At 41.3% G+C, this 72,089-nt stretch overlaps 2 protein-coding genes across 2 annotated transcripts; both read right to left on the bottom strand.

The window, feature by feature from the left end:
• Nucleotides 1-4,633: 4,633 nt before the first annotated feature.
• On the bottom strand, nucleotides 4,634-23,291 carry LOC139452831 (uncharacterized). The gene is made up of 5 exons (XM_071234456.1): nucleotides 23,206-23,291; nucleotides 21,909-22,068; nucleotides 20,657-20,772; nucleotides 20,097-20,172; nucleotides 4,634-5,125 (listed from the first exon to the last, which is right to left on the bottom strand). The coding sequence occupies exons 1-5, from the start codon at nucleotides 23,249-23,251 to the stop codon at nucleotides 4,993-4,995; spliced, it is 531 nt and encodes a 176-aa protein (XP_071090557.1). The 5' UTR covers nucleotides 23,252-23,291; the 3' UTR covers nucleotides 4,634-4,992.
• Nucleotides 23,292-35,388: 12,097 nt separating this feature from the next.
• Nucleotides 35,389-41,991, bottom strand: LOC139452958 (uncharacterized). Its single transcript, XM_071234581.1, has 5 exons — nucleotides 41,892-41,991; nucleotides 40,640-40,802; nucleotides 39,386-39,501; nucleotides 38,816-38,891; nucleotides 35,389-35,555 (listed from the first exon to the last, which is right to left on the bottom strand). Exons 1-5 carry the CDS (start codon nucleotides 41,935-41,937, stop codon nucleotides 35,423-35,425), a joined length of 534 nt encoding a protein of 177 aa, XP_071090682.1. The 5' UTR covers nucleotides 41,938-41,991; the 3' UTR covers nucleotides 35,389-35,422.
• Nucleotides 41,992-72,089: the final 30,098 nt, after the last annotated feature.

The following is a 72,089-nucleotide window of genomic DNA, read 5'->3' on the forward strand; positions in this document are numbered from 1 at the left end:
TATAGGTTTGTCAGCACCATACCCCTGCTCGTGGGTTTCACCGAAGTGGTAAACGTCTGAGACCTGCATCACTTCGGGCTTTCCTCCCACATTAAGCTGACACGCCGTGATATAACTGGAATACTGTTCAAAGCGGCGTTAAACCCAACTCACTCACTCACTAACTACAACCCATCGTCCTTGCGACTTCAGCTACGGACGTTCCCGTCTGCAGCATGCCAATGGCAGGTTCACGTTGCACATTTGAAAGGCGTGGCATGACAAATGGCCGTAAAGTCTTTTGTTTTCTTGTGTTTTTCTTTTTTTTGTTTATGACTGCTAACAAGTTTGGCTGAAAACATGTGCGGTATTATGGCCATGTGACCAGTTGCACGTGAAAAAACACTTTTGCCACTATAGTGCTGTGATCGATGATCGATTCACCTGCACAAAAACGGGTGTTATCTGAAGACAATACGTGGCCATTACTGTTTAAATACACAATAAGGGCCCACAATGATAACTGGTCAAAATGTTAAATTTTTTGGATTGTGAAGTTTTTGATTTGGTTCAGTATACATATCCGTGTTTAGCAATTGTCGTAACCACGTCCCAAGGTATAAATATTAGGTAAATATTTGTTTTTTATGCTTTTGCATCAACAGTGACAATCGTGAGACTTTGGATTGAGGCCGCTCTAAAACTATCCAGTTGATGTTTGTTTGTTGTTTACCGCCGCACTCGGTGTGCCATCGAACCCCATTGCGTGGATCGATGTTCATGAAATCAATCACTGGATTGTCTCGTCCAGGCTCGATTATTTACAGATAGCTGGTATATTGCTGAGTGCGGCGTTAAACAACAAACAAAATCAAGCAATCTACTGGACATGGTAATTATTTCATTGACAGAAAATGACTTCATGTAGAAATAAAAGGCATTGTAGGTACATTTTCTAAACGTCCTGTCCTTCAATATTTGGGGGTGAAGCATGTAATATTTGTCAGACGTAGAATATTACCCTTCAATGAGTAGCCGAAAATGGTTTGTTTAAAGATTTTATTCACGATACCAACCTACATTCAATGCTCAGGTTGCCTTATTCTTCTTTGGTCTTTACGTGATCCTGATAATTGGTGCATATATGTTCTCACATCTAGAGTAAGCGGAAACAAGTTCTGGTCCTCCATGTCTCTCCTTGTAAGAAACTTAAGACCGGACACTGAAATGTCCACACATACAAGGATAAACTCTTCAACTAGTTTCCATGAGCTGCAGAGGCTTCTTGGAAGCGCTTCCAAAGAAGGCATTTGTATTTTGGCGTTGCCACCAGTGTCTGGAACTCAGCAGAGTAAACAGAGCACCAAGGGACAGCATATATTTTTTTTTGTAACTGCAGGCCCAGTCAAAAGAATGCAGGCCCAAACATTCGAACTGAAGCAGAGAGCCATACTCTTGCAAGATAACTTACAAAACACAACCAGTCAACTCGAAGCTTTTACCGCCATCACTCCGACACTGAGGTGATAGATGAAGCCTACATATATCAAAGGACATTATCATCTTGAAAAATATCTTTAAAAGTTTGCTACTACATCCCATACACCATTTAAAAGGTCTAATCCTACTGTTTATAAATGTGAAAGTTATGTTTATCACATTACTTAAACAATGCAGCGAACATATTCTTAGGGTCCAGACTAAGCACCAAGGAAGCGAATATTATGGCGATTTTCGGCAATTTTTTTTATTGTTCATAATAGAGCTATCCACCAACTTATTTCTTTTTTAATTTTCATCGTTAGAGTAATCGGAAAATGATGAAAAAAAAATTTAAAGTACGATCTATCACATATTTCCGATAATAGTGGGTTTCCGCTCAATGTGAAAATATCGGAAAATACCTCCCTTTTCGAAGCTCTGTATGACTAACACGTGAGAAAATTCGTTTGATTTTCGGTATTGTTAGAAATCAATAATATTCGCTAGGTATACTCGCTAGGGGTATATTCGTATTTGTAACACTCGATTTTATTGGTTGGAAATTAGTTTCTAATGACGCTTTTGCCGTAATCTAATATAAGTTTGTTTGTTTGTTGTTTAACGCCGCACTCCGATATATTCCAGCTTTATGACGGAGGTCTGTAAATAATCGCGTCTGGACCAGAAAATCTAGTGATTAATATCATGAGCATCGATCGACGCAATTGGGATCGATGACATCTATCAACCAAATCAACGAGCCCGACCACCCGATCCCGTTAGTCGCCTTTTACGACAAGCATAGTCACCTTTAACGGCAAGCATGGATTGCTGAAGACCTATTCTATCCCGGAATCTTCACGGGTAATCTAATATAAGGATCGTGCACGTGATTGGTCAAAATCAAGCACACGACCTAAGGTAGCCAATCAAATAACAGCAATGAGTGCTGTCCTTGTGTATGACATATATATTTAGAGGAAAGTCTTTGGTTAAATCGTGTAAATTTGAACGTTTTAATTAGGAACTCGCGACCTATGTTTAGAATATGGAACGTTTTGCTAGCTGTACGACCTGTGACAAAAATGTCTAATACATATATTTGGGCATTCAGCCTAAAATAAATTGGGGCGACAAATACCGAGATGTCATTCGACATACATTACACGAAATATTAACTTAGATGAAAGTTTGACATTTTTTGAAAATATGTTTGATTTTATGTATTACTTTACTGACTTCATTTACGATTAGATTGAAACGTCTGTATGTTAACTGCGCTTTTACATGTTCAATATGGACCCGTTGTCGAAGCATGCGTCCAGACCCGTGAAGATTCCGGGGTATAATAGGTCTTCAGCAACCCATGCTTGCCGTAAAAGGTGACTATGCTTGTCGTAAAAGGCGACTAACGGGATCGGGTGGTCAGGCTCGCTGACTTGGTTGATGCATGTCATGGATCCCAATTGCGTCGATCGATGCTCTTTATAATAATCACTGAATCGTCTGGTCAAGACTCGATTATTTACAGACCGCCGTCATATAGCTGTAATATTGCTGAGTGCGGCGTTAAACAACAAACCAACCAACCAACGAAGCATGCGTCCCATGGCCAGATTATTTCTTTTTCAATGACAATACAGGAAATAGTTCATAATCTTAAATAAATTTATAAAATACCATAAACTGAAATGAAATACGTATTTTCTGACCTTGTGAAAAGTGATAGATTTGATAAGTGAATGAGTGAGTGAGTGAGTGAGTTGGGTTTTACGCCGCTTTGAACAGTATTCCAGTTATATCACGGCGTGTCAGCTTAATGTGGGAGGAAAGCCCGAAGTGATGCAGGTCTCAGACGTTTAACACTTCGGTGAAACACACGAGCACGGGTATGGTGCTGACAAACCTAGAAACATAATCGGGGCGAACCGGGATTCGAACCCACAGTCATAGGTTTCTGGCGTGCCCAAGGGACGCAATTCTGCACAGCGAATCGCGGCGCCTTAGACGACTGGGCCACCCGTGCCCCCTTATAAATGAATGATATGACAGGTTGGTTCTTGAAACTATATATTATTTTGACGTGGCTAAGGTGTGGCCCGTACACCGACAGGGGCCTGACGTGTTGAAAGAGTTAAGGAGTGGAGTATTATGAAGCTGGACCGTGTTTCACCAAGCAATGTCAGTGTTATGATTCATTCACATCCACAAGGGCCTGTCGAAATCCGCTCGAGAACAAATCTGTCGGCCTCGAACCTCCGGGTCGATGTCTATTTCGAACACTGAGTCTCAGCCAAATTCCTGATGAGACTGAGCTTATCTGATATGCCTTATGCTTCTAAAGGGTGGCCATGGTTGGAAAAGAATTTCTGAAGGACAGGACTATCATGGGGTTCTATAAACCTTGCAACCAGTCGTCTGCCGGAATTTTAAGCTTCGAACACATATGAGAAATCTTAAGTCAGAGCCGTTTTTAGTTATGCCGAAGTCCTTGTCGGCTGCCTCAACAACTTTCTTAAAGAGCGTCAACTCAATTTTATGGAGCAAAACTAGAGGATCCGCTCTTTACCGTCCACAAACGTGGTCTACTATGGTGGTTTTCGGGAAACCAAAATCTGTCCATGCTTTTTTTTGTAGCCCATCCTCTTTGATCTCATTTCCGCAACGGTACCCTCCAGTTGCTGATTTGTCTATTGTTGGATCTAATGACATTTTATCAAAATCAAAAGTTGCCCTAATTTAAATTGCTCCTATCTGGACTGGTTTTAACACCTCATTGAACAGTATACCATTTATATCACGGTGTTAAAAGTTGGTGCTTAGAGATGAATTTACGACGCGTCTGTCACGGAGATTTGTTGGATTGGTGACTGTGTGTGTCCGCTTTATTCTGGTGGGCGTGGGGGGGGGGGGGGGGGGGGGGTGGTGTTTTTTCGTTTTCGGTCGTGCCCCACACAAGCGCATGAAAACTAAGCACATCCACTATGTTAAAATATGCATCTGCTCACCCAGTTATATTTCGTTTATTCAGTCCATATGTATTCCGTTTTCATTGGCCAGAATACGCGCTCGTGTATAATTGTAAAAAAAAATCTGTCGGGATCTTCATAGAAAGAATGATAAAGTACAATCGTATGTCGAAAGATAATCATTCAACGATATATCACTGATATGCACATTTATTACCAGGAAAATTTGAAATAACATTTCAAAAACAGCACTAAAGATAAAATGTGCCATTTCACATAACACTCAAGAAGAAGTGTGAATGAATTGATTACGACAGTGAACTTAGTTCACAACAATACCTCAAGTATCCGCGAGTCCAGTGTATATTCAAAGGATGGAGCAGATACAATGCCCCATAGATCAATTGTCTCTGTCGTGGTTTAACCTCAACAAAGAGAAATTGTCAATATCATTTTTTTAACACGAAAGAAACTATTGGCTAAATGGAGACTAGTCTCTGTACAAAGAAACCACACATGATAGTCTGGTTCAGTTTTTTTACTGTCAAATGCATTGGTATGTCTAAGATAACGTATCCAAAACCAACTGCCGGAATATGGTGCCACTAGTTTCAGTGCACTCTGTCAGACTGCTCACGCTTTGGTAAATACACTGGCCCAAGGCAACCCTTACGGCAGGTTCGGCAAGGACTCTCCTGAAGGTAGAAACAAAAATATATTTTCACCAAATAATGACCCTGCATTAATGTTCAAATTTGAATCGTGTTTAGCAATTCTCATAGCCACGTCACAAGGTGCAAGTATGTGTATTGTGTACGTTTGCATCAACAGCGTGACAATCGTGGGTTAGGTTTGAAACTGTCAACTTGATTTGGGAAGAAGCCCCAAAGAGATGGCCTTAGATATTTACCACCTTGTTGAAACACGCGATCACGGGAATGCTGATGACAACCCTAAAAACATTATTCGGACCAATTTGGGATTCGAACCCACGATCATCGATTTCTGGCAGTCCTAAGGTCCACAGTTCTGCACAGTAGATTGCGGTGTCACAGACAACTGGGCTACCAATAATACCCAGGTGCCATGGGTGGACTTACTCAAGAAGTATTCACATATGTGAATGTTATGGCTGAGCTGTAAAAAAAGACATTTGTTGTCTTCAGTCAATCAATTTTAATTCAGAATGATAGAACACATTACGAACAATACAACGAGTGGCTGAAACGTTCTGTTTGTTTGTTTAACGCCGCACTCAGCAATATTCCAGCTATATGACGGCGGTGATTGACATCAAGACCATGGATCCACGCAATTGGGATACGATGACGTGCATCAACCAAGTCAGCGAGCCTGACCACCTAATCCCGTTAGTCGCCTTTTACGGCAAGCATGGGTTGCTGAAGACCTATTCTACCCCGGATCTTCTCGGGTTCTGAAACGTTCTGAGTCTAACTATGCGTATCGTAATAAGCGACTAATAGGCTTAATATCTTTATTTCAGTTTAGCACCAGTGTTTAATTGTGTTCTATCTTTTCCGGATTTTGGTATACAAGGAATCACACAATTGTTTATTGTTTGATTTAATTTAATATTTTCAAAATATCCTTTGATTAACCTCAAAACCAATTTTCCTCCCGAAAGGCTTTAATAATCTGAAGCAAATGTCTTAATACCTTGACTTTTGGTTTTTTCCATTGAATTTATCGGCATGTAAATTTCATCTGTACCAATTGCTTTGTCCAGGTTTTCTTAAAAATAATTTGGTAGTTCTTTGGATAGACATTTTTTTAATAAGGCCCAGCGTTCCCCCATCAATCATACTATTACAGACATATACGTTTTTATTGAACTGTTTTTATTTATCTTATACCAGCACTCCGTTCATCTTCCCGCGTATGGTATTATTAGACCTCTCGATATTCAAAATGTACAGTGTATCTTCCTGTTTGGTCTCTTCATATACACATTGTACTATTCACCTACCCATGTATCTTATCAAAAGGCCTCCAGAGGTAGACACTTTACAGTTCACCTACCCATGTATCTTATTATAAGGCCTCCAGAGGTAGACACTTTACAGTTCACCTACCCTTGTATCTTATCAAAAGGCCTCCAGAGGTAGACACTTTACAGTTCACCTACCCATGTATCTTATTATAAGGCCTCCAGAGGTGGACACTTTACAGTTCACCTACCCATGTATCTTATTATAAGGGGCACTCGTGAAGAGCAACCTCCTCGTGGTGAGTGCTGGGTAACGCTAATAGCTCTTCCCCCGTGTGGAACCGGGGCAGAATATTTCCACAGCCTCCCATTGCTGGTCGTATGAGGCGACTAAAATGGGCAACCTGTTTGCCGTGGGTTGCGTCCCTGTGTCGGCGGAGGACGGGAGTCTGGTAGTTGAGGGCACTGGTTCCTGGAACTGTGTTCCTTTGCCCAACACACTACTTCGACCCTTACTTCGCCTAGACGGGTGGTAAGATGGGCCCGGTCTTATCAATCGGCTGGTCATGCCAGGCCCTGTGCGTAATATTGTGTATGCACACCTGTGTTGTGTTTTAATGTATCTTTTGGTCTTGGCCGTACATTACTTGTGTGAATTCTCCAATTTGGATTGAATAAATTGCCTAGAGTCTTACGCCAGAAGGCGGTGGCTCATGGGCCAATCTGGTGATGTTGACCTCCAAATTCAGTATGTATCCGATTACTTGTCATGGGCCGAACCAGCCTGGCATATAATTTGGTATACAAATATTGCTATTTGCGTCATACTTGCTGGAGTATACCATCCCTGTATCCCTGGTGTTTGCATGTTGGAGATCCGGTGCAACACAACATCGCTCTTTGTGGCACTCCATGGTGGGTGGGGAGCAGGGGTGCTGAATTACTATATTTCACCATGTCGCACAAATACCCTGGTTCAACCCGTTCAAAACGTCGTCATGTCGATCTTGATGACATTGATCAAAATGAGCAATTATCTCGTGGCTTAGATTCATGGGCCCGCTTTATTGTGATTGAGGCAGCTGACAAACAACCCATTAAACTTAATCCATTCGCCATTTCCAAAGCTGTCTTAGGAATTTGCGGCGAAGTGAAGAATGTGACACGTCTCCGTAGTGGCTCTCTTCTTGTTGAGTGCTCACGGAAGCAACAATCTCTCAACTTGTTGTCCATAACCACTTTTGCCAATATTGCGGTTGATGTGTCCCCTCATAAAACCTTGAATTCTTGCCGAGGCATTGTTCGAGACAGAGCTCGTTGCCTGTCCGACATGTCAGAGCAAGAAATTGCAGACGAATTAAAATCTCAAGGAGTGACAGGAGTTAAACGTTTTACCATGAAATCTAGAGACGGAAACATCATCCCGTCCAACACTTATTTGCTTACTTTTACACTTTCAGCACTACCTACGTCAATTAAAGCTGGTTATCTCAACATCGGAGTGGAGGTGTATGTCCCCAATCCACTCCGGTGTTTCAAGTGCCAAAAGTTTGGACATGGCTCCAGATCTTGTGCTCACTCAGTGGTCTGTCAGCGCTGTGGTGCCAGTCATGACAGCACCGACTGCTCAGCAGAAATAAAATGTTCGAACTGTAAAGGACAACATCTGGCCTCATCCAGGTTATGCCCAGAATGGCTTCAACAATCCAAAATCCTGAAGCTCAAGCATGAGCAAAATATATCCTTTTATGATGCCAAGAAGCTGATCGAAAGTCAGAGCCCACAAAGTCCACTTTCCAGAACCTTTTCTGCTGCTGTCACTACCTCCGCTCCTCCAACTGCATCCATTTCTATTCAGACAGAATTGACATGGATCACATCAGATCAACCTGTCAGCATATCATCAGTGCTTACTTCAAATTCGTCTTCAACTCAAACTATAAGCCATTCTCAACCTTTGACTGATCAAGCTGATACTGCTCAACCTGATACTGTTGAACCACCTCCTACAACGCCAGAGGCTGTAGAAACTACGCCTACTGAATCTAAGGTTACTTTGACAAGGAAAGAACGTAAAAAACTTAATAGAAAACAATCAATCAGAAATTCCTCATCTTCAGAGGTTCCTGTCAATAACTCCTTTGATGCTCTGGACATGGATGTCACCCCATCGTCACGGAGCAGTAGTAGGAGTCCTTCATCCTCACGTGTACGTGAGCGTTCACCGATTGAGCCACCATGACTCAATCGTCTAACATAATCCAATGGAATTGTAGAGGATTTAGGAATAATTTTAACGATTTACAACTTTTAATTCAAGATTTTAAACCATCAGCTATGTGTTTACAAGAAACATACCTTAAGAACACAGATAAATGTGATGTCAGGAAATATAACATGTATAATCACTTCTCACCTCCAGGAGCAAAAGCCACTGGAGGTTCTTCAATCTTGGTGAGACAGGATATAATTCATAGAGCTATTCCTCTTACCACCAATCTTCAAGCCGTTGCAGTCCGGCTAACATTTCACATCGCCTTCACACTTTGCTCTTTGTATATTCCACCATCTTCTACACTTCAGCAGGCTGAACTTCAGTCTTTATTTGACCAACTCCCGAAGCCCTGTGTCATCATGGGTGACCTAAATGGACATAACCCTCTGTGGGGAAGTGTCCATACGAACGCTAAGGGCACGGTCCTTGAAGATTTTATTACAAACAATAATTTATGTATATTTAATGATGGTGCAAACACATATTTACATCCTGCAACAGGAACTTATTCAGCATTAGATCTGTCACTCACAGATTCTGATTTACTACACGAATTTGACTGGTCAGTCCATGATGACCTATGTGGAAGTGACCATTTCCCCACAATACTACAGTCTATTCTCCCAACCGATGAACCACCTTCAACAAGGTGGAATTTTAATAGAGCAAACTGGCCCTTATTTCAAACACGTTGTTTTGAAACTCTGAAACCTGAAACGTTCCAAAACATCCCTGACCCTATTCAGATATTCTCAGAACAACTGAAACACATAGCTGATGAATCCATTCCTAAATCCTCTGTGAACCCGCACATTCGCAAACCATGGTTTAGCGATGATTGCAAACAGGCTAGAAAGCGTAGGAAAAAAGCGGAAAAGTTTTTCCGCCGACACCCTACGGTCCATAATTTAAATATTGTAAAAATAAATAGTGCAAAGGCCAGACGAACTTTTAAACAAAATAAACGTCAGTCTTGGAGAAATTATGTATCCAGAATCAATTCACGCACACCTATATCAAAGGTGTGGAATATGATTCAAAGAATCAAAGGCAAGGGTTCTAAATCCGGCATTAAACATCTCAAAGATGGTAATGATTTATTGACAGATAAATTTGACATTGCAAATAAATTAGGTGAAACTTTAGCCAAACATTCTTCATCATCAAACTATGACCCTAAATTTCAGAAAATTCAGCAACAACAGGAAAAGAAAAAGGTAAATTTTAATTCTGATAATGGTGAAGACTACAATGAAGTGTTTTCACTACATGAGCTCAATACCGCCCTTGGGCAAGCTCATGATACTGCAACTGGAGCTGATAATATTCATTATCAGCTTTTAAAACACTTGCCTGAATCATGTCTCCAAACACTTTTAACTATATTTGATGCTATTTGGACATCAGGGACTTTTCCTCCTTCGTGGCATGATGCGATTGTAGTCCCTATACCCAAACCTGGACGGGATCATACAGATCCATCAAATTACCGTCCCATATCTCTCACTAGCTGCGTTTGCAAAACTATGGAACGTATGGTGAATAATCGATTAGTTTGGTATTTGGAAACCAATCATCTCATTACAGATATACAATGTGGTTTCCGGAAAAATAGAAGTACCATTGATCATCTTGTGCGTTTAGAATCGTTCATAAAAAAATCCATTGTACATAAACAACATGCCGTATCCATCTTTTTCGATTTAGAAAAAGCTTATGACACAACTTGGAAGCATGGCATTTTAAAAGATCTTCAAAATTTTGGATTGCGAGGTCGTTTGCCTCAGTTTATATCCAGTTTTTTAACCGACAGACAATTTCAAGTCCGTGTGGGTTCAACCCTGTCTGATCATTACAATCAGGATCAGGGTGTTCCACAAGGCAGTATCTTGTCTGTCACATTATTCAGCATTAAAATTAACAGTCTCTCCAAGGTATTGAATGACTCAATTGATGGGTCACTCTTTGTAGATGACTTTAACATATCTTGTCGTGGCAAAAACATGCACACAATAGAAAGGCAACTGCAGCTTTGCCTTAATAAAATCCAAAAGTGGTCACTTGAAAATGGTTTTAGATTTTCTAAAGCAAAGACAAATTGTATCCATTTTTGTAGAAATTATAGACCGCATAAAGACCCGGAACTGTTGTTAAACGGTGCCCCCATCAAGGTTGTTGAGGAGACCAAGTTCTTGGGTCTTATATTTGATCGCCACTTGACGTTCTTACCCCATATAAAATATCTTAAAACTAAATGCTTGAAGGCTCTTGATCTACTAAAAGTTGTTGCAAATACTAAGTGGGGTGGGGATCAGACAACCTTACTTCACCTGTATAGATCCCTTATTAGATCTAAACTAGATTATGGTTCAATTGTTTATGGTGGAGCTGCTCGAAGTAATTTAGAGAAATTAGACAGCATACATCATCAGGGCCTGCGGCTCTGTCTTGGATCATTTAGAACTTCTCCTATAGATAGTTTGTATGTGGAGGCGGATGAACCTTCGCTTGCACAACGCCGCTTGAAATTATCTCTTCAATATGTAACTAAATTACGTTCCAACCCATCAAACCCAGCTTATAATTGCGTTTTTGATCCACTTAATGAGGAACTGTTTCTAAACAAGCCCAAACTTATCCCACCACTTGGGGTTTGGATCAAACCTCATATTGCAGCTACTAATATTGATTTAGACATCATATCTCCACATGCACTTCTGTCTACTCCACCTTGGCAGTTAGTCAGACCTGAAGTAGACCTTTCTCTAACTAAGTTTAAAAAATCTGACACAAATCACCTAATTTATCTACAAGAATACAACCAATTACGTTCCTCCTACAATACGTACAAATCTATATTTACTGATGGATCCAAGGATGATGGCGCCGTTGCCAGCGCCACTGTCATTGGATCCAGGACTATATCAAACAGAATACCAGATAACTGTTCCATTTTTACGGCAGAGGCTAAGGCCATATTAACAGCATTGGAATATATAAATAACCAATCCCAACATAAACAATTTATTATATTTTCCGATTCACTTTCTTGCCTTCAAGCTATTCAAAATCTGTCTTGTACACATCCCCTTTTAATCAAAATTGTTGAATTGTTTAATGCTCTTGCTACTGGCCAATACGACATCGTATTTTGCTGGTTACCGAGCCATGTTGGTATTATTGGTAACTCAATGGCTGATTCTGCAGCTAAAGCAGCACTCAACAAATCTGAGACACCACTTCTGATTCCATACAGCGATTATAAGCCAGTGATCAGATGTTATATCCGTGATCTCATGAAAAAGAAGTGGGACACCCAAGCGGGTGTAAATAAATTGCATGAAATTAAACCAACTATTGGCTACACCTACTTGGGTTGTCAGTCCAGATTTGATGAGGTCATTTTGCGGCGATGTCGTATTGGCCACACGAGATATACACATGAATATCTTTTAAAAGGTGAAGATCCTCCGTTCTGTGTCCCTTGTGATGAGAGAATCACGGTCAAGCATGTCCTGCTTGACTGTATTGATTTTTCCATCACAAGGGATAAGTACTTCAAAGTATCCTCCATTAGGGATCTTTTTAATCAGATAAGTCCACATTTTATACTTGCTTTTTTAAAAGAAATTGAATTTATTGATAAATTTTGATGACTATGTATTGTAAATAAATAAATACCTTTTACTATTGATAGTATGAATAATTAACTGAGTTTGTAAGTGGCTATTTCCTCGAAGGGGGTTAAAGTAGTGTAAAATTATTGTCCCCCTGAGAGGATATGTAAGACCAATTCATTCAAAGTAATTTATCTATCACTGGTTTTAAACGTAGAATATTTGTATATTTTAATGTTCGGCTAATCTCGTCAACATTCGCCAATAACTAAAGGAATGGTGTAAATCCTGCTAGGGAACCTTGTAGGTAGCTAAGGTACTGTAAGTCCCCTTGATCCCTAGTATGGTGGCCTAACTTTAGTTGTTGGTGATTAATAGCCTGTTTTTATAATGTGTCGTCTGTTGTAATCAAATCATTTTATTGCTCTAAAACTAGTTTTACACTTATTAACTGTGATATATTGCTGGTTGTTATACTGTCCTTCGTTGACAGCTTTTATATAAATCTATAATATAACTGCATAACTTGTTCAAGTCACGATATGGCTGAAATATTGCCGATGTGACTTTAAATATTAACTCACTCACTCACTCACTCTTATTATAAGGCCTCCAGAGGTGGACACTTTACAGTTCACCTACCCATGTATCTTATTATAAGGCCTCCAGAGGTAGACACTTTACAGTTCACCTACCCTTGTATCTTATTAAAAGGCCTCCAGAGGTGGACACTTTACAGTTCACCTACCCTTGTATCTTATCATAAGGCCTCCAGAGGTAGACACTTTACAGTTCACCTACCCTTGTATCTTATTAAAAGGCCTCCAGAGGTAGACACTTTACAGTTCACCTACCCTTGTATCTTATTAAAAGGCCTCCAGAGGTGGACACTTTACAGTTCACCTACCCATATATCTTATCATAAGGCCTCCAGAGGTAGACACTTTACAGTTCACCTACCCTTGTATCTTATTAAAAGGCCTCCAGAGGTGGACACTTTACAGTTCACCTACCCTTGTATCTTATCATAAGGCCTCCAGAGGTAGACACTTTACAGTTCACCTACCCATGTATCTTATCATAAGGCCTCCAGAGGTAGACACTTTACAGTTCACCTACCCATGTGTCTTATCATGAGTGAGTGAGTGAGTGAGTGAGTGAGTGAGTGAGTTAAGATTTTAAGTCACAGCGGCAATATTTCAGCCATATCGTGACTTTCAAAAGTTATATATAATAAATACATGTAAACCATAAAAACCTGTCAACGAAGGACAGTACAATAACTAGGATATCACAGATTCAATTTAAAACTAGTTGAGAATATATAAAAGTCATAAGTATCAACAACACAATATAAAAATGGGCTAGGGATCGTCAGTAACTAAAGGGAGATCACCATTCCAGGGACCATGGGGACTTACAGTGCCTTTGCTTCCTGCATGGACCCTGGCTGGATTTATATCATTCCTTCAGTCACTGGCGATAGTTTACCAGTTAAGCCTTAGATTAAAATGACAAAAATACTACGTTTTAAAATTCTGGTATGCATAACAATACATTGAATGATGTGGGACTTACATACCCTCTTAGGGGGACAATAATTTTACGCTACTTCAACCCCCCTCGAGGGTACAGCCACTAACAATCTAAGTTATATATTAGCACTACCAATATATAAAAACATTATGTACATCAAAATTTATGTATTAAATCAATTTCCTTTAAAAAGTGCAATACTAAATGAGAATTAACTTGACTAAAAAGGTCCTTGACTGTTTTGACACTATAATATTTATCTCTTGTGATGGAAAAATCAATACAATCAAGCAGGACATGCTTGACTGTGATTCTTTCATCACAAGGGATGCAAAACGGAGGATCCTCACCATTTAAAAGATACTCATGTGTATATCTTGAATGGCCAATACGACATCGTCGCATAATGACCTCTTCAAATCTGGACTGGCAGCCCAAGTAGGTGTAACCGATATTTGGTTTAATTTCATGTAATTTATTGATACCTACTTGGGCGTCCCACTTCTGTTGCATATGATCTCGGATGTAAGATCGAATCATGGGTTTAAAATCAGTGTATGGGATCAGAAGTGGTGTCACAGATTTGTTGAGCGCTGCAGCATCGGCCAATGTGTTACCAATGATACCAACATGGCTTGGTAACCAACAAAAGACGATGTCATATTGGCCAGTAGCAAGATCATTAAATAATTCGAGAATTTGGATTAAAAGTGGATGTTTAGGTGACATATTTTTAATCGCCTGAAGGCATGAAAGAGAATCTGAAAACAGTATGAATTGTTTATGTTTAGCTTGATTACTGATATATTTAAGTGCTGTAAAAATGGCGTTTGCTTCTGCAGTGAATATGGAACTGTTATCAGGTAAACGTGAAGATATTGTTCTGGATCCAATGACGGTGGCACTAGCAACAGCGCCACCATCCTTGGATCCATCTGTAAAAATAGATTTATAAGTGTCATAATTGTTTCTTAATTGATTGTATTCTTGTTGGTAAATTAATTCGTTAGTTTCTAATTTCTTTAGTTTTGTTAATGTAAGGTCTACCTCTGGCTTCACCATTTGCCATGGAGGAGATGAGAAAAGTTTAGTAGGAGCTATATCTTGGAGTTGAATATTAGAAGCTGCTATTGCATATTTTATTCTGATTCCGAGTGGTGGAGTAAGTGTTGATTTCTTATTGTAAAGATCTTCGTAGAGAGGATTGAATATGCATGCAAAAGATGGATTGGACTGATTAGAATATAATTTAGTGATGTATTGTAAAGATAATTTTAAACGGCGTTGTTTAAGAGAAGGCTCATCTGCTTCTATATAGAGACTGTGAATGGGAGACGTTCTAAAAGCTCCAAGGCAAAGCCTCAGGCCTTGATGATGGATGGTATCGAGTTTTTGTAAATTACTTTTGCATAATCAAGTTTGGAACGAATTAGTGACCTGTATAAGTGTAAGAGGGTTGTTTGATCCCCTCCCCACTTGGAATTAGAAACAACTTTCAAGAGATCGAGTGCCTTCAGGCATTTAGCTTTAAGGTATTTAATATGTGGGAGGAAAGTTAAGTGGCTATCAAAAATAAGTCCCAAGAACTTGGCCTCCTTAACAACTTTGATAGGGGTGCCATTAAGAAATAGTTCAGGGTCCTTATGCGGTTTATATTTTCTGCAGAAATGTATACAATTAGTTTTTGATTAGGAAAATTTAAACCCGTTTTCTAGACACCACTTGTTAATTTTATTTAGACATAATTGTAATTGCCTTTCAATTGTTTGCATATTTTTACCACAAGAGAGATTAAAATCATCCACAAAAAGTGATCCATCAACTGAATCATTTAAAACTTTTGAAAAACTGTTAATTTTTATACTGAATAAAGTGACAGACAAAATATTGCCTTGTGGGACACCCTGATCCTGATGATAATGATCAGACAGGGTGGTACCCACTCGGACTTGAAATTGCCTGTCTGTTAAAAACTGGGATATAAAATGAGGCAGATGGCCTCTTAATCCAAAATCATGAAGATCTTTTAAAATACCATGTTTCCATGTTGTATCGTAAGCTTTTTCTAAATCGAAAAAGATCGATACAGCATGTTGTCTATTTACAATGGAATTTTTAATGAACGATTCTAAGCGCACTAAATGATCGATAGTACTTCTGTTTTTCCGGAAACCACATTGTATATTGGTAAGAAGATTATTTGTTTCCAAGTACCACACTAATCGATTATTGACCATGCGTTCCATCGTTTTACAAACACAGCTAGTTAGAGAGATAGGTCGGTAATTTGATGGATCAGAATGATCCCGCCCAGGTTTGGTGATTGGTATAACAATGGCATTATGCCATGAAGGTGGAAACGTCCCAGATGTCCAAATGTCATCGAATATATTTAACATAGTTTCAAGGCATGATTCGGGCAAATGTTTCAGCAGCTTACATTTCCTAGCTTGTTTGCAATTAGCATCAAACCATGGTTAACGGACACGTGGGTTGACAGAGGACTTAGGAATTGATGCATTAGCAATTTCATTCAGTTGATCTGAAAACAACTGAATTGGGTCATTAACATTCTGAAAAGACGCAGGTTGTAATTTATCTTTGCATAAAGATTGAAATAAAAGCCAATCAGCCTTCACAAAATTCCATCGAGGTGAAAGAGGATCATCAGTGGGATTAATGGGTTTAAGCACGGTGGGGAAATGGTCACTCCCACAGAGGTCATCGTGGACAGACCAGGAGAATTCATTTAACGAAACTTAATCCGTCAAAGACAGATCTAATGATGAATACGTACCAGTTGCAGGTTGTAAGTAAGTGTCCGAGTCATCATTAAGATGCATAAATCATTATCGGAAACAAAATCCTCGATCACTTTACACTTTTGATTAAGTATTGAACTTCCCCATAAAGGATTATCCCCATAAAGGATTATCACCCATGATGACACAGGGCTTTGGGAGCTGGTCGTAAAGTTTTTGTAGATCATGACGCTGAAGATTTGAAGAAGGAGGAATGTATAAGGAGCAAAGTGTGAAGGCAATATGCAGTGTAATTCTAACTGCAACTGCCTGCAGAGTCGAGTCAAGCGGAACAGGACTGTGAACAACGCCCCGCCGCACTAAAATAGAAGCACCTCCAGTAGCTTTATCTCCCGGAGGAGAGAAGTAATGATATGAACTATACTGCTTTAAATCAAACTTATCTGTATTCTTAAGGTACGTCTCTTGTAAAGAAATTGCTGATGTATTTAAAACACTTGTTAATAACTGCAATTCATTAAAATTATGGCGAAGTCCTCTGCAATTCCATTGTATTAGATTGGACAATTGAGTCATGGTGGCTCAATTGGAGATCGCTCAGGTGAATGTGAGGAGGAACTACTCCTCCGCCTGTCCTGTGAGGACAGAGTAACCTCCATGTCCAGAGGCCCAAAGGAGTTCTGTAAAGGAACATCTGAAGGCGGAGGGACGATTGGTAGTTGTTTTTTCTCCAATTTCTTTTTTTCTTTATTTGACAATTGAACAACGACTGGTTGTTTGACTGACCCATGTCAAGTCAGTCTGGCACGAAATAGTTGATGTCGCAACAGAGCGAGTGACTGCATAAGAGTAAGAAATATTTGAGGGAGTTGTGGTCTGATTTTTGAATATTTTTTTTGCATCCAAGTAGGATATGTTTCGTTCGCATTTCAGTTTCATAATTTGTGATTCCATTTGCCATACGGGGCATGATTTGGAGGAAGCAACATGTGGTCCAGAACAGTTGGCGCACTTCAAATCCTTCTCACAGTCAATGCTATCATGGCTGTCACCACACCGATGACAAGCCACAGAGCTATGACAGGACTTTGATCCATGACCAAAACGTTGACACTTGTAGCATCGGAGCGGATGGGGGACATACACATCCACTCCGATACTGAAATAACCTACTTTTATTGACTGCGGGAGGGTTGTACGGGCAAACGTCATAAGATACGTATTTGTTTTCGTGATGACACCGTCCTTCTTGAATGTGAAGTGTCTAACTGCAGTTATAGCCTGGTCTCCCAACTCTGTAGTGATTTCGTCTTCAGACATGTCGGACAGACAACGAGCCCTGTCACGAACAATGCCTCGACAAGAATTTAATGTTCTGTGCTCAGACACAGCAACCTCAATATTTGCAAATGTAGAGATCGATAAAAGATTGAGAGATTGCTGTCTCCGAGCACACTCCACCAGAAGCGAACCACTACGGAGACGGATAACGTTCTTCACCTCACCGCAAATCCCAGAAACAGCCTTAGAAATAGCAAAAGGATTGAGTTTGATGGGAAGGTTATCAGCAGCCTTAATAACCAGGAATCTAGCCCAGGTATCAATATTTTGAGCAATACTTCCAGTGGAAATATCGATTTATTCTAATCTTCTCTTTTTTTCGTTTCGAGATGAACCAGATTGTTGTTGAGCCATGATGAAAGAAAATTATTCGGCACCCCTGCTCCCCACCCGCCACCGAGTGTCAACAGGGACAGTGTTATGTTGCATCGGATATCCAGGATGCAAACACCAGGGATACAGGGATGTTATACTCCAGGGAATATGACGTGAACAGCTGTATTTGCTTACCAACTCAATGCCAGACTGGTTCGGCCCATGACAAGAAATTGGAAACATACATTATTCGGAGGTCAACATCATCAGATTGGCCCATGAGCCACCGCCTTCTGGCGTAAGACTCTAGGCAAGTAATTCAATTCACACAAGTTATGGATGGCAAAGACCAAAATACACATTACAATACAACACAGGTGTGCATATACAATATTACGCACAGGGCCTGGCATGACCAGCCGATTGATAAGACCGTCTAGGCGAAGTAAGGGTCGAAGTAGTGTGTTGGGCAAAGGAACACAGTTCCAGGAACCAGTGCCCCCAACTACCAGACTCCCGTCCTCCGCCGACACAGAGACGCAACCCACGGCAATCGGGCTGCCCACTTTGGTCGCCTCTTACGACCAGCAAAGGGGTACTGTGGAAATATTCTGCCCCGGTTGTCTTATCATGAGGCTTCCAGAGGTAGACACTACAGTTCACCTACCTATGTATCTTATCATTATGCCTCTAGACGTGCACACTGTAAAGTTCACTTCCCATGTATCTCATCATTAGGTCTTTAGAGAGGCACACTGGAAAGTTCACTACCCGTGTATCTTATCATAAGGCCTCCAGATGTATACACTGTACAGTTCACCTACCCATGTATCTTAATAATAAGGCCCCTAGGATACACTCTACAGTTCACTACCCATGTATCTTATTGTCAGGTCTCTAGATCTACACAACGTGTATACGATGTTTGTTTGTTTGTTGTCGAACGCCGCAGTCAGCGAGCCTAACCACCTGATCCCTTTAGTCGCCTCTTACGACAAGTGTACCAGTGAGTTCCGTTTCTTTAGAGGCATTTCGGATCTGTTCTGTTTGAAAAGGCAACGTTTAGACAATCGCTCAAATATTTATCAAATGATCAATTTAGAATCGCATAATTCTGCGTTACCGCACGCGCACTGACAACCATGACTGACACCAGATTTGTTTCTTGCAGAGATTCACTTTTAATTCATGAAAGAAGTTTTATGAAAGTACTAAAAACTTATCCCAGATACCAGTACAGATATCATATATCGGTTGCCTTCTATGTCCTGAAAGGTCACATACCAACAAGAACGATTCAGAAATTTAATGTTGTGATGGATGAGGGGGTGAAGTCAAACGTTACGAAAATTTATCGTCTTAACTTCCGGTAATTACGGCTGGCACTGAAATGTCACTTTGAATCAGTGAATTATTTATCGTCTGAACTTCAGATAATTACGGCTGGCACTGAAACGCACTTTGAATCAGTGAATTCTAATTCTGCGATTATTCTTTACCTAGTCTTACAAACGATACTATGCCCATACAGGTACTTATGTTTGAAAACGATCGCATATACGGGAACACACATTGTTTGTCACTATTCAAAGTTGAACGGTCGCTATTTTGTGAGGAAGGAAATTTGATTGTCAATATTGGAATGTTATGTTAAATTCCACCATTCTTTCATCTTAAGAGCTCTCTATAAGCGAAATCATTCTAAACGCAATGTTAAACCCCTCATATCAACAGGCCTCTAGATGGACGTATTTTATGATTCACCATTCTATATGTCTTATCTTAAAACATCCAGATGTACACAAGGTAAAGTTCACCGCGAAAGTTATCTTATTCAGTTGATTTGAATGGACACTTGTACAGTCACCCTACCTGTGTTCATATGGACATGAATTATAAGCCCCGGGCAAGTTATCGCTGGTCCAACATGACGCTTCCTCCTCGATTTCTGTGAAAGAGAAAAATAATAAACTAAAACTAAGGACATAACATCTGATAATTATGTATACATGTGTGTTCGAGTTATGACCATTTGTAAATCAAAGTATTCTTGTTAATAGTACTGTAGTACTGTCGATGTCAATTTATTTTCAGGAATCAACGGCTTGGTTGGTTGGTTTGTTGTTTAACGCCGCACTCAGCATTATTCCAGCTATATGATGGCGGTCTGTAAAAATCGAGTCTGGACCTGACAATCCAGTGATTAATGTCATGAGCATCCATCCATGCAATTGGGATCGATGACATGCATCAACCAAGTCAGCGAGCCCGACCTCCCGATCCCGTAAGTCGCCTTTTTCGACAGGCATAGTCGCTTTTTACGGCAAGTATGGGTTGCTGAAGACCTATTCTACCCCGGAATCTTCACGGGTCGTGACACATGGCCTCAGTGTTAAAAGAAACTGCTCAAGGAAAACTGGACATGCATATACCTGTTTTGTTGCGGCAGAAGGTTGCGTATACAAGGAGTAGTTTCTGCATTACTTCAATTTCTCTACAGCCCGCTGAAGGGAGTTGGCATTCCGCCATGATGGTCAGTGTCTGATCGCTGCAGAGAGAACATGATTTATTACAAGTGCTTCTGCCTAATATTCAAATGTTGTCTTTTCTATTTTAAAGGTAGCATAATGTCAATTTAATCGACTTGATGATTTTGTTTGTTGTTTTACGCCGCACTCAGCAATATTCCAGCTATATGACGGCGGTCTGTAAATAATCGAGTTTGGACCAGATAATCCAGTGATTGACATCATGTGCATCGATCCACGCAATTGGGATCGAAGACATGCATCAACCAAGTCAGCGAGCCTGACCACCCGATCCCGTTAGTCGCCTTTTGCGACAAGCATGGGTTGCTGAAGACCTATTTTAACCCGGATCTTCACAGGTTCGACTTGATGAAGGTCGTTTGCATCTTATTGCGTCTACATTACTTTGTTTGAGTGCCAACTTCTATATTATCAATGTTGCGATGGTCCCGTCCAGATACTAACTGTTGTATCCGTCACAGCAAAGCTATGATTAGAAAATGAGAAGTCATATTTACAAAATGACTTATCACCTCACAAAACATCTACTATATAAGCATAACGATCGAACTATCAATATATTATCATTGTTCATGTCCACGTCCAAGTCTTTCAAAAGATGACATCAATCACACTTTAGACTTTTGGATAGTTACGATATACGTAATTATTGAAATAAAGCTGATATCCTTGTTGGAAGTGAGGTATGTGACTCAACATCTCTCCAGCAATCTACTTGGTCCCGGAACCTGTGTAGATCCGGGTAGCATAGGTCTTCAGCAACCCATGATTGAAGTATAAGGGGACTATGCTTGTCGTTGGAGGCGACAAACGGGATCGGGTGGTCAGGCTCGCAGACTTGGTTGATGCATGTCATCATATCAAAATTGCGTGCAGCGATACTCATGATGTCAATCACTGAGTTACCTGGTCCAGAGTATTTACAGACCGCCGTCATATTGCTGGAGTTCGGCGGCTATAAACAAACAAACAAACAAACTTGGCTCCGGAAGGATTTCATTGATAGGTAATGAAACAAGGTTAAAGATTACCCAGGATTGTGGTCATCTTTTCTGAAGGTCCAGTCCTGGAGCACCGGATTGAGTAGCTGAACAATTCTTTGTTTTCACAGATGTAAACGAATTGTGATACTAACCTGCAGTCAAGGCTCAGTTTGCCATCTTTGATTACATCCGCTACAGGCCCTCCCATGGTCCTGATGATTGGTGCATACACGTTATCACATGTAGTGTTTGGACAACCCAAAACTGATTCTGGTTCACTCTCTCTACTTGTAAGCCACTCAAGACCGCACACTGGGAAATCAACACAGAAAAGGATGAACTCTTCAACGAGCTATAACAGATGTGGTCTTTACAAAATTTTGACGATGCATTTATGAATGCGATATATTTTTCAACAAGGTAATATGGCAGTTATAGTCTTTACCAATACGCTGATGATACGCTTAAATGTGTGATATGGTATGTATCTCAAATGTTTGGTCATGGCAGGATGCCTAAACACAAGGCAGTTGGCATGCTGATTCATATCCTAGCATCAAGGAGAAAGTGATAATTGAGCAGCAAAGCTGTAGTTTAGTGGATTCAAATAACAGTGTCTTCATAAATATTATACATGAGAAATCCTGCAATCGACCGAAATCAGCATGACAGTAAATGAGCCGGATTTCGATTTCGGAGCGCGATTTTGATTGGACTATGCATAGACTCGTTAGTCCAGCCAAAATGTAACTCCATAATACCAGCCTTGTTCGGCAAGGGTGGAAATTGGACTTTTATAGTCAGTTAACTCACTTGCCTCGGGAAGATGTATACATGATGTCAGACGATACAACTTGATACAAGTCTACTACTAGACATCAAATTTCACGATAAGATCATCCGACATATAAATGTCAACGAGCGTCAGTTTTAACAAAGTGGTCGCTGTGATGCAATCTTTGCATGAGCAAAACGCCGCTTTGATAAGTTTTCTGTTGTATTTCTGTTATTTCTAGATTAATTAAGAAAGACTTTCACGTAACGTTAATATTAAATATAAGGACGAATAGGGGATTCGAATGAATGACAATTGGTTACTGACATGAGAAAGGTCTGAAACTCTGTGCAATGTGATGCGTATCTTCAGCATTTGTTTATCGTTTAACGCCGCACTCAGCAATATTCCAGCTAGATCTAGGTGGTCTGTAAATAATCGAGTCTGGACCAGACAATCCAGTGACTGACATCATGAGCATCGATCCACCCAATTGGGATACGATGACATGCATCTGACCACCCGATCCCGTTAGTCGCCTCTTACGACAAGCACAGTCACCTTTTACGGCAAGCATGGGTTGCTGAAGACCTATTCTATCCCGGATCTTCACGGATCGGCTCTTCAGTCTAGAATATACATGGACATATCAAAATGTGCAACAATATGCTTACCAGATGAGAGGAGAACAATCGCAACACATCCTGACACAAACTTCATCCTGACAACGATTTACTCTATGTGCTTGATGTCACAGAGTGTCCGGTGGTCTTATAGGTCTTATGCTGGTAAAATAATTATAATTATGTGTCATTTCCATGAGAAATCATCCTGCTACTTCATCCAAAGGCCATACCAATTATCTGGGCCTCATTGAGTTAATACCCTAAACGCCCATAATTATCCTATTTTCCTGTATATCTATGGTTTACAAGTAAATTTGATGGGCGTGAGAGAGTGAATATGGTTTCACGCCGCTTTTAGCAATATTCCGGCAATATCACGGCGGGTTTTGCATATTGTACCCATGTCGGGAATAGAATCCGGCCAATCGGCGTGACGAGCGAACGCTTCAACAAAATTTGATGGAATATTTAACAGTCATTTAACTCAAATACATAATAGTCTGTGTACGTTAACATCTAACCGACCAGATCCAAAATCACTCATGGAAATTCCTCAAACTCCCATTAGCACAATCGGCATAGGAATTCCTGTTGGCGGAATATGCACTTTTAGGAAACAATTATGCAAAGTTAGTCGCTAAAGTAGGCACCTGTGTTAATGTTCAGATTTGCTTCATGTCTGAAATCTCAGGCTAAAAGTGGCATGGAGGCAATTGCCAGCTAACAAGTTAGTATCGTGTACGACCATAAGAAGTAGTACAAGCCTCAATGCAAACCGGTTATTGGGGAATGAGCAGTTTAACAACTGTGTTCTTGGTGCATGTATATCTCAAAATAGAACAAAGTTAAAAGAAAAGCATTTCAAAATCAAACATTATACTTGGGCAGATGCCATCAACCAGTGCCTGAACACCGACCTGTTGAGTCGCCTCTTACGACCATCATTTGTTGCAAAAAGCATCCGCTACCTGTTGTCAACATACGCATATTGACCAAAGGAAAGAAGCTGTGTTGTCCATAGAGGATTATGTACATTAACATTATGTATACAATCATGTGTTGCATTAAGTTATGTTTCCTGTTCTGTGTTCCAGATCTCCATCATTTGTGACGTTGAATAAAGATATCTCAAAACAGTATAACGCCTACTTTATTTATGATGGAGATCAATTAACTCAACAAGATGCCAACAGTACAGTGTCTGGTCCCATCATGTGACCTCGTAACAGAAGACCTTGACTCTGTGGTGATTGCCACACTCCTGAATGCACATGCAACGGTCCACACCATGACCACACATGGGAGTAGCTCAGTCGAGACAGTAAAGCGACCAACTTTATCTTCCGCCGGCTCAAGACAGGACTGGTCATACTTCATCTCCAGGTGGAAAGACTATGTGGAGGCTGCCAAGGTCACAGGGAAGGATCTCGTTGTGCAGCTACTGGAATAAGGTGATGAGACATTATGCAGAGATCTAACACGTTCTGCAGGTAGGTCCCGAAGCAGCAGTACTGGAGGCCATTCGAGTCCTTGTCGTAAGAGAGTAGAACACCATGGTGGCCAAGTTACTCTTCACAGTTTGACCCAGGACCGTGATGAAACTGCTCGTTCCTTTGGTGCTAGGATTCGGGGTCAAGCTGGAGTGTACAAGTTTGTCATTCCATGCCCAGGCTGTCATGATGAGGTAAACAACACTGAGGCTGTTTTGCGGGATGTGCTCACACGTGGCCTGAATGACCCCGGAATCCAGTTAGACCTCCTTGATGACAAGAACCAAGACACGACTCCTGAGCAGGACTTCCAGTTTGTAGAAGCCAAAGAAGCTGGTAAACATTCCACATCACGACTTCTTGACTCCCAAGGTGCTGAAGCAGTCGGCAGTACTTACAGACACATCAGGAATGCAGTGCACAGTGAAACTATAACAATTGTTAAATCTGAAGTATGCCACTGCTGTAGCAAGAAGGGGCACGGAAAGTCTGCAGCCCCCAAAATCATAAAGAAAGAATGCCCAGCCTATGCATATGGTCATACTTGCACGCTGTGCAGACGATCCAATCACTTTGATTTTGTGTGCCACAGCAGAAACAAGCAGAAATTGGAGAAACCCAGTAAAACACCAGAGGAATATGAAGGTGCAATCTTTGATACACTGTGTGCAGTCACAAACCTTGCTGGCATCGTGGTAAAAGAGCCATCCCCCTTGCACAACGCCTGTGTGACCAGCTGTCTGACACATGGATAAGACAAGTCTCAACCTCATCCTTTTACTAATCTAACTGCAAACCCGCCACCTCGTATACATTACAGACAACTATGACAAATTCTACCTTAGCAGAGAGGTTTGCATTGCACGCGGCATGATTACCAGAAACTTCCCCATGGTCGGTGAAGTTACAGGAAGCATGAGTTAGGCTGTTGACTCCACTTTGGGCATTGCGACCAAGGCACACATTGAGAACTGCCTAAGTGTTGAGTGTGAGTCTCCAAGACCCAAGTTACCACCCCTATTCCTACTAAACTGCCCTATCCTGCAACCGAAGTGAGTGAGTGAGTTAAATTTTAAGTCACATCGGCAATATTTCAGCCATATCGTGACTATCAATAGTTAAACATTATACATATATTGAATCTGATTTAAGAACCTGTGAACGAAGGACAGTAAAATCACTAGATTTATCACAGAAATAAGATATAAAACTAGTAAGGAATTATAAAAGAGCATAGCACAATATATGACGATACAATATATAAACGGACTACAGATCGCCAGCAGCTGAAGGTAAATCACCATGCTAGGGTCCATGGGCACCTACAGTACTTTTGCTACCTGCATGGACCAAAGTCGGATTTACATCATCCCTTCAGCTGTTGGCGAGTATTGACAAGTTTAGCCAAAGTTAAACGAACATATATACTACGAATAAAATCGTGGCGGAAATAAATATTCTTTGAAAGACGTGGTCTTACATATCCTCTCAGGGGGACAATAATTTTACGCTACTTTAACCTCCTTCGAGGATATAGCCACTAACAATCTCAGTTATTGATTTATTTAACCAGTTATAAAATGAATGTATTTATTTACAATACATAACAATCAAAATTTATGAATTAATTCAATTTCCTTTAAAACATCAAGAATAAAATGAGTACTTACCTGTGTAAAAAGGTCCTTCATAGTTGAAACTTTGAAATACTTATCCCTTGTGATGGAAACATCAACACAGTCAAGCAGGACATGCTTGACCATGATTCTTTCATCACAAGGGATACAGAATGGAGGATCCTCACCTTTTAAAATATATTCATGAGTATACTGTGAATGGCCAATACGACATCGTCTTAAAATGACCTCTTCAAATCTGGACTGACAGGCCATGTAAGTATAACCGATATTTGCTTTTATTGCGTGTAATTCATTTATACCCACTTGGGTGTCCCACTTCTTCTGCATTAGATCTCTGATGAAACATCTAATGACAGGTTTAAAATCACTGTATGGTATAAGAAGTGGTGTCACAGATTTGTTGAGTGATGCTTTTGCAGCAGCATCAGCCATTGTATTACCAACAATACCAACATGGCTGGGTAACCAACAAAAGACCATGTCATATTGGCCAGTCGCAAGGGTATTATGTAGTTCTATGATGTCAAGTAAATTTGGATGCTGACACGAATTATTTCTAATAGCCTGAAGACAGGATAAGGAGTCTGAAAATATAATGAATACTTTATGTTTAGATTGTATATTCATTTATTCTAAAGCAGTTAATATGGCTTTTGATTCAGCTGTTAAAATTGAAGATTCATCCGGTAATCTAGTTGATATAGTTATGGATCCAATGACATCACTGTCCTTGGATCCATCAGTAAAAACAGATTTATAAGTATCATATTCACACCTTAACTGATTGTATTTTTGTTGATATTGTAATTGATTTGTGTCATATTTCTTTAGTTTAGATAAGGTAATATCCACCTGAGGCTTTACCAATTGCCAAGGAGGAGACGAAATTAGGCGGAAAGGAGATATAATTTCAAGTTTAATATCGGCAGCAGAAATAAAAAAAATTCTTAATCCGAGAGGCGGAATAAGAAAGGACTTCTTACTGTACAGATCCTCATAAAGAGGATTAAATACACAATTGTATGCAGGGTTAGACCGATTAGAACATAATTTTGTGATGTACTGTAGAGATAGTTTTAAACGGCGTTGTTTCAGGGATGGCTCATCGGCCTCAACATATAGACTGTCAATCGGGGAAGTTCTGAAAGATCCAAAGCAAAGCCTGAGACCCTGGTGATGTATGGGATCGAGTAGTTTAAGGTTGCTTTTACAGGCTCCACCATAAATGATTAGCTTAGAACGGACAAGTGATCTACATAAGTGAAGGAGGGTCGTTTGATCTCCTCCCCACTTGGAATTAGAAATGACCTTCAATAAATCTAGTGCCTTCAGACATTCAGCTTTCAAATACTTAATATGTGGTAAGAAGGTAAGGTGATGATCAAAAATGATTCCTAAAAATTTAGCTTCTTTTATAACTTTAATTGGAGTTCCAGCTAGATGTAAATCTGGGTCCTTATGCGGTTTATATTTTCGACAGAAATGAATACAATTAGTTTTAGATTTAGAAAACTTGAATCCATTCTGCTCTGCCCAAACATTGATTTTATTCAGACAAAGTTGCAATTGTCTCTTGATCGTGTGCATATTTTTACCTCGACATGATACATTAAAATCCTGTAACTGAGTTAGGAGTTGAGATGTAGAGGCTGTTTGTGAGCTAGAGGTCTCTTGTGGGGGCCTCATCTGGACTGTTGTAGACAGCAAGGCAGGGGCAGATGTCGTCGCCCACGTGTAGTCGGTCTGGCAACCAACAGAATGACATGAAACTTTCTTCGATGACTGCAGAGAAGCAGAAACAACAAAGCAAAAGAGGGTCCTGGTTGTTCCTGAGCAAGAACAACCTTCTTTGCTTCGAAAAAGGATATGTTTTGTTCATGCTTTACTCTCGAAATTTTGGATTGCAGTTTCCATGTTGGGCATTCCTTCGAAGAAGATGGATGGTTGCCAGAGCAGTTAACACAGTGAGGAGGTTTATCACAGAGGTTACTGTCCTCACATGTTCCAGCGCACCGATGGCAGGCAGCTGGTACATGGCATGACTTTGATCCGTGGCCGTACTTTTGGCAAGTATAGCACCTTAAGGGATTTGTTATAAATGTATCGACCCTTAAGCTGCAAAAAACAGCTTTAAGTGATTCTGGACGCACCGGAAGACGAAATGTGAATAGATATGTATTTGTTTTTATGACTTCATTGTTCTTTTTAGCTGTGAAGCGTTTTACAGCAGTAACTCCTTGTGAGTGCAGCTCTGTCACAATGTCAGTCTCAGTCATATCTGAAAGGCAACGTCCAATGTCACGGACAATGCCTTTACTGCTATTCAAAGTTCTGTAAGGAGAAACCTCAACAGGAACATTCGCCAGTGATTTGCTGGTTAAAAGAATTTGGGATTGGATAATCCTTCGGCATTCGATTAATAGCGAATCAGATCTTAGTTTTTTAACTTCCTTCACAAAGCCAGCCAAACCTTCTATTCCCTTTGCTATCACAATCGGATTAAGTTTGATAGGACCACCATCTGGAGCAGACAGAACGAGAAATCTAGACCAATAATCAGGATTGGTGACAAGTATAGTAGCATCTTCATCCTCAGAAGAAAACGAATCATCAGATTCGCGTGAACGTTTTTTGTGTGGGGGTGCCATGGTAGTAGTAAATGTGATTCATCCTCCTGGCTCCCCACCCACCATGGAGTGTCTACGCGGAAGATGCCACACGTCTGTGGATCTCCAACAGACGGCACCAAGGATACCAGGAGGGTATACTCAAGCAGAAGTACTAATCAAAGATTAATAAATCCACCGGATTGGCCAATGAGCCACCGCCTTCTGACACTGGCATCTAGGCAAATTTTGAATGTATAAAGTATTGCAAAATTCAATAATCATGTATATTCACACATGTCTGTCAATAAATCAAACGATTCAATTATTTATATAAATGTCCAAGCCAAAAGTGAGCAAAAAAGTAAGGTGCTCAGGACTTGGCATGACCAGCCGATTGATAAGACCGGGCCCATCTTACCACCCGTCTAGGTGAAGTAAGGGGGTCGAAGTGGTGTATTGGGTAAAGGAACGCTATTCCTGGATCAAATGCCCTCAACCACCAGACTCCCGTCCTCCGCCGACACAGGGACGCAACCCACGGCAAACGGTCTGCCCACTTTGGTCGCCTTTTACGACCAGCAATGGGGTGCTGTGGAAATATCCTGCCACGGTTCCACACGGGGAAGAGCTATCAGTGTAACCCAGCACTCACCATGGGGGGGTTGCTCTTCACGAGTGCCCCTGCAACCGAAGCAAACAGAGACAGATTAGAGCAGCACCTTCCCACCCTTTATAAGTCAACACTTGTGAGCACCAACCACTCCCCCTCATGGTAGGCCCTTCAGTGAAGCTTATGGTTGACCCCGATGGCACACCAGTTGCTTACCACACACCTGTACCAGTTCCTCTCCACTGGCAAGATGATGTCAAAACTGGCTTGGACCAAGACGTCCGACTAGGTGTGATCGAGCCAATACCAGTACGTGAACCTGTCACATGGTGCCATAGAATGTTTTTTTTGTCCCAAGAAGAATGGCAAACCAAGACGCACTGTTGAAATTCAAGCTCTTAACGCACAGTCCCCATTCCACCAAGCCAGATCTGTACAGCACGGCAAAACGAAGACTGTATTTGATGCTTTGAATGGTTACCATAATGTACCCATTCAGGATGAAGACAAACATCTGAAGACATTCATCACACCCTGGGGAAGATACAGATATCTCACTGCCCCCCAAGGATACGTTGCCTCAGGAGATGGTTACACTCGGCGTTTCAATGATTGTTGCTGATGTACCTAACAAAACCATGTGAGTACATGTAGATGATGCACTCTTCTTGGCTGATGACATTGCTACTTCCAAGCTTGTGCATGGCTTGACATCTGTGGTACAAACGGCATCACACTGAACCCTGAGAAGTTTGTCTTTGCTCAGGATCTGGTTGAATTTGCAGGCTTTGAGATAACACATGACTGTGTTCGGCCCTGTAAAAAGTACCTCCAAGCCATCTTGGACTTTCACACACCAAGGAAAATACAGACATGCGGTCATGGTTTGGCCTAATCAACCAGGTATCTTATGCCTTCAGCATGGCAGAAAGGATGCAACCATACCATCAGCTATTGAAGCCTGGGACACCTTTTTGATGGAATGACCACTGAGACAAGTTTCAGAAATCAAAGGCAGTCATTGTCAGTGAGATTGAGGAATGAGTAGGTTAATACTTTACGTCACATCGGCAATATTTCAGCCATATCGTGATGAGAAATTATACATTTTTAATACATATATTTAAACTTAATGAAAACCTGTCATCGATGGACAGTAAAATTACTAGAATTTCACAGATAAATATTTAAAACTAGCATACAACTATAAAAAAGATATCACTACATGTATAAGCAATGGTACAATATAAAAAAGGACTCTACATCGCAAGCAGCTGAAGGTAGATCACCATGCTAGTACATACAGTACTTTTGCTACCTGCATGGAACCCAGCCGGATTTACATCATCCCTTCTGCTGTTGGCGATTAATGAGAAATTTAGGCAAAGTTAAATGAACATATATACAACAATTAAAATTGTGGTGGAAAACAATTACTTTGCATGATGTGGTCTGACATACCCTCTCTGGGGAACAATCATTTTACACTACTTTTACCCCTATCAGGGGTAAAGCCACTAATAATCTCGGTTAACAAGTTTCCCTCTACCAATTCTAAAATATTTATTAATTACAAAACATATATTTCATAAATCCAATTCTATTAAAAAACCAATAATTAAATGAGAACCTCGACATGATACATTAAAATCGTCAACAAACAAAGATCCATTTAAAACCTTAGATAAACTATTCATTCTTATGCTAAACAACGTCACCGATAATATGCTACCTTGTGGGACACCTTGTTCTTGATCGTAAAAATCAGACATGGTGGATCCCACACGAACCTGGAAATTTCTATCTGTTAAAAACTGATCTATGAAATTAAGCAAATGCCCTCTCAATCCCATGTCATAAAGATCTTTTATTATTCCATGCTTCCAGGTGGTATCATACGCTTTTTCTAAATAAAAAAATATTGATACCGCATGTAAAGCATTTTTCACAAACGTTTCCAGTCTAACCAAATGGTCAGCGGTACTTCTATTTTTTCGAAAACCACATTCAATATTAGTTAAAAGATTTTTTGTTTCTAAATTCCATATAAGTCAGTTATTTACCATTCTTTCCATGGTCTTGCATAAGCGATATCAGCCTATAATTAGAAGGATCAGTATGATCACGGCCAGGTTCAGTATTGGTATTACAACAGCATTTCGCCACAATGAAGGGAAATTCCCCGTTGTCCAGATATGATCGAAAATATTTAATAATGTTTCTAAGCATGACTCGGGTAAATGTTTGAGAAACTGATAATGAATATTATCAGCACCCGTGGCTGTATCATGAGCTTGCTCTAGGGCAGCTCATCGATGGAAATTTTCTTTTTTCTTGTTGGTCTTTAAATTTTGAAATTTTGGTTTATAATTTTATGAGGAAGAATGTTTAGCTAGAGTTTATTCCTAATTTGTTTGCTATATCACTTTTATCGGTTAATAGTGTGTCACCCTCCTTAAGATGGTGAACACTAGATTTTGATCCTTTACCCTTTACCCTTTGTACCATGTTCCAAACCTTAGATATTGGTGTACGGGAATTTATTTTAGAGACATAGCCTTGCCATGATTGGCGTTTATTTTGTTTAAATGCACGACGAGCTTTTGCATATAAAATTTAAAATTTATTTAAATTGTGGACAGTTGGGTGGCGGCGAAAATATTTATCTGCCTTTTTCCTCGCTGTTCTAGCTTGTTTACATTCGGTGTTAAACCATGGTTTACGTATATGTGGAATTGTAGAGGATTTAGGTATGCATTCGTCAGCAATTCTATTTAAACATCGAAAAATCCTGAATAGGATCGGTAACATCAGTGGTACATTCGGGTTTAATTTTATTTAAGCGCATTATTTTAAATAAAGACCAGTTTGCCTTTTCAAAAAATTCCATATTGTAGAAGGTGGAACATCAGTCGGATTAACAGTTGAGAGAAGAGAAAACGAATGATACGCACGGAACTGACGTAAATTAAAATGGTCTGTCTGCTTTAAATATGTCTCTTGTAAGCAGAATGCTGATGGATTAAGATCATGGACTAATAGATGAAATGTCTTAATTCCTCTACAATTCCACTGTACAGTATTTGTTGAAGAAACTATCTTTTCGGGGGATTGACTTGGGACCTACCCCTCACAAGCTATGTGCCCTGTGATGGCTGATATTTGACACATCCATGTCCTCAAGGGATCCAAACTTATTAAAAAGTTTGATCTTGTTATTTGCCCCCTTTGAGGCTCTGCCACTTTCATATTTTTCAAGAGGTTCTGTTTTTGTTCTAGTTTTGTTCTGTGCAAGTTGTTTGACGGATATTTGATTGAGATTCTTCGGATTCTTCAGTTGATGACTGATCCCGAGATGAAACTGCAACTTCATCACGAGATGCCATGTATTGAGTCAGTACTTGTTGTGTTTGAGAGCTGGAATTCTCTTGTCGATGTCTCACCTGGGCTGCTGCAGATAATAAAGTAGGACCAGAGGTTTTAGTCCACATATAATCTTTCTGGCAACCTGTGGAATGACAGGTGACATGTTGGGTCTTAGAAACCTGCAGAGAAGCAGGAACAGCAGAAGCAGAAGATGGTCCTGGTTGTTCCTGAGCAAGAACAACCTTGCTTGCTTCAAAAAAGGAAATGTTCTGTTCACATTTTACCCTTGAAATTTTGGATTTAAGTTTCCAAGTAGGACATTCCTTAGATGAAGACGGATTATTGGCAGCACAGTTGACACAGTGAGGAGGTTTGTTACAGAGGACACAACGAGAAAACGAGACCAAGCATCAGGATTGTTGGGAGGTTGTGGAGAATCTTCATCCCCAGAAGGAACGAATCATCAGACTCGTGTGAGCGTTTTTTGAGTGATTTGTTTAGATTCCGGGGTAGAATAGGTCTTCAGCAACCAATGCTTGCCGTAAATGGTGACTATGCTTGTCGTAAGAGGCGACTAACAGGATCGGGTGGTCAGGCTCGCTGACTTGGCTGATGCATGTCATCGATCCCAATTGCGTGGATCGAAGCTCATGATATTAATTACTGGATTGTCTGGTCCAGTCTCGATTATTTACAAACCGCCGTCATATAGCTGTAATATTGCTGAGTGCGGCGTTAAACAACAAACCAAAAGTGATAGATTTTTATATGAACGATATGACAGGTTGGTTCTTGAAACTATACATTTTTTTTAAGGGGCTACGGTTTGGCCCGTACACCGACAGGGGACTGCCGTGTTGAAAGAGTTAAGGAGTGGAGTATTATGAAGCTGGACCGTGTTTCACCAAGCAATGTCAGTGTTATGATTCATTCACATCCACAAGGGCCTGTTGAAATCAGCCCGAGAACAAATCTGTCGGCCTCGAACCTCCGGGCCGATGTCTATTTCGAACACTGAGTCTCAGCCAAATTCCTGATGAGACTGAGCTTATCTGATATGCCTCATGCATCTAAAAGGTGCCCCTGTTTTACGGAGCTTCATGAAATCCACTCCTCCTCCAGTTTCCAGAGAATATCACAATATCTAACTACAACTATAACTATAGGTAGTTTCCTTGTATAAGGCTTTTGTAGGTGAGCTACATCTGTATGGCATTAGCATTCAGACTGGATTACCCCCAACACAATGTTCTGCACAGTTTGTTTCAAATGCAGTGCCATCTACTGTTGTTATTTCATAAAATACAAAGAAAATATAAACTAAACTAAAAAAATTCATGCAGAGGATGTTGTGCTCTCAGAGCACTCTTGTTTTGAATGTTTGAATTTATGTATTACTTTACTGACTTCATTTACGATTAGTTTGAAACGTCTCTATGTTAATTGCTTTTTGACATGTTCAATGTGGAACCGTTGTCGAAGCATGTGTTCCAGATTATTTCTTTTTCAATGACAATAAAGGAAATACTTCATAACTTTAAATATATTTATAATATACCATAAACTGAAATGAAATACGTATTTTCTGACTTTGTGAAAAGTGAGAGATTTTATAAATAAACGATATGACGGGTAGGTTCATGAAACTATATATAATTTGGACGTGGATTCGGTGTGGCCGGCCGGTACACCGGCAGGGGCCTGCCGTGTTGAAAGAGTTAATGAGCGGAGTACGTTGAAGCTGGACGCTGTTTCACAAAGCAATGTCAGTGTCATGATGCATTCACATCCATAAGGGCCTGCCCAAATCCGCCCGAGAATAAATCTGTCGGCCTCGCACCTTCGGGCCGATGTCTATTTCGAACATTGAGTCTCAGCCAAATTCCTGATGTGACTGAGCTTATCTTATATGCCTTATGCTTCTAAAGGGTGGCCATGGTTGGAAAAGAATTTCTGAAGGAATGGACTATCATGGGGTTCTATCAACCTTGCAATCAGTCGTCTCCCGGAATTTTAAGCTTCGAACATATATGAGAAACCATAAGTCAGGGCTGTTTTTAGTTATGCCGAAGCCCTTGTCGCCTGCCTCAACAACTTTCTAACGAGCGTCAGCTCAATTTTATGGAGCAAAACTAGAGGATCCATACATATTCTTTTTCATTGGCCAGGATACGCGCTAGTGTATAGTTGTAAAAGAAAATCTGTCGGGATCTTCATAGTTTAATCATTCGACGATATATCATTGATATACACATTTATTACCAGGAAATTTCGAAATAACATTTCATAAACAGCACTAAAGATAAAATGTGCCATTTCACATAACACTCAAGAAGAAGTGTGAATGAACTGATTACGACAGTGAACTTAGTTCACAACAATGCCTCAAGTATCCGCGAGTCCAGTATATATTCAAAGGATGGATTAGATATGTCACTATCATTTTTTACACGAAAGAAACTATTGGCTAAATGGAGACTAGTATCTGTACAAAGAAAACAAACACGATAGTCTGGTTCAGTTCTTTTACTGGCGAATGCATGGGTATGTTTAAGGTAACGTAGCCAAAGCTAACTGCCGGAAGATGGCGCCACTAGTTTCAGTGCACTCCGTCAGACTGCTCACTCGTTGCTCAACACACTCGCCATAGACACCCCTTAAGGCAGGTTCGACAAAGACTCTCCTGAAGGTAGAAACAAAAATATATTTTCACCAAATAAGACCTTGCATTAATGTTCAAATTTGATTTTCATAACCAGGGAACAAGGTTTAAGTATGTGTATTGTGTACGTTTGCATCAACAGTGTGACAATCGTGTGAGTTTCGTTTGAAACTTTCAACTTGATGTGGGAAGAAACCCCAAAGAGATGCAGGTCTTAGATGTTTACCACCTTGTTGAAACACACGATCACGGAAATGACGATGACAACCCTAAAAACATTATTCGGACCAATTTGGGATTCGAACCCACGATCATCGATTTCTGGTAGTCCTAAGGTCCACATTTCTGCAGAGTGAATTGAGGTGTCACAGACAACTGGGTCACCTATAATACCCAGGTGCCATGGGTGGACCTACTCAATAAGTATTCATGTATGTAAATGTTATGGCTGAGCTGTATAACACGACATTTGTTGTCTTCAGTCAATCAATTTTAATTCAGAATGATAGAACACATTACGAACAATACAATGAGTGGCTGAAAGGTTCTGTTTGTTTGTTGTTTAACGCCGCAGTCAGCAATATTCCAGCTTTATGGTGGCGGTGATTGACATCAGGATCATCGATCCACGCAATTGGGATATGATGACGTGCATCAACCAAGTCAGCGAGCCTGACCACCCGACACCGTAAGTGGCCTCTTACGAAAAGCATAGTCGCCTTTTACAGCAAGCATTGGTTGCTGAAGACCTATTCTACCCCGGATCTTCTCGGGTTTTGAAACGTTCTGAGTCTAACTATGCGTATCGTAATAAGCGACTAGTAGGCTTAATATTTTTATTTCAGTTTAGCAATGAAATAAGGCACCAGTGTTTAATTGTGTTCTATCTTTTCCAGATGTCGGTATACAAGGAATCACACAATTGTAGACACTTTACAGATCACCTACCCATGTATCTTATCATTAGGCCTCCAGAGGTAGACACTTTACAGTTCACATACCCATGTATCCTATCATTAGGCCTCCAGAGGTAGAGACTTTACAGTTCACCTACCCATGTATCTTATCATAAGGACCCAACAGTACACACTTTACAGTTCACCTACCCACGTATCTTATCATAAGGCCTCCAGAGGTAGACACTTTACAGTTCACCTACCCATGTATGTTACCATAAGACCCCAACAGGTACACACTTTACAGTTCACCTACCGATGTATCTGATCATAAGGCCTCCAGAAGTAGACACTTTACAGTTCACCTGTCCTTATATCTTATCATGAGGCCTCCAGAGGTAGACACTTTACAGTTCACCTACCCATGTATCTTATCATAAGGCCTCCAGAGGTGGACACTTTACAGTTCACCTACCCACGTATCTTATCATTAGGCCTCCAGAGGTAGACACTTTACAGTTCACCTACCCTTGAACGTATCATAAGGCCCCCAGAGGTAGACACTTTACAGTTCACCTATCCTTGTATCTTATCAAAAGGCCTCCAGAGGTAGACACTTTACAGTTCACCTACCCACGTATCTTATCACGAGGCCTCCAGAAGTAGACACTTTACAGTTCACCTACCCGCGTATCTTATCATAAGGCCTCCAGAGGTAGACATTTTACAGTTCACCTACCCATGTATGTTACCATAAGACCCCAACAGGTACACACTTTACAGTTCACCTACCGATGTATCTGATCATAAGGCCTCCAGAAGTAGACACTTTACAGTTCACCTGTCCTTATATCTTATCATTAGGCCTCCAGAGGTAGACACTTTACAGTTCACCCACCCTTGAACGTATCATAAGGCCTCCAGAGGTAGACACTTTACAGTTCACCTACCCATGTATCTTATCATAAGGCCTCCAGAGGTAGACACTTTACAGTTCACCTACCCATGTATCTTATCATAAGGCCTCCAGTGGTGGACACTTTACAGTTCACCCACCCATGTATCTTATCATAAGGCCATCCAGAGGTGGACACTTTACAGTTCACTTACCCATGTATCTTATCATAAGGCCTCCAGAGGTAGACACTTTACAGTTCATCTACCCTTGTATTGTATCTGATCATAAGGCCTCCAGAGGTGGACACTTTACAGTTCACCTACCCATATATCTTATCATGAGGCCTCCAGAGGTAGACACTTTCCAGTTCACCTACCCACGTATCTTATCATTAGGCCTCCAGAGGTAGACATTTTACAGTTCACCTACCCTTGTATCTTTTCATAAGGCCTCCAGAGGTAGACACTTCATAGTTCACCTACCCTTGTATCTTTTCATAAGGCCTCCAGAGGTAGACACTTCATAGTTCACCTACCCATGTATCTTATCATAAGGTCTCCAGAGGTAAACACTTTACAGTTCACCTTCCCATGTATCTTATTATAAGGCCTCCAGAAGTAGACACTTTCCAGTTCACCTACCCATGTATCTTATCATAAGGCCATCCAGAGGTAAACACTTTTCTGTTCACCATGTATCTTATCATTAGGTTAGGCCTCTAGACGTGCACACTGTAAAGTTTACTACCCATGTATCTCATCATTAGGTCTTTAGGGAGGCACACTGGAAAGTTCACTACCCATGTATCTTATCATAAGGCCCCTAGGATACACTGTACAGTTCACCTACCCATGTATCTTGTTAGGCCCCTACAGGTACACATTCTACAGTTCACTAACCATGTATCTTATCGTCAGGTCTCTAGATCTACACAACGTGTATATGGTGTTTGTTTGTTTGTTGTCTAACGCCGCAGTCAGCGAGCCTAACCACCTGATCCCGTTAGTCGCCTCTTGCGACAAGTGTACCATTGAGTTTCGTTTCTTTAGAGACATTTCGGATCTGTTCTGTTTGAAAAAGCAACGTTTAGACAATCGCTCAAATATTTATCAAATGATTAATTTAGAATCGCATAATTCTGCGTTACCGCACGCGCACTGACAACCATGACTGACACCAGATTTGTTTCTTGCAGAGATTCACTTTTAATTCATGAAAGAAGTTTTATGAAAGTACTACAAATTTCTTCCAGATACCAGTACAGATATCATATATCGGTTGCCTTCTATGTGCTGAAAGGTCACATACCAACAAGAACGAATCAGATATTTAACGTTGTGATGTATGAGGGGGTGAAGTCAAACGTTACGAATATTTATCGTCTGAAATTCCGGTAATTAAAACATTCAGATGAACAGAAGGTATAGTTCACCGCGAAAGTTATCTTATTCAGTTGATTTGAATGGAGACTTGTACAGTCACCCTACCTGTGTTCATATCGACATGAATTAACAGCCCCAGGCAAGTTACGGCTGGTCCAACATGACGCTTCCTCCTCGATTTCTGTGAAAGAGAAAAACGATAAACTTAAACTAAGGACATAACATCTGATAATTATGTATGCATGTGTGCTCGAGTTATGACCATTTGTAAATCAAAGTATTCTTGTTAATAGTACTGTAGTACTGTCGATGTCAATTTATTTTCAGGAATCAACGTGTCACTCAAGGTGACACATGGCTGGGTTGGTTGGTTGGTTTGTTGTTTAACACGGTGACCGCACTCAGCAATATTCCAGCTATATGACGCCGGTCTGTAAATAATCGAGTCTGGACAAGACAACCCAGTTATTAATGTCATGAGCATCCATCCATGCAATTGGGATCGATGACATGCATCAACCAAGTCAGCGAGCCTGACCTCCCGATCCCGTAAGTCGCCTTTTACGGCAAGTATGGGTTGCTGAAGACCCATTCTACCCCGGAATCTTCACGGGTCGTGACACATGGCCTCAGTGTTAAAAGAAACTGCCCAAAGAAAACTGGACATGCGTATACCTGTTTTGTGGTCGCAGTAGGTTGTGAACACAAGGAGTAGTTTCTGCATTACTTCAATTTCTCTACAGCCCGCTGAAGGGAGTTGGCATTCCGCCATGATGGTCAGTGTCTGATCGCTGCAGAGAGAACATGATTTATTACATGTGCTTCTGCCTAATATTCAAATGTTGTGTTTTCTATTTTAAAGGTAGCATAATGTCAATTTAATCGACTTGATGATTTAGGTTGGTTGTTTGTTGTTTTACGCCGCACACAGCAATATTCCAGCTTTATGACGGCGGTCTGTAAATAATCGAGTCTGGACCAGATAATCCAGTGATTGACATCATGTGCATCGATCCACGCAATTGGGATCGATGACATGCATCAACCAAGTCAGCGAGCCTGACCACCCGATCCCGTTAGTCGCCTTTTGCGACAAGCATGGGTTGCTGAAGACCTATTCTAACCCGTATCTTCAAAGGTTCGACTTGATGAAGGTCGTTTGCATCTTATTGCGTCTACATTACTTTGTTTGAGTGCCAACTTCTTTATTATCAATGTTGCGATGGTCCCGTCCAGATACTAACTGTTGTATCAGTCACAGCAAAGCTATGATTAGAAAATGAGAAGTCATATTTACAAAATGACTTATCACCTCACAAAACATCTACTATATAAGCATAACGATCGAACTATCAATATATTATCATTGTTCATGTCCACGTCCAAGTCTTTCAATAGATGACATCGATAGCACTCCAGACTTTTGGATAGTTACGATATACGTGATTATCGAAATAAAGCTGATATCCTTGTTGGAAGTGAGGTATGTGACTCAACAACTCTCCAGCAATCTACTTGGTCCCGGAACCTGTGTAGATCCGGGTAGCATAGGTCTTCAGCATGATTGAAGTAAAAGGGGACTATGCTTGTCGTTGGAGGCGACTATTGGATCGGGATGTCAGGCTCGCAGACTTGGTTGATGCATCTCATCATTATCCAAATTGCGTGCAGTGATACTCATGATGTCAGTCACTGAATTGCCTGGTCCAGATTGAGTATTTACAGACCGCCGTCATATTGCTGGAGTTCGGCGGCTATAAACAAACAAACTTGGCTCCGGAAGGATTTCATTGATAGGTAATGAAATAAGGTTAAAGATTACCCAGGATTGTGGTCACCTTTTCTGAAGGTCCAGTCCTGGAGCACCGGATTGAGTAGCTGAACAATTCTTTGTTTTCACAGATGTTGTAAACGAATTGTGATACTAACCTGCAGTCAAGGCTCAGTTTGCCATCTTTGATTAGATCCGCTAAAGTTGGCCCTCCCATGATCCTGATGATTGGTGCATACACGTTATCACATGTAGTGCTTGGACAACCAAAATCTGATTCTGGGTCACTCTCTCTCCTTGTAAGCCACTCAAGACCGTACACTGGGAAATCAACACAGACAAAGATAAACTCTTCAACGAGCTGTAACAGATATTGTCTGTACATAATTTTAACGATGCATTTATGAATGTGATATATTCTTCAACAAGATAATATGGCAGTTATAGTCTTTACCAATACGCTGATGATACGGTTAAAAGTGTGATATGGTATTTATCTCAAATGTTTGGTCATGGCAGGATGCCTAAACACAGGGCAGCTGACATGCTGATTCATATCCTAGCATCAAGGATAAGGTGATAATTGAGCAGCAAAACTGTAGTTTAGTGGATTCAAATAACAGTGTCTTCATAAATATTATACATGCTGCCAGACGTTTCGATACAAGCCTACTACTAGACATCAAATTTCACGATAAGATCATCTGACATATAAATGTTAACAAGCGTCAATTTTAACAAAGTGGTCGCTGTGATGCAATCTTTGCATGAGAAAAACGCCGCTTTGATAAGTTTTCTGTTATATTTCTGTTATTTCCAGATTAATCAAGAAAGAGACTTTCACGTAACGTAGGGGATTCGAATAAATGCCAATTGGTTTCTGACATGAGTAAGGTCTGCAACTCTGTGCAACGTTTTGCGGCTCTTCTGTTTTTGTTTGTTTGTTGTTTAACGCCATTTACTAGCCATGAAAGTTCTGTAAATGGGCCACTGAAAATCAGTTATGAAACCAGGTGTTTCCGCAGAAAGAGGCGAACACATCCTGTCCTACCGGAAGCACCCGCCTCGCCATTCACAGAATTGTGTTGGTTGGTTGGTTTGTTATTTAACGCCGCACTCAACAATATTCCAGCTATATGGTGGCGGTCTGTAAATAGTCGAGTCTGGACCAGACAATCCAGTGATTGGCATCATGCGCATCGATCCACCCAATTGGGATACGATGACATGCATCAACCAAGTCAGCGAGCCTGACCACCCGATCCCGTTAGTCGCCTCTTACGACAAGCACAGTCACCTTTTACGGCAAGCATGGGTTGCTGAAGACCTATTCTATCCCGTATCTTCAAGGGTCGGCTATTCAGTCTAGAATATACATGTACATATCAAAATGTGCAACAATATGCTTACCAGATGAGAGGAGAACAATCGCTACACATCCTGACACAAACTTCATCCTGACAACGATTTACTCGATGTGCTTGATGTCACAGAGTGTCCGGTGGTCTTATAGGTCTTATGCTGGTAAAATAATTATAACGATGTGTCAATTCGAAGAGAAATCATCCTGCTACTTCATCCAAAGGCCATACCAATTATCTGGGCCTCATTAAGTTAACCCTAAACGCCCACAATTATCCTATTTCCTGAATGTATATTGTTAACAAGTAAATTTGACAGGCGTGATCGAGAGAGTGAATATGGTTTCACGCCGCTTTTAGCAATATTCCAGCAATATCACGGCGGAGGACACCAGAAATGGGTTTCGCATATTGTACCCATGTCGGGAATTGAATCCGGGTCTTCGGCGTTACGAGCGAACGCTTCAACAAAATTTGATGTCATATTTAACAGTCATTTAACTCAAATACATCATGGTCTGTGTACATTAACGTCTAACCGACCAGATCCAAAATCACTCATGGAAATTCCTCAAATTTCCGTCAGCACAATCGGCATAGGAATTCCTGTGGGCGGAATATGCACTTTAAGGAAACAATTATGCAAAGCTAGTCGCCAAAGTAGGCACCTGTGTTAATGTTCAGATTTGCTTCAATCTGTGACGCCACTTCTGATACCATACAGTGATTACAAACCTGTCATTAGATCTTAGATCAGGGATCTAATGCAGAAGAAGTGGGACACCCAAGTGGGTATAAATAAATTACATGCAATAAAAGCAAATATCGGTTATACCTACTTGGGTTGTCAGTCCAGGTTTGAAGAGGTCATTTTAAGACGATGTCGTATTGGCCATTCACGGTACACTCATGAATATATTTTAAAAGGTGAGGATCCTCCATTTTGCATCCTTTGTGATGAAAGAATCACTGTCAAGCATGTCCTGCTTGACTGTATTGATTTTTCCATCACAAGGGATAACTATTTCACAGTTTCATCGCTAAAGGATCTTTTTAATCACGAAAGTAGTCATTTAATTATTGTTTTTTTAAAAGAAATAGAATTATTAAATAAATTTTGATGCTATGTTCTGTAAATAATAAGTATTTTAGTATTGGTAGCGGAAAACTTGTAAACTGAGATTGTTCGTGGCTTTACCCTCGATGGGGGTTGAAGTAGTGTAAAATGATTGTCCCCCTGAGAGGGTATGTCAGACCACGTCATTCAAAGTATTGTTTTTTCACCACAATTTTAATCGTAGTATATATGTTCATTTAACCTGGCTAAATTTGTCATTAATCGCCAACAGCGGAAGGGATGATGTAAATCCGGCTGGGGTCCATGCAGGTAGCAAAAGTACTGTAAGTCCCCATGGACCCTAGCATGGTGATCTACCTTCAGCTGCTGGCGAACTATAGCCTTTTTTTATATTGTACCGTAATTTATAGTGCTATCTTTTTTTATAGTTGTATGCTAGTTTTAAATATTTATCTGTGAAATTCTAGTAATTTTACTGTCCATCGATGACAGGTTTTAATTTAGTTAATAACGTATGTATTACAAATGTAACATTTCTCGTCACGATATGGCTGAAATATTGCCGATGTGACGTAAAGCATTAACTCACTCACTCACTCAGATTTGCTTCATGTCTGAAACCTCAGGCTGAAAGTGGCATGGGGGCAATTGCCAGCTAACAAGTCAGTATCGTGTACCACCATTAGACGTAATACAAGCTTGACAACGACGCCTTCTTGATTCCAGATCTGGACCAAGGCCCGTCGAAGCTCAACCAACGTAACCGGTTAGTTTGGGAGTCGGTGTAAACGATGTTTTACTTCCTCAGAAACAATTCACAATTGGGCGTGGGGATGTTATGTTGTCCAACAAGGTCTGTTGTGAGGGCGTACACTGTCCTGCTGTAAAGTGATGTGTAGTCCTTGTGTCTGAGGGTACAGGGATAACGCGAGCTGTCAACGCTGCAGTCTAAAACCGGTTTCTCAAGGGGACCAGACGGAAAGATTATCTTGCTTGCCATGCCGTCGCATGGCAGGAGTACTGGTGGTCGGCGTTGCAGCTGTGTAAATGTCAGAAGCTACCGGTAGGGCAGGACATGCTTAACCTTTTCGCGAACACCTAGTGTCATCACTGATTTTCAAAGGTCCATTTATATAACTTTCACAGCTTTATACTTTGCCCTTTGCGCCAAATGGAATCTGTTTCGGTGAATAATCTAGACTGGCTATTCTCTCGCATTGAGAATTCTCTTGCATTGACAATTTATATTTACTTGAACTGGTTCGATGTCCTTTTGGTGGACTGAAGTCCAAGAGTTTAACCATAGGCTATAGATAATGTATCTACGCTGAGTCAACTACAGAAGAAATGCTTAGGCCGAGACTTTAAAATGTCTTCCACTGTTTCAAAACGAATACCTTAATATCTGACCCGTGAAGATTCCGGGGTAGAATAGGTCTTCAGCAACCCATGCTTGCCGTAAAAGGTGACTATGCTTGTCGTAAAAAGCGACTAACGGGATCGGGTGGTCAGGCTCGCTGACTTGGTTGATGCACGGTCATCGTATCCCAATTGCGTGGATGGATGCTCATGATATTAATCACTGGATTGTCTGGTCCAGACTCGATTATTTACAGACAACCGTCATGTAGCTGGAATATTGCTGAGTGCGGCGTTAAATAACCAACCAACCAACCAACACAATTCTGTGAATGGCGGGGCGGGTGCTTCCGGTAGGACAGGATGTGTTCACCTCTTTCTGCGGAAACACCTGTTTTCAAAACTGATTTTCAGTGGCCCATTTATAGAACTTTCATAGCTAGTAAATGGATTCTGTTTCGGTGGATAATCTAGACTGGCTATTTATTCTTTTGCACTGACATTTTATGTTGACTCGTGGTATGTGAATGTGTGTTATGTCTGGAAAGACCTGGAGGCACGTATAATTAAAATTCTATGAATAATAAACAGTCATATTAATTATAAACAGTCATGGACCCGTGAAGATTCGGGGTATAGAAAAAGCCTACAGCAACCCAAGCTTGTCGAAAGAGGCGACAGTGCTTGTCGTAAGAGGCGACAAACGGAATCGCTGATTTGGTTAATGCAGGCCACCATGTCCTAACTGCGTAGATCGATGCTCATGATGTTAATCATTGGATTGGCTGGACCAGACTCCATTATATCCGCCATACAACTGGAATATTGCTGAGTGGGCGTTAAACAAACTAATACACAAACGGTCATTTGGGTAAACATGACAAATGTTTATAACTATGTGTAAAGATTCAGAGTGACACAACACTTTCCACTATTCTGGGCGTTTATGGTATTAACTCATTGAGGGCCAGACAATTGGTGATAACCTTCGCATGAAGTGGGGGGATAATTGCTCTTGTAAATGAAGCATCATTATAATGTCTTTACTTATATATGAGCACCGGACGCTCTGTGTAAATCGTTGTGTCAGATGTGTTGCGATTGTTCTCTCATCTGTTAAGCATTATATTGTAGCACACATTATATGTACATGTATATTCCATACTGCCGAGCCACAAAACGTTGCATAGAGTTGCAGACCTTACTCATATCAGTTCCCATTTGTCATTGCTTTGAATCCCCTATTCGTCCTAATAGTAAATCCTTTGTCTTCCACGTTACGTGAAAGTCTCCTTCTCAATTATTCTTGACATAACAGAAGATACGAGATAGAATAGGTCTTCAGCAACCCAAGCTTGACCTAAAAGGCAATTATGCGTGTCGTAAGAGGCGACCAACAGGATCGGATGGTCAGACTCGCTGGCTTGGTTGATGCATGTCATCGTATCCCAATTGCGTGGATCGATGCTCATGATAAGAACCACTGGATTGTCTGGTCCAGGCATGTTTATTTACAGACCACCGTCATACAGCTGTAATATTGCTGAGTGCGGCGTTAAACAACAAACCACCCAACCAACTGTTCCCCTGCCCATGTATCTTATCATTAGGCATCTAGAGGTACACACTGTAAGTTCACCTACCCATGTATCTTATCATTACATTAGTCTGCCATCATGTACCTGAAATATTACAGAGTGTGGCGTCAAACAACAAACAACCAATCAACAATCAGCATGCCGCTTTGTGTTGAGGCATCCTGCTATGACAAAACTTTTTAGATCCATACGATGTAGCATCAACGTATTGGTAAAGACTATTGCGGTCATAATACCTCACATATATACTGAACCAAATTAAAAACTTCACAATTCTAAAATTTTAACATTTTGACCAGTTATCATTGTGGGCCCTTATTGTGTATTTAAGCAGTAATGGCCACGTCTTGTCTTCAGATAACACCCGTTTTTGTGCAGGTGAATCAATCAAAATCATGTGCAGAGCACTATAGTGGCAAAAGTGTTTTTTCACGTGCGACTGGTCACGTGGCCATAATACCGCACGTGTTTTCAGCCATACTTGTTAGCAGTCATTAACAAAAAAAGAAAAACACAAGAAAACAAAAGTCTTTACGGCCATTTGTCATGCTACGCATTTCAAATGTGCAACGTGAACGTCGGCGTGTTGCAGACGGGAACGTCCGTAGCTGAAGTTGCACGGACGATGGGTTGTAGTCGACGGACTGTTTGTGATTTACAGACGCGTCTACAGCAAATGGGTACCACCACTGACCGCCCTCGGCCAGGTCGACCACGTGTGGCGTCACATGCAGAGGATCATCAGATTGTCTTACGTCACCTCCGTAACCGATTTCTGACGGCTTCATCAACCAGAAATGAACTGTTTAGGGGTAGACTGAGGGCGCAAACTGTTCGAAACCGTCTGAGAACTGCTCACCTTCAAGCACGACGGCCATACTGCGGGCCGATTCTGACTTAATTACACAGACGTCAACGTCAATTGTGGGCACAGCGACACTTACGATGGACCCAGAGGAAGTGGAATCAAGTCGTCTTCAGTGATGAATCCCGATTTAATCTTCGATTTGCTGATGGTAGGGCGAGGGTATGGAGGCGCCGTCATGAACGTTACGCCCAGTGTTGTGTACAGGAAGTTGACAGATTTCGAGGCGGAAGTGTCATGGTGTGGTGTGCTTTCTGTGGCAATGCACGTTCCAGGTTTCTTGTCATCCGTGGCAACCTCAACGCTGCTGCTTACCGCGACCAGGTACTGGCACCAGAACTTCTGCCTTTTATGGCAGCACATGGACCCGGTTTGATCTTCCAACACGACAATGCCAGACCCCACACAGCAATTTTGACAAGGAATTTCCTTCAGGATGCGGGAGTCACCGTCATGGACTGGGCGTCAATGTCTCCCGACCTCAATCCCATCGAACACGCCTGGGATGCTCTTGGCAGAAGTCTGCGCACTCTCCAGAACCAACCACAGAATTTGCAAGATCTTGGCACCATTTTGCAGCAACAATGGCGTCGTCTTCCCAATCATGTGTTCACAAGCATCACAGGGTCCATGCGGAGGCGTTGTGTGGCAGTTGTCAACGCACATGGTGGCCATACACGCTACTGAACTTGTGTGCCATCAGATTCTCGTGCTTGGGACTTATGATTTAAACTGTTGATGTTATTACCGAATACCGTAGGTGCTTGGAACAACTTATGGTTACCACCGTTATTTAGAATCCTTCTTTGGACATTTGTGATTAAAAATACCTTCTCTGATACATTTTTCCGTTGTATATCATATAATTACTTTTAAAAATGTGAAGTTTTTAATTTGACTCAGTATATCTAAAAAAAATCATATATGCATCGTCAAAGTTTTGTAAAGACCATACCTGCTATAGTTCGTTGAAGCGTTTATCCTTGTTTGTGATGATTTCCCAGTGTGCGGTCTTGAGGGGCTTACAAGGAGAGAGAGTGGACCAGAATCAGCTCTTGGTTGCCCTTTTACATGATGTTATAACGTATATGCACCAATCATCAGGATCCTGCGAGGACGAACATATGAGAATCTTATCGATGATGACAAACTGAGCCTTTACTGCAGGTTAGTATCACAATTCGTTTATTCGATCTGTGTTGGCACCTGCGTGAAACATATACCCTAGGTTTCTTTGTTTGTTGTGTATAAGTAACGCCACACTCGGTAATATTCCAGCTACATGATGGCGGTCTGCAAATAATCGAGTCTGGACAAGACAACCCAATGATTGACATCATGAGCATCGATCTATACACAATTAAGAAACGATGACATGCATCAACCAAGTCAGCGAGTCTGACCACCCGATGCCGTTAGTCGCCTCTTGCGATAAGCATAGTTTGGCGCAGAACGTTTCAGCCACTCATTAATATGTTCTATCATTCTGAATATACACTGATTGATTGGAGACGACAAATGTCACCTCATACAGGCCAGCCATAACATTCACTTACATGAATACTTATTGAGTAGGTCCACCCATGGCACCTGATGGTCATAGGTGGCCCAGTTGTCTGTGACACCGCAATTCCCTTTGCAGAACTTTGAACCTAAAGACCAGAAATCGATGATCATGTGTTCGAATCCCAAATTGGCCCGATTTATCTTTTTAGGGTTGTTAGCACCATTCCCGTGATCGTGTGCTTCAACAAGGTGGTAAGCATCATTGACCTGCATCTTTTCGGGGTTTCTTCCAACATCAAGTTGATAGTTTTAGAGCGGCCTCAAACGAAACTCACACGATTGGCACGCTGTTGATGCAAACGTACACAATACACACATTTATACTCTGTGACGTTGTTATGAGAACTGCCAAACATGAATCAAATCGCAACATTAATGCAGGGTATTATTTGATGACAAGATATTTTTGTTTCTGCCTTCAGGGGAGTCTTTGCCGAACTTGCCTTCATCCTTGTCTTTAGCGAGTGTGTTTACCAAAGAGTGAGCAATCTTGACAGAATGCACTGAAACTACTGGCGCCATCTTTCGGCAGTTGGTGTTGGATTTGTTACCTTAGACATATCAATTTATTCACACTTTTTACTGAGTGTTATGTGAAATGACACATTTTATCCTTAGTGCTGTTTGTGAAATGTTATTTTGAAACTTCGTGGTAGGGTAAGATTGTTTAATATGTCTGGGCCAACTTTGCATAGACATCAGTCCAGCCATGGACTAGTGCCTTTGCTTTGTAACATTATTGTGTATCCTTTTATCCAACTTCCATGGCGACAAACTGGACTCAAATACGGAAAGGGTTTGTTTCTGGAGGATAACTTAAATATCTCTGGAAGAGGTGACTTTTGGTGTTTAAGAATGTTTTGGGATTTGTTATTTGACAACGCTATTTTCCGCTGGCGTTTGTTTCGATAGATTATAGAGACTGATTGTTGCTTGATGTTGACATGTTGCATTACAACAACTAGCCCCAAGAAGAGAAACTGCAACATACAATGTATCAGGCAATTCCCCCAACAACACACAGCATTTAAGTTTGAAATGAAGTCAAATAGAGCAATTTGCTACCTATTTCCCAATTTCCGTTAAATGACAATCCGTTTTATTCAAAATAATTGCAAGCATACGTTTGTATGTTGAGACCCATAACCTCAATGAATAATGCCATACCCATTATCTGAAAAACTGACAAACATGTACAAGTTATATGTTGACAGGCCGCTGCCGCATGGCAGAGTACTGCTGTGCAGCGTCAGGCAACTAACAAACACGTACTTTGTGTGCGAGTTGTGTAGGTGTCGGGTGCTGCCAGGGGGCAGGACGTACTTGTCATCCCAAATTTTCAGTGATCTATTCATCTAATTTTAACTGTTATTTTAGCTTTTACTACAGATGGAATCTGTTTCAGGGATATAATCGAGACTGTTTATTCTCTGGCCGTGACGTTTAATATTTCCATCAGTCAAAGCAGAAATAAAACTGTATATCTGAACTTGGTATTTTGTTAATATATTGTTGATTCCTATACACTTTGGAAAGTCCCATATGGGGAAAAAATTGAAACAAAGGTTTCATCTTGCATTCTCTACTTTGGGCCTGTGAAATTCCGGGTTAGAATTGATTTTCAGCAACCAGTGTTTGACGTAAGTGTCGCCTAACGGGATCAGGTGGTCAGGCTCGAGGAAATACTAAATAAGGATGAGATATATGGATGAATAACTTCTTTGTTACAATTATTGGCGAGGTTTCGATGTAAATTCTTTTTCTCCAGTTTGATAACAATCTAAGAATCTACATTAAATCGTATGTTTGCAATCGTTTTATATAAGCGGGTCTGATGTTATTATTTTATTTTCAGCGACTATGTAGGTCAATAATAGGTCACGTGCCCAGTTGTTGATCACAGTTAGTGGGTGAGTGAGTGTATTAGTGACTACCGAATCCTTTAACTACTATGCTACCCCACCGCCCCTATTAATCAAAGACTTGACAATGGCATTAATTTTGTACCTGTACAAAAAGTATAAATATCCAGACATATTACCATCGACATTATAACTTTTTAAAATTGACAAATCATAAGAAAAGTCTGCGTTTGCAGATTCCGACAATATCATTATATCTACTAGTGGACAAAAGTTATGTTATTGAAAATATCAGCATAATATTTTATCATTCGTCTGATCAATGTTTTACCTTAACACATTCATTGACATACCTCATACCTGGTAACTGGAGACAGAGCGACACGCCCTATTAAAAGTGGGGTAGTGTAACAACTCAATTAATAATGTCAATAGCGGTTGTGACGACGCAGCACATTGACAACACCAGATAATTGAAAACAGCCTGGGGTTATTGTTCCAATAGTCAGCCAAAGATTGGCCCAAATGAGCAAGCGTTACGAGCTGGTTCTGATCCTGTCATAGGCGTCGTTCCATCTGGACAGAACAGCCGGCCATGGCAGTACAGCAATGTTATGCTGCCTCAAAAGGGCTGTTACAACATGTGCAATTTGTGGGCGGGCATTATTCTTCTACGATGTGACGTTGCGTCCTACATTTGCACAGAGGGAAGAAAGTGATCTCGAACGATGTCGTCCCGTTAGCATACGCCATTCAAAATGCCATTAACAAAGATGAGTTGTGCTGTCCAATGTGTTGTGATGCCAACCCACATCTAACACTTCCACCCTCAACTGACGAGGTAGCTAAATCGTTCTTCTGAAAGCACGGAGAGCCTTGCAAAACAAATACAGCTGTCCACATGATACACCGTCTCATCTGCGAACAGTATACTGTCACAGTCTATTCTTCTGAACCTTTTTCTGCAGCTCAAGGTGACGTAGAAGCATATTAGGCGTGAATGTGAATGACGACCTTAATGTCGAAAGATCCATAATTAATATCGGATCAATGTGTGTGTGTGTTTGTGTGTGTGTGTGTGTGTGTGTGCGTGCGTGCGTGCGTGCGTGCGTGCGTGCGTGCGTGCGTGCGTGCGTGTGTGTGTGTGTGTGTGTGTCGTGAATATATTCACTGGTTGCCCTTTACTATATTTTAATATTAAACCAGATCTATACAGAGTACGTTTGTTTCTAGTTTACCATGTCGTGTTCCATCAAGTAAACTACTCAATGATGGTACAGAAGCAAGTTATCTGCACATGGGATAATGTCTTGTGTCTACCTAATTGCCGGTCGTGCAGCAACGGGTGTGTTCAATATTGTAACCTGGTGTGGTCAACCATGTATTATCTTAAAGGTGCAATATACGATTTGTGCAGTACACTTTATATGTTTTACATATTCTATTAGAAGCATATGTTTTCTCCACAATTTGATTAAACGCTAAGTAGCGTCACTGTATTTCTAAATACATTTGCACTATTTAGACAGAAAGACTGCTTGGTTTTCAATGATGGGTTGTGTAATATGTAGACGCCACTAAATAGAAGGTATGAAGCCAAACAGTCTGTGTGAAGCTTCAAAGGTCAAATAATGCGCCGCCAATGTTCACTCTTCATCCATGGATGTTCCGATTAGTGACAGATTTAGAATGAGAGGATGTCGCATGGCAGGAGTGCTGCTCTGGGGTGCCAGTCAAAAAGCATAATTATACTGTTTAATGCAAATTGCTACCGATAGAGCCATTTTGCATTTTACGCTCAACGGTATCTGTTTCGTTGGAAAGTCGAAACTAATTATTTTCTAGCATTGACGTATATATTTAGATATCCATTGCGAAATCTAGTTTCCGCTACATTCCCGATCTGTGCTACTACACTTTAACTGACACGACAACCTGTTTGTCCTCCGTTCTCTCTTTAAGATAGTTTAGAAACGTTGATCATCCAAACATACAGTAGGTTCCACAGGATATATCATCACTTGAGTGAGATCAAACGATATCTGATTGGAGACATCGCAACAATTTCATCGCAGTGCTTTGCAGACCTACATAACGAATTTGGCGACCATGGCGTCACAATCAAAGGACATCGTTAGTCTCTGATGCTGGTTATCTCACTTCTTACACCCAAGACACTCGTTATTCAGGACCTGAACCTACTGTGTTTTGAAATTTGATGTAGTCCAACTGTAGTGTAGATACCTCTTTATTTTAATTTTCCAAATTATAATAAAGAGGTAAGCGCGATGTTTTAAATTATAAAAAAGAGGTACCTACTCTACGGTAGGACTACATCAAATTTCAAAACACAGTAGTTTTATCTCCATTCTACCATGACGACAACAACGCTTTGAAAACGGTGCTCTTTTGAAATGGTAACAACACAGGTACACTGGTCGGAAATCTTAGATCATTCCGAAAAAGTGGTCACAGGTAGTTATGTTTGTAACAATTATTACTAAAGTTAAAGATTAAAAACACATAGTTTTTCAAAAGAAGTTGACAAATAAATCACCAAATTAAACGTAGTTTCAAAGACAGATGTTTTAATTTCTACCAACTTGTTGTACACTGTTTCATTTCTCGGAATTTAGCGAAAGAGGTTATAAATCGAACATGCCATCATTTCTATTATAAGGATGACAGAAAGAGGTTTTAAAATGCTAAACGAATATATTTCTACAACAAACTTTATGAATTAACATTCTATTATATATTGAACGTGTGTAAGTGTTATTAGTTAGTTAGCAATTGCTCCCAGTAAACAATAATAAAATCAAAATAAATGCCTCTCCACCCCGAAATTGGATGTGGATGATGAACTACATCACGGTTACTCACACCCCACAGCTGTCATTGGCTAGTTAAATGAAGCAAGATGACAACCCAGATCTATGATGTGGTTCAACATTTACCTGTAGATTTACTGGGAATGATCGAGCCTGCTTCTACAATATGATTACCAATGGAACATTGTTTGACTGAACAGCCACCTTTTAGACTGCAGACGAGCCGGATATTACGAAACGAGGAATCTGCATGGTGTGACCTGTCCATTTCACGGATCCAGAGCCAGATAATGACAGAACTTAGACATTTGTGGCCCAGAAATAGTGGGTCGTGTATGATTTTCTTAATTGTACGTGTTCTGAAATTAATTTCATCAAGTTTGATAAGTTGTCACTTTAGTTGTTTTCGTGGACTTTCAAAAGGGAGTGTTTTCTTATCGACTTTCAAATCCCCTCCTGCCAAATTCTATTGGTGGTGGTTGACGGAGATGGCAATGGATATCGATCACAAAAAAAAGTTTGTAAACAACATGTTGTCATGAATAAAATGTCTTCAAACACATTTTATTATGTTATATTATATTTTCATTGTCGGTTATTTCAATGATGAAATTACATGTTCATGGGTTACAGAAAAAGTTACAAAAAACGCTGAGCAATTATTTTTTCTCAACAAACTTGATTAGATCTTTCACTTTTTGTGAATGTGCATTATACCTCCCCACCCTCAATTGAGAACTGTCCTAACGTGTCCCGGTTGTCTCTACACTGCATTCTCCGTTATGTCTGCCAAAGAATTGCAGGAAACCGGAAGACAACCTAGTACTGTGAGCGTGATGCTGTTCAACATTAACATGTTGACTAACTATCCCTGCTGGTGTGATGCTGCTACCACATTGGAGAATGGCTGAATACAGCCTTTTTTGAGCAGAAGAAGAGTGATTATATGACATGAGGGACTGTTCGTTTCTGTGCCCTGTCAATTTCATTTTTTCGCGGCATTCCACACTAGTATCAGAAAGTAGTGTGATCGTTGTGGCCCCGACACAGTGATTAGTGAATGTCTTGCTCAACTTTGCCTCTTCTGAAATTGATTTCATCATTTTGGACAAACTGTGGTGGCCAAGTGCCTGTACGGTGAATCAGTGAGTGTCGGAGACGTGTTTGTGAGTTTTCGTGGTCATTGGTTTAAATGAAGCAACAGGACAGGACGGGGTACCAGTGGCACATATGCGTGGTTTAGGTTCGTTCGAATCACAAGATAGCCTCGGTGCTTTTTTTGTCAACTCACTGTGTGTGATAGTGATAAATACGCACCCTACGTCGTCGACCTCGCCACGGAAAGAATTGCGAGTGAGGTCACGTTGAATTTCAATCCCCCCTCCCCCCAAATCCTAATATCAGATCAAACCAGACCTGACTGGATCGTCTACCGATTAATTCGATTTTTCGAAGTATCCCCATTAAGACATTGTTCGCATTGACAAACTTTTGATCCTGCATCATGTTAAATGAACGCTCATACGGTGATTGACGGAGATGGTGATGAATCGCAGATATAATGCCAACATAGGAGGACTTCGAATAAAACTATCCATTGGAATTTCGGACTTCGGCGTAAAAAACTTTCAATGTGTTGTTTAATTCTTGAGGTCAAAGGGTCTCAAAACTTGATGATTTGTCTCGCAAAGCAAGCCATTCTGGAAATAGAAATTAATGTTCTGTTACCGGGGGACTTGTAAAGAAGGTAAGTAATAATTCCAATGGTTACATTATCAACTTATTTGATTGCTGAGATTGTAAATATCAAAACTCTTGTGCATTTCATATGGTAGGCTAGGCAAGGCCAACTCATTCAATGTCACATGTCCATATTTTCTTTGGTTTTTCATAAGTAATAAATATAATTATTTTATGTATTTTCCTCACGTTTGGATATCTTAATCGCCCAACTAGTGTTTTTATTTATGCTTTGTACCTTCGAGTTTATTACAATAGACTCGATCTCATCAGCATCGAGGGTGACAAAGTGGCGAGAGACACGGCAGCGGCACGAGTAGCGGCAGACGTCATTCCCTCGCAAGTCAGTGTAGGCTCTGTCGCTTCTGTCGGAGCAGTGCCGGGCCCTAATGGACAGTAAATACAGTGTAGGTAAAGTTTACATATACAGAAAATTGGTAACAATATTTTCTCTTGTATGAAGTTTTTCTTACTTTTTTTCTAGCTAATGTAATTTTTATTGACGTAGTTTATCGTTATATTTTTTCAGTGAGAGAGTTACAGTACCTGTTCCTATAAACGTTAAAATTTGTATGCAAACGATATACCTTCGTTGGGTGTTCTCATCTCATCGTCAAACCAGTCAGGGTTAACCTCTTGCAAGTCAAAATCGTCACCAAAAACATCCATAAGCGATCCGAGATCAAATGATGGGTTATGGGCAGCCATCTTTTATGGATCGGTACATAGGGTATCGATATACGCTTGATATATTTAAAGGGGGTTTCCGTAGCAAAAAGGAATCAGAATCAAGCATTCTTCAATGTCATGGAAGAATACTGTTTACAAACTGAAAGCGTTAGAAGAAAATGATTTTGGATGGTGGACAGAAATGTATTTTCCATTCCTTATATGATAAATAGAATCTCACTAGAGTGTCTTTAAATTTGTTTTCCCTCGGCAAGTCTCGGAGTATTCGTTTTTTATCGGCCCGTGTAGATAGATTAAATATCAAACGACACTTGGATAGGATTCTATATATGTCATATGCATCCTGTTCTTGCTAGTTACGATTCCTATCCAACAAGAAACGCTCACATAATGCTGAAGACGCGTGTCCTGATGTCATTGATATTGCATGCTGAGCGGAGTGGGCCGAGGAGGAGGATAGTGATTGAAGCACACGTACAATAGATCCCAACGTCCTCCAGACCGTGTTGTGACAAACGTGGTTTTCACTCACATTTTGATGAAATTGTGTGAGCTGCTGATGCTGCAGCGAGAGCAGGACATGCTTACCCTTTTCGCAAACACCTGGTGTCATCACTGATTTTCAGAGATCCATTCATACAATTTCCATAACCATTTTGACTTTCACGGTCCCTGGAATCAGTTTCGGCCGATTTGTTAGTGGACTTGATGTTTTAAATTAATACAATGAATGTTCACATCCCAATCCCAATTGTGTCACATAGTTATCAACTATAGTCTTCACTCGCGGGGATTCCGAGTATCCCAACCCGTGAAGATCCCAATTGTGTCACACCGTTTTCAACTATAATCTTCATGCGTGGGGGTTCCGAGTATCCCAACCCGTGAAGATCCCAATTGTGTCACACAGTTTTCAACTATAGTCTTCACTCGCGGGGATTCCGAGTATCCCAACCCGTGAAGATCCCAATTGTGTCACACAGTTTTCAACAATAACTATCACGCATGGGGAGTCCGAATTTCTAGAATAGGTAGAATAGGTCTTCAGCAACCTAAGCTCGCCGTAACAGGTGACTATGCTTGTCGTAAGAGTTGACTAACGAGATCTGGTGGTCAGGCTCGCTGTTTTGGTTGATACATGTCATCGTATCCCAAATGCGTGGATCGATGCTCATGATGTTAATCGCTGGATTGTATGGCATAGACTCGATTATTTGCAGACCGCCGTCATATAGCTGGAAAATTGTTGAGTGCGGCGTTAAACAACAAAGAAACAAATTTAAAATTCCATGAATGGACAATTCGTTGTCATCTATTCATAATCTCAAATCCACATTTAAATTACATGTGAAGGACACTTTTATCTGACGGAACGTTTTGCTTTTATTTTGACACTCAAGTGAATGATTTGCGAAAAGTTGTGTCGCTAAGGAGCTCGAAGTGCATCGTTGATTTACGTTTGATTTATTATCAAAAAGCATGATGTTGTGCTACATAATGTTTCCAATGCGATGTTTTTATGTTCATTAATTAGATAATAAAAAAATGAGAAAACTTTTAAAAAAGCGGATCTAGCTTTCCTGTAATCCTAGTCGCCATGCTTTGAAAAGAGCTTTGTATCATGCATTGGAAAAATCAACTACGGACGGAACTTGGTACACGTGAACAACTGCAGAGAACAGTGGCAGACTTTTTAAAAGTGTATATAATGTTCACAACAGTCGGAATATGATGGTGATGTAAACACATGCTGTCCGCGATGTCAAATGTAAATTAGGCGTGCAGACTGAGGAGACGCATCCAATTTCTTGTAGATGTCTGGCAACATTGGTGGTTTCTTTCGCACGAAGGTGACTTTTGTCGGGTGTTACGATATAGTTCCTGGTGGCGTGTCACGTCCTGCTGTGTTTTCCCCCGTCCAATGGACTTCAACCATGTGTCTTCGCAAGTTCAGCCTTCCGCTTAGGTAGCTGCGCTCCATTAGGTGCTCGCCCATGGTTCGAATCTTAGATTTGCTTTGTTCCATGGTCTGTGAATACTTTACCGTTGCTCATGACTTAAAAACATGAGAATGATAAACGTAAACAGCCTGCGTTACATTAGGCTTTTCTACCACATCCAACTGACACACCATTATATAACAGTAATGCCGTCAGTCAGTGTTAAACCCAACTATATCCCTATAATATATATATATATATATATATATATATATATATATATATATATATATATATATATATATATATATATATATAAAATAATAAAGTCCACGTTAGTCCATCATCTATAATAATAAAATAATAAAGTCCACGTTAGTCCATCATCTTCTTTATATCAGTTTTAGAAACTAATGATGGTCTAATGTGGGCTTTATTATTTTATTATATATTACATGTACACCGAGTGAACATTTACCTCATTTTTGTATATATATATATATATATATATATATATATATATATATATATATATATATATATGGATATCCAACTAATACATTATATATGTCATGACATAACAATAGACGTGCACTATGGCGTCAACTGAGAATACCTTACTGTTTTATCTCTTGTGTTTATAAAAACAAAAAGGTAAATCGCGTGAAATATTTAGATTTCCACGAGGGTACAGGGAAACTTGGTTGTCCTGTATTTATTCACCCCGTACATGTATCCAAATATGTAATCAAATGTGAAACAAGTAAGCCAACGCGTCTTACATATTCGTGAATGCATGTGAAATAAGCAGCTGGTGAGTCTATCAATTGACTCTTTTCCCAATATTGTTACAAATGAATGATGCAAAACATTAACTTTTCCCTCCAAAAACAAGTTTCCGAACATCAACAGATTTAAGTTTCTCGTTTTTGTGAAAAGAAAAGTGCAAGTTGCATTCATCGAACAGGAGAGATCAAGGCATATACATCGAGCGAGCAGCATGTCAAAGTGAAAGAGCCAAGATTCATGACACAAGAGAATTCAACTGAAGTTTTAAGAAAATAAAATATCAAATGCAAGCCAAACCATTATCAATTTAATTCAAAGACAGCTCAGTTGAACCATGACTGACCGCCCAATCTAAATGAAGAATGCGTCGGTTCTTGGTCTTTTCTAAGACAATTCGGCTTCCATTGCTTCACTGTATCGATTCGGAAGTTTCGACTTTAACAAGATAAAATCCACATAGGACACACTTTCTTCGGTGTAACTCCCGTTGGGGTGTAAATGCTATGGCTCTCAGAAACGACAGTTTTACAAAACACCCAAAACAAGATAATTTAATTATTTACATTCGAAACTGATCGTTTTAAGTTTGTTTGCGAGATACTGAAATTAGACATGCTGGCCTGAAAGATTTAGAAGTCTAAACGCAGATTAAGTTATAAAAACGTTCGTCTGGCGCGACCTCCGATGAAGGTGAATTTGGCGAAAAATAAGAGCAATTGGGAAGGCGACATGACTGAACAAAACGTCGATATGTTACTTAATACTGAATGAAATGAAAAGTTCAAAACTAGTTAAGATAAGTTCAATCTCGTAGGCACGGTACAGTTTATTCAGGTTACAGTAACGCCGGTAGAATTGAGTCTTTCGAACAATCATGTGTGAGTTAGTGAGTTGGGTTTAACGCCGCTTTTAACAGTATTCCAGTTATATCGCGGCGTGTCAGCTTATTGTGGGAGGAAAACCCGAAGTGATGCAGGTCTCAGACGTTTTACCGCTTCGGTGAAACCCACGAGCACGGGTATGGTGCTGACAAACCTAGAAACATAATCGTGGCGAACCGGGATTCGAACCCACAATCATAGGTTTCTGGCGTGCCCAAGGGACGCAACTCGGCACAGCGAATCGCGGCGCCTTAGACGCCTTGGCCACCCGTGCCCCCCAATCATGTGCGTAGAAATGTACACTAGCCTGAATAGTGAAAACATATACCTTTCCTGTTGGACGAACTAACTCGCCTGCGGGCTAGTGAGATTTAATTCCTGTTGTTGGTGTTCTGTCATAACGTACATGCCAGTCGTCAAGACATGATCCAAGGGGACTCCTTTTTCTGAACATCGTAATTTTTTTAAAAGCAACAAAAGCGCGTCATGATCCTTGGACAACAAACGATAGGTTAAATGCAGCGCAAGAATTCCCCAACTCACACACTTGTGAACTGACAGTCCCTGCCAATCAACACACGTGTCAGCAACACTTGTTAACGAGGATAAAGAAGTTCCTCCTTGGCACCTCCTTACACGCCATGCATGGACACTATAACACAGGACTATTTATAGCGATAACGCGCAGCATCCTCCCCCGACGCTGCAAGGGCGACCCCAAACGTTTTTGTTGCATTTACTCGCACACCGGCACGGATAATCCCACCTGATTCCTTGTCCACTGTGGATATTCCGCTGCTGTCTTATCGATTCCTACAGGGTGAGTCTTGTTTACGTATCGTTCCCATTAATTTAGCCATTTGTAAACACGTCGTTAGTTGCTTATATGACTTCCCTATAATCTTGACATATTTGTGACATGACCCCGGAACTTTTCCAATAAGCTTCGCGAACACTTCCCCAACAGAGTGACAAAATATTAACCGTCAACTACCTTTCATAAATCAAACTATTTGTTCGCGTTGACGTATATTTTCTTCAGAGCACACCAACCTCCCCTCCTCCCCTATAGCCCTTACCCTCCATCCCCCTTCCGCCTGGCCTACAATTCCCTCCCCACTGTATCCTCATCAAACTAATTATACCTAAATTTAAAGATGGATAGACAATTATTATACTGAAGGCAGACACTCATTAGATGAAATTGGTGATATTTGTTTCAACTTATAATTAGACATACTTCATCTGTATTATTATCGGACTGCTTGATGACGTCTATGTCCGTCGTTTTCCGAGTAATGTTCTATTCTTCTTACAGAAACATATGTTAGGGAAAGCGATCGTCACCTGAAACTAATGGGAACGGACAAGACAACTCGATTTAATGATCGCTTATTTGTGTAAACGGGAGTAAGGCTCTGGGTTGGTCGTATCACATATTTATCACATCTGGTACAGAACATATTGCATTTTATTTGTCAGTTATAAATTCCATCGCCATTGCATTGATTCTCGAAAGGTGATTGTTAAGCAAATTGTCTGCCAAGAGAGTAGGTGCGAAAATGAATGAGGATTTATTAATGCTTATTACAATAACAAGCTAAGTCTTAAAGACGGAAAGAAGAATAAGCCTATAGGTTCATCATTGAAAGCCGTATACTACATATATCTTTAAGACCTGGACGTAACACACTGTGCCATTGTAACAATGTAATATAGTGACGTAGATTAAGTGTCTTCCCTCAACAGTGCAAGTGTAAGCAATTAATGTTTTCGGGTCAAATAGTTTCCGGAGGAAAGAATGAATATATGGGGAAATATTCCAGTGTTAGTGGCTGCGGAAATAATACCCATTGCCATAATGTCCGCTATACCTAGGACATTACCTCCCCTGGAAAGAACCACGGGATGGGTGGGATATAACTTATTACTTAAGGACCCGGTGACCTCTGATTGTTGGTTCAAATCAATGAATTGCCCACTGTCCTTCATCTGACAACATAGTACGGAGTTCGAATTGTGGTAAATGTGGCATGCGTCCATTAACCCATGGTTTCTTCCACTATCGCCTACGTCACCCTCGGCCTACACCCACTTGTGTCTAGCGAAAACTATTCAGGTGTAGAATAATGGCTACACTTGATCTTGATACCCCCATGAAGGAAAAGCTTGTCCACTACAGTTAATTAAGGGGTTCATGAGAAAATTTAATAGTGAAGAATTAGTTTGCATGATTCTTACATGAGATCATGTACAGCTGATCATAAAGGTAATCTTCAATCCATTCTCAACATGTTCCTAGATCAGATATATACTTGATGTTACAGAAAGAGTGGAAGATTTTCTGGCATTTGGTAGTCAGTCATATGCTGATCACATGCTAACAAACATATAGCTGTTCTACAAATAATACACGAGAAATAGTTTGCTATGTGAAGCATGGGTGTCTTCAACAAATTTGAGCCAAGGGCAGGAAAAGCGATCGTCACCTGAAACTAATGGGAACGGACAAGACAACTCGATTTAATGATCGCTTATTTGTTTAAACGGGAGTAAGGCTCTGGGTTGGTCGTAGGGATTACACGAGAAATAGTTTGCTATGTGAGTGAGTGAGTGAGTATGGTTTTACGCCGCTTTTAGCAATATTCCAGCAATATCACGGCGGGGACACCAGAAATGGGCTTCACACATTGTTTGCTATGTGAAGCATGGGTGTCTTCATAAAGGATTTCAACAAATTTGAGCCAAGGGCAGTCGTGAAGTTTTGGGCCAAGGAAGGGTGTAGAGCAAACGAAATGCACGTTTGAATAGTCAAACCAAATCACTCTTTCAATCACTCACCTTCCCACATATACACCGTGCCGCTCAGTAAATTAATGCAGGTTTCAGTTTTTGTTTAGAGCACATTATCGCCGGACGAGAGACTCGCCTCACATTTCAATGTACGCACTATGAACAACGACGTGAACTGATGTAGTTTATATCAGCAATATCGATATCAATAAACACCAAGACAAGCGGTGCATTTAGACAAACATCGCTGTTTGTCATAAACGCGTCACTGCTTATTGATTTGCCAGGTCGGCCATATACGTCTGCCTTTAATCGAATCTCTGGTAATACTCCGCCCCCGGGCCACAGGGGAGACTAATATGTCACGACCAATAAAATCTGACTACCGACTACATCCATAAACCAAGCTGTTTACAGCCCTGTGACGACACGGGCAACTGAGGCTGTATTGCTTGATCTAGCAGCGAGATGCTGATGTACATAGACTGGGAGTGAAATATAATTTCACGTCGCATCGGCATTATTACAGCCATATAGCGACTGCACATGCATTGTCCCGTCCCCGAGAAGACTCTGTTGAAGACACGGGCAACAGCGAAATGATGATGTACATAAACTGCTGGTCTCATGCCCAGTCCTGGAGAGGATTTTGTTGAAGACATGGCACCCGTCACAACACATGCAATGGCAAATCAATTGTTCACCGGAAAAAAATCCGGAAAAAGTTCCAATATCGAATTGCATTGGACATCATTTTTGTCACTAAAGAAAACGACTTCATTGTCTTGATGTCCACCTTAGTGCAGAGGATAGAGCGTCTGCCCGGAGACCTGAAGGTCGGTGGTTCGATGCCCTGGCCGTGACATACCAAATACGTTAAAAGATGGTACTTGTTGTTACTTTGCTTGGCGCTTGGCATGGAGATAAAACAAGGACTAGTGGGGTAGGAGTGAGTATAATGTTTCTGAGGGGTATCAATGTTAAAACTGCAGCATTGTATCTCAGTTGGTTTTCACTGTAAAATCTGAATAAGTCCGAACTAGTACAAGCACCTACAAACGTGAATCCATGTCGCTATAGAAGTGGGGGCGGTCGGGTAGCCTAGTGGTTAAAGCGTTTGCTCGTCACGCCGAAAACCCGGGTTCGATTCCCGACATGGGTACAATGTGTGAAGCCCATTTCTGGTGTCCCCCGCCGTGATATTGCTGGAATATTGCTAAAAGCGGCGTAAAATCAAACTCGCTCAAAAACTCGCTATAGAAGTGGAATACTCTTGGACGCGACCGTGAACCCTACTTCATTTCACCTGTGATATTGATATGCATTTTGTGTACACGAGTAACTTACAGGTTGCGCGGTATAAGATTCGAGTATATGCAATCTCATATTTGGGAGTCCAGAAGAGTTCCTTCAAAACCCACATTTTTCCTTCTAATTCAAACATTATCATGTATATCAATCTAGTTTTCACACATGGCTATAATAAAATATCTAGACCTAGGCTGGAAATAGCCTTTCAACAGGCACAACGCACATACACTAGTACACTGCAGCACTGTTAAGCATACGAAGACAGACATGCTCCATCACTATGTTCCTGCAACCACACTGACGACATGCCGTGGTACTGCTGCATTGCTTGATTCATCGAGACAGACACGGATGCTCCACATTACTTACAAACATATTGAGACTGGGAAAATAGATGGTCAGTCCGGAACTCTCCAGTGAGCGTTCCACATAACTTACAGACATGTAGAGACTATGATAATAGATGGTCAGTCTGCAACTGAGCAGTGAGCGCAACCCCCACCCCCTTCCACATGTCCGTCCCAGGACCCACCCCCCCCCCCCCCCCCCCCCCACACACACACACACCATTATTCCCCTGCTGCTTGCTTATGCTCAGGTTAATGGTGCTATCAGTTAACGAACATTCCAGTGCGTCTATACACATTCGTGCTGCAGTCTGATACGTTAACACACAACACGACCACTAACGTATCTCAACCCTTTGTTGGTGTGACAACCGTCTAATTGAGACCCGTGGGGTGCTGAGACGCATGTTTGTGGGGCGGCTTACTGCATGGTTATGGGGTATCAAATACCTGAAAGTTATACGAGGGCTTCATTACTTTTTTTATTATTCTTAAAGCAGAATCTCCACACTTGTTCACAACTTTAGAGATGTAATTAGAATGTTATTTTTTTTATCGTTTTTAGATTTTAGTTTTAACAAGATTTTTTTCTTGTCCATGACTTCATTGTCTGGTTTGTTTACAAGGAGTAATGCTGTGTGACGTCAGGCAATAAACAAACAATTATTTTTTATGTCTGAGTGGCGAGGGCTAACGATAGGGTAGGACATTTTTACCCTTTACGTGAACACCATCTGTCATCACTGATTTTCAGTGATCCATTCATATAATCTTCACCGCTATTTTACCTTGAACGCCCAGTTGAATTTGTTGTCGTTGGACGATCTTCAACATGTACGTTATATATTTTGATATCACGTGCGAATTCACAGATTTACGCTACATTCCCTGCAAATGATGTGTTTAGAATACTAGTATATACATATACAAGTCATCTTTAGGAATGTGTTTAAATCTTGAAGGGAATACGCATTTGGTGTCTAAACACGTTCACATATGAACTATCTTCTCACAAACTTAAAAATCACCTAAACACAACATCCCAATGATCTAAACATATTCACGAGCTAATTTAACCTCATAATCTAAACATGTTTAGAATTTAAAAGTGTTTAAATAAATTGCATATCATTGAGCATTCAGTAAAATATGAATAAGATGTTTAATGTTACACACATACCGCCTGTATTTACAACGAACTTATTACAATATTAACAGAATAATGGATCCTTCCTACATTTGTACACGTTGTGTTAAGCCAAACAGCATAGGCGGATCCAGAGAGGGTGTGTGGGGTGGGGGTCCAAGGGGGGTATGTTGGCCCCAAATGAAAATATCACTACCATTAAAACCCTGTAAAATAGCACTGTGTACGTGAGAAACATCTGGCAATATTCTCAAACACTGCCATCTGCGAATTGAATCTGGTACCAGCTTTGAACTTGTAACAGTAAACTAAATGTAGCGAATCGTGGAATAGGAATAGTGGGTCTACTCCACCATCCCCGTAGTGGGTCTACTCCACCATCCCCGTAGTAGGTCTACTCCACCATCCCCGTAGTGGGTCTACTCCACCATCCCTGTAGTGGGTCTACTCCACCATCCCCGTAGTGGGTCTACTCCACCATCCCCGTAGTGGGTCTACTCCACCATCCCTGTAGTGTGTCTACTCCACCATCCCTGGAGTGGGTCTACTCCACCATCCCCGTAGTGGGTCTACTCCACCATCCCTGTAGTGGGTCTACTCCACCATCCCCGTAGTGGGTCTACTCCACCATCCCTGTAGTAGGTCTACTCCACCATCCCTGTAGTAGGTCTACTCCACCATCCCCGTAGTGGGTCTACTCCACCATCCCTGTAGTGGGTCTACTCCACCATCCCCGTAATGGGTCTACTCCACCATCCCTGTAGTGGGTCTACTCCACCATCCCCGTAGTGGGTCTACTCCACCATCCCTGTAGTGGGTCTACTCCACCATCCCCGTAGTGGGTCTACTCCACCATCCCCGTAGTGGGTCTACTCCACCATCCCTATATAGGGTCTACTACACCATCCCTGTAGTGGGTCTACTCCACCATCCCTGTAGTGGGTCTACTCCACCATCCCTGTAGTGGGTCTACTCCACCATCCCTGTAGTGGGTCTACTCCACCATCCCCGTAGTGGGTCTACTCCACCATCCCCGTAGTGGGTCTACTCCACCATCCCTATATAGGGTCTACTACACCATCCCTGTAGTGGGTCTACCCCACCATCCCTGTAGTGGGTCTACTCCACCATCCCTGTAGTGGGTCTACTCCACCATCCCTGTAGTGGGTCTACTCCACCATCCCCGTAGTGTGTCTACTCCACCATCCCTGTAGTGGGTCTACTCCACCATCCCTGTAGTGGGTCTACTCCACCATCCCTGTAGTGGGTCTACTCCACCATCCCTGTAGTGGGTCTACTCCACCATCCCCGTAGTGGGTCTACTCCACCATCCCCGTAGTGGGTCTACTCCACCATCCCTATATAGGGTCTACTACACCATCCCTGTAGTGGGTCTACCCCACCATCCCTGTAGTGGGTCTACTCCACCATCCCTGTAGTGGGTCTACTCCACCATCCCTGTAGTGGGTCTACTCCACCATCCCTGTAGTGGGTCTACTCCACCATCCCTATATAGGGTCTACTCCACATCCCTGTAGTGGGTCTACTCCACCATCCCTGTAGTGGGTCTACTCCACCATCCCTGTAGTGTGTCTACCCCACCATCCCTATAGTGGGTCTACTCCACCATCCCTATATAGGGTCTACTACACCATCCCTGTAGTGGGTCTACTACACCATCCCTATATAGGGTCTACTCCACATCCCTGTAGTGGGTCTACTCCACCATCCCTGTAGTGGGTCTACTCCACCATCCCTATATAGGGTCTACTACACCATCCCTGTAGTGGGTCTACTACACCATCCCTATAGTGGGTCTACTCCACCATCCCTATATAGGGTCTACTCCACATCCCTGTAGTGGGTCTACTCCACCATCCCTGTAGTGGGTCTACTACACCATCCCTGTATAGGGTCTACCCCACCATCCCTATAGTGGGTCTACCCCACCATCCCTGTAGTGGGTCTACTCCACCATCCCTGTAGTGGGTCTACTCCACATCCCTGTAGTGGGTCTACTCCACCATCCCTGTAGTGGGTCTACTCCACCATCCCTATAGTGGGTCTACTACACCATCCCTGTAGTGGGTCTACCCCACCATCCCTGTAGTGGGTCTACTCCACCATCCCTGTAGTGGGTCTACTCCACCATCCCTGTAGTGGGTCTACTCCACCATCCCTGTAGTGGGTCTACTCCACCATCCCTATATAGGGTCTACTCCACATCCCTGTAGTGGGTCTACTCCACCATCCCTGTAGTGGGTCTACTCCACCATCCCTGTAGTGTGTCTACCCCACCATCCCTATAGTGGGTCTACTCCACCATCCCTATATAGGGTCTACTACACCATCCCTGTAGTGGGTCTACTACACCATCCCTATATAGGGTCTACTCCACATCCCTGTAGTGGGTCTACTCCACCATCCCTGTAGTGGGTCTACTCCACCATCCCTATATAGGGTCTACTACACCATCCCTGTAGTGGGTCTACTACACCATCCCTATAGTGGGTCTACTCCACCATCCCTATATAGGGTCTACTCCACATCCCTGTAGTGGGTCTACTCCACCATCCCTGTAGTGGGTCTACTACACCATCCCTGTATAGGGTCTACCCCACCATCCCTATAGTGGGTCTACCCCACCATCCCTGTAGTGGGTCTACTCCACCATCCCTGTAGTGGGTCTACTCCACATCCCTGTAGTGGGTCTACTCCACCATCCCTGTAGTGGGTCTACTCCACCATCCCTATAGTGGGTCTACTACACCATCCCTGTAGTGTGTCTACTCCACCATCCCCGTAGTGGGTCTACTCCACCATCCCTGTAGTGGGTCTACTCCACCATCCCTGTAGTGGGTCTACTCCACCATCCCCGTAGTGGGTCTACTCCACCATCCCCGTAGTGGGTCTACTCCACCATCCCTATATAGGGTCTACTACACCATCCCTGTAGTGGGTCTACTCCACCATCCCTGTAGTGTGTCTACTCCACCATCCCTATATAGGGTCTGCTCCACATCCCTGTAGTGGGTCTACTCCACCATCCCTATATAGGGTCTACTCCACATCCCTGTAGTGGGTCTACTCCACCATCCCTATATAGGGTCTACTCCACCATCCCTGTAGTGGGTCTACTCCACCATCCCTGTAGTGTGTCTACTCCACCATCCCTGTAGTGTGTCTACCCCACCATCCCTATATAGGGTCTACTACACCATCCCTGGAGTGGGTCTACTCCACCATCCCCGTAGTGGGTCTACTACACCATCCCTATATAGGGTCTACTCCACCATCCCTGTAGTGGGTCTACTCCACCATCCCTGTAGTGGGTCTACTCCACCATCCCTGTAGTGGGTCTACTCCACCATCCCTGTAGTGGGTCTACTCCACCATCCCTGTAGTGGGTCTACTCCACCATCCCTGTAGTGGGTCTACTCCACCATCCCTATATAGGGTCTACTCCACCATCCCTGTAGTGGGTCTACTCCACCATCCCTGTAGTGGGTCTACTCCACCATCCCTGTAGTGGGTCTACTCCACCATCCCTATATAGGGTCTACTCCACCATCCCTGTAGTGGGTCTACTCCACCATCCCTGTAGTGGGTCTACTCCACCATCCCTGTAGTGGGTTTACTCCACCATCCCTGTAGTGGGTCTACTCCACCATCCCTGTAGTGGGTCTACTCCACCATCCCCGTAGTGGGTCTACTCCACCATCCCTGTAGTGTGTCTACCCCACCATCCCTATATAGGGTCTACTACACCATCCCTGTAGTGTGTCTACCCCACCATCCCTATATAGGGTCTACTACACCATCCCTGGAGTGGGTCTACTCCACCATCCCCGTAGTGGGTCTACTACACCATCCCTGTCGATCATTGATTAGGCTGAAAAGACCTGCAACTGAACTATCAATGCTGTACTTTGCAAGCCCTCTGGGAAATACATCAGGCATAACTATGTTGCACCTACGTCTTACCGTTCCATTATTCTAGTAAGGCAGGCAACATGACCCGTGTGACAGAGACCACATGGCTTGGTACCTGAGGAAAAAGCACAAAAAACGTCATACTTGTCGGGATCGCGGTCTGCACAGCGTAACAGGTTCTGACTTGAAAATAACTAATGACTGTCATGTTATGTGTCATCGTGTTGTTTTGGTCATGCTCCCATGGCCTAACTAGATTATTAACAGATTGAGAAGTAAAAAAAATATTAATTCACTTACCACGTATATCGTAGTGCTGTAAAATAGCACTGTGTACGTGAGAAACATCTGGCAATATTCTCAAACACTGCCATCTGCGAATTGAATCTGGTACCAGCTTTGAACTTGTAACAGTAAACTAAATGTAGCGAATCGTGGAATAGGAATAGTGGGTCTACTCCACCATCCCCGTAGTGGGTCTACTCCACCATCCCTGTAGTGGGTCTACAACACCATCCCTGTAGTGGGTCTACTCCACCATCCCTGTAGTGGGTCTACTCCACAATCCCTGTAGTGGGTCTACTCCACCATCCCTATAGTGGGTCTACTCCACCACCCCTATATAGGGTCTACTACACCATCCCTGTAGTGTGTCTACCCCACCATCCCTATAGTGGGTCTACTCCACAATCCCTATATAGGGTCTACTACACCATCCCTGGAGTGGGTCTACTCCACCATCCCCGTAGTGGGTCTACTACACCATCCCTATAGTGGGTCTACTCCACAATCCCTATAGTGGGTCTACTACACCATCCCTGGAGTGGGTCTACTCCACCATCCCCGTAGTGGGTCTACTACACCATCCCTGTTGATCATTGATTAGGCTGAAAAGACCTGCAACTGAACTATCAATGCTGTACTTTGCAAGCCCTCTGGGAAATACATCAGGCATAACTATGTTGCACCTACGTCTTACCGTTCCATTATTCTAGTAAGGCAGGCAACATGACCCGTGTGACAGAGGCCACATGGCTTGGTACCTGAGGAAAAAGCACAAAAAAAACGTCATACATGTCGGGATCGCGGTCTGCACAGCGTAACAGGTTCTGACTTGAAAATAACTAATGACTGTCATGTTATGTGTCATCGTGTTGTTTTGGTCATGCTCCCATGGCCTAACTAGATTATTAACAGATTGAGAAGTAAAAAAAAATATTAATTCACTTACCACGTATATCGTAATAGTAGGAAGTTGCATACAAACTTTGTACGTCAAATTTATGAATGTTTTAGTCACATGACCCTAGCATGACCCTACTAAGTGAGTGGGTAAAGTTTTACGACACTTTCAACATTATCATAGCTGTGCTCACAGATTTTTGGAGCTAAAATCAGTTTCAGGAAGGTGGGACAAGAGTCACATATTTGTAATATTGATGAAAGGACATCCGGAGTGTCTAAATCAATATTGTGTCGGGAACGAACGATAATTGAAATAAAAACTACATGTAACTATCGTAGTTAATTATCATCATATGACAAGAACTACTCAAAAGATTTATCGCAGCAACGCTCACCCTCCGCTGCTGCATGGCCCTCGTGACGGCCGCAAGATGAGTGACGTACAGGCGTATTAAAGCTCAATTTAAATGCGGCATTTCTCAAATTCACTAACACCAACATAAAATGTGCCGATAGAAATGAAGAGAGACGGCTCCTTTTTGTCACACGATATAGTTCACAAATTGAATTTGTTTGTGAATATAAAAATGCAGCATCGACTAAATTCGTTAATCTTGCGATGGCCGATCATTAAAAACAAAATTAATTTAAAATATTTTCTTCTCAGAAGTTTTCCATAGGGTGTCCCTGAAGCACGAGTAAATTCAGCTAGCGTCCCTCTCTCGTGGGAATGCAGCAGAATAGATGTATCGTTGTTGAACTTCAGCAAGTACCGACTCATCCTTCTCAATAAATAAACAACACCTTTTCGATAATTTCTAGGAGCAACATTCTTCCCAACTTTTCTTCTTCAACTTTCTGTTTCAAATAATGCAGCCTGACATTTAACAAAAACAAATTTTATTTTATTTTCTAAGTCTTAAGTGACTGCCATATTTCAATTCAAAGATATTATTTGCTCCCGGTTTTTTTGTATCGATTGATCGAGGTGAAATGCTTTGTTCTTGGTTCACACTGACCAGATGTCCACTGATCCGTTTCTTACCATCTCATAAATACCTTCGTCTAGTAAGCTTCAATGTCTCCACTCTAATCAAAGTATAGCGTCTTTGTAGAAACGAGGGCACTAAAACACATTCATGCTTACACATATACGTGTATCTACGTGTTATGATGGTAGGAAACATCCTTACGAGCACGAATGTTAACTTGTTGTACTGTCGGTATTTAACTATATTATTCACTGTCTGCAGACAATTGATTCGAGGGAATATGTCGACGTAACGACGAGACATTTAGATACATTGATCCGATATGATAGTATTTATCACATTATTTATCAGTGGTGTAATTTGTTGCTTGCTGTGTCTCGTGTATATGTCTGGAGACGTAAATGTCATCCTTACACAAATAACATATCTCTTTGATATCTCTTAGTTTGCATACATTTATTGGATTTGTTTCACATCGACGGAGAATTTACGTTACAGAACACATTTTATGCCCTGCTGGTATTGAACCACGTGCGTCTAGAGCAGTAGTAGAACAACACCTGTCTTGAGCCGTGGGTATTGTATAGTATCCGTCTCGGGCACTGGGTATTGTATAAATTCCGTCTAGGACAGTAGGTATTGTATAAAATCCGTCTAGGACAGTATGTATTGTATACAATCCGTCTAGGACAGTTGGTATTGTATACAGTCCGTCTAGGACAGCTGGTATTGTATAAAATCCGTCTATGACAGTAGGCATTGTATAAAGTCCGTCTGGGGCAGTGGGTATTGAATAAAATCCGACTAGGGCAGTGGGTATTGTATAAAATCCGTCTAGGACAGTAGGTATTGTATAAAATCCGTCTAGGACAGTAGGTATTGTATACAATCCGTCTAGGGCAGTAGGTATTGTATAAAATCCGTCTAGGAGAGTAGGTATTGTATAAAATCAGACTAGGACAGTAGGTATTGTATAAAATCCGTCTAGGGCAGTAGGTATTGTATAAAATCCGTCTAGGACAGTAGGTATTGTATACAATCCGTCTAGGACAGTAGGTATTGTATAAAATCCGTCGGGGGCAGTGGGTATTGAATAAAATCCGACTAGGGCAGTGGGTATTGTATAAAATCCGTCTAGGGCAATGGGTATTGTATAAAATCCGACTAGGACAGTAGGTATTGTATACAATCCGTCTAGGACAGTAGGTATTGTATAAAATCAGTCTAGGACAGTAGGTATTGTATAAAGTCCGTCTATGGCAGTGGGTATTGAATAAAATCCGTCTAGGGCAATGGGTATTGTATAAAATCCGTCTAGGACAGTAGGTATTGTATAAAAT

Source organism: Haliotis cracherodii, unplaced genomic scaffold (assembly GCF_022045235.1).
Source record: "Haliotis cracherodii isolate W230 unplaced genomic scaffold, xgHalCrac1.p SCAF_9, whole genome shotgun sequence".
NCBI lineage: Eukaryota > Metazoa > Mollusca > Gastropoda > Lepetellida > Haliotidae > Haliotis > Haliotis cracherodii.

Excerpts from the sequence above, each read along its gene's own strand:
- LOC139452831 (XM_071234456.1), bottom strand. The coding sequence starts at position 23,251 with ATGAAGTTTGTGTCAGGATGTGTTGCGATTGTTCTCCTCTCATCTG. Across the intron at positions 22,069-23,205 it reads GATTGTTCTCCTCTCATCTG|TGTGCGGTCTTGAGTGGCTT; the intron begins GTAAGCATATTG and ends TTGATTTCCCAG. Across the intron at positions 20,773-21,908 it reads AAACTGAGCCTTGACTGCAG|CGATCAGACACTGACCATCA; the intron begins GTTAGTATCACA and ends TTCTCTCTGCAG.
- LOC139452958 (XM_071234581.1), bottom strand. The coding sequence starts at position 41,937 with ATGAAGTTTGTGTCAGGATGTGTAGCGATTGTTCTCCTCTCATCTG. Across the intron at positions 39,502-40,639 it reads AAACTGAGCCTTGACTGCAG|CGATCAGACACTGACCATCA; the intron begins GTTAGTATCACA and ends TTCTCTCTGCAG. Across the intron at positions 35,556-38,815 it reads TCATGTCGATATGAACACAG|GAGAGTCTTTGTCGAACCTG; the intron begins GTAGGGTGACTG and ends TTCTACCTTCAG.